Here is a 72089-nt window from a genome sequence, read left to right on the forward strand (position 1 = left end):
ATCCATGTCTCATGTCCATATGATATCTATAATGGAGGAATATATGATCCCTTATCTAATGGTCGCGTCATTTACTATGTCAGAGTTCGACAACGGCTTTTAAGAGCTACGATTGCTAGTCGGGATTTTGGAGTCGTACTTGCAATAATAGTTATTAGACTTATCCAAGTAGGAGACTATTGGATTAGGTGTCTAAGCCCATAACTATAATTGGTATGTACTTGACCCGAGAGTAGCATGGTCCATTTGGATTGCATATCACCACGCCAATTTAATAGGATGGACTTTTGAGTAGAGGTTAGTTATGATTTATTAATATATTATAAGTTCTAATATATTAATATGAAATCATATGATTTAATTAGTATTGATCAAGAATTAATTTGGAATTAGTTTAGTGATCAAAAGAGACTAATTAAATTAATAGGGCCTAATTATGTAAATTAGTTATATATGGTTTGCGCTTATGATACATGATGGATTAAGTTTATGGATGAATCAATGAAGAGTTAGCCCACTTGAATCATGAATCATGGATAATAAGCCCAAGTGTATGGATTAGGGTTTACCCATGACTCTTGGATTCCTACACTATATATATGACACCCTATATCCTAAAATTGGAGGCACAAATTTTTCTAGAGTGTTCTTGGAGAGCCATAACCGATTTTAGTATGCATAAACTCTCTCAAAAGTCATCCTTTATCTAAGGTGTGTTGTGAACCATTTGAGGTGCAACATTTGGGGCACTAAGTTCTTAAAGGCCAAATACAACAAGTTCTACAAGCTACACAAAGAGGTAAACTCCTAACTAGTATTTTATGTTGTTTATGTCAATTGCATGCTAGTTGTAGGCTTAATGCCTTGGAAACAATATTACATGTATAATAAGAGAAAACATAGATCCAAAGCATTAAGGGTTGTATGTGCACCATAGGATGTTCTAGTATACAAACTCCAACATAGAGTGCCTAAATTTGACTTCATATGAGCAAGTTATGACTTTTTGAAATTTCAGCGCAGCAGACAGAAATCGAAATCAAAATCGGCTGAGTGTTAGACAAACAATATAAATGATAATTGAAGATCTCATGAACAGGAGTCCTTCGATATAAAGAAAGTTGAGAATGGAGGTCCTACGAAAGAGTTATGATTTTTATACGGACTTTAGTAGTCAAAAACTGTTAAAAATATAACTTTAAAAATAAAGTGATATTTAGCCAATGGAGTCCAAATGAAAATAGTAGATCTCGTCAATAGCTATGCGTGGATATAAAGAACGTCAGAAACGGAGCTTGTGTGAAGAAGATATGAATTTTTGAAAATCTAAAAATTGCACGCAAGCGAGAGGCATGGCGCGCCCTTCTAGAAGGGGTCCATGTCGAACCGACGAAATCATGCCACGTGTCAGGATGAGAGAAGCCAACCAGAGCCAACGGCAGGAAAACATGAATGGTTTGTGCGCGGCTCGCCTTATCAATTTTTCGCCTATAAATAGTATTTCATTCCCTCATTCGTCTCCACACCTTTTTCAATTTTCTCTCAACTTCTAAGCTTGGTTTTTGAGGCCTTTCGTCAGGATTTCAGAGTATTTTAGTTTAGCGAAGCTCTAGATATCTTGGATGGACTAGTAGAAGCTCTCGGGTCGGAGTTCTACTAATGCAATCTCCCGGTTTTTGCTAGAAAATCTCTGTCACATCAAGGGAAAAGTCAAGGTGCTAGGCGAAGCGCTTCCCAAATTCTGAGGCATCCACTTTTTACAAATGAGTGTATAGTTATTTCCAGCTTACACATAGATATGTAGTATCTTTAAATGCTATATGTGCTTATTATCTGTGTTCCTCATATCTATGCTAAATATAATAATATGATATGATTTTTACATGTGTAAATTACTTAATCATATTTAAATTTGCATTGGGTAGTAAAGGGTTTTGGTAAAATAACATAGTGGTGAGAATCTATGCATTGTACTATCTGTAATATCAGGACCAGTGATCTAACAAAGTATAGATGACACCCATAGACTATTCTAGATAGTCTGGTGGAACACTAGCAGGTTCCCCATCTATAGGTGTTAATGATCATACTTTTCAGGGAAAAGGGAAAGTTTTTCATTCAGGTACTCTATCCCCCCTTAGGGTTGACTTATTGACACATATTGCTACGGGGTCCCTGAAGTAGTATTGTCTACTCACAAAGATCCTTTAGGATAGGTGCATCTAAATCATCATCGTAGGATCAGGGAGTAAGAATAATGGGAATGGGTAATCAAGTTATTTGCTTATTCTAAAAAATATATAATTACCGTATTGTGGGTTGAAAACCACCCTATATGCTCATCAGACTCCCAAGCCTGACTCACTCAGTTTCTTTGTATCACATGTAGCAGTACGAAGGTACAATACACTGAGAGATTCGATAAGTTTAGACCATTAATACAATAAGTTACTGTAAGGCATGTAATGACTTTATTTATGCTTATGTTTTGTATCAGTTATGACATCCCAAGTTTTTAATAATCAATGAAAAACATTTCTTCGGAAGTACTTTTTATGGCACAAAATTTTACACTTATAAAGAATACTATATTTGAAAATAAGCATAAACAAAAGGTCATTTCGGATCGTGAAAACTAGGGATGTCACAGTTGGTTTCAAAGCAGTAGTTTAAGCGAACTAGGATTTTGAGGATTTATAGACTTAAACTTAGAATGCTAAGTGATGATTGTAAGGTGTGTGTCTATTTTATTTTAGGTAGTGTACCTGAATTGATACAAGCACTAGAATACTTATGGGAATGTATCTTAATTGCTATTATGTGCTAAATGATTTATATGATAGCATGCTTAAGGATAAATGCGTAAACTGCTATGGAAATAAGCATTAGCATATTATAGGGAGATGCCTTAATTGCTTATGTGCTCGATGTGTGTATATATATATATATATATATATATATATATATATATATATATATATATATATATATATATATATATGTGTGTGTGTGTGTGTGTATATAGTAAGTAAAAGTATTACTATACTAAAATACTCGAACCTACGGGTTTAGAACGACACGACAATCACGAGCAGCGGTAGAGTCGTCAATAACGAAGGACGTCCAACACCTAAATCTTCAGTGCAAGAGCTGCTCAGCTCACGATGGATGAAGTTTGATTAGTGACGCAAAACATGCTAGATCAACAAAAGTGTGAGTTTAGAGAACTCCTAACCCAAGAGTTAGCTAACGGTAGGGGTGGAGTACCAGTGGTCAAAGAACCGATAGTCGTCAAGTGAATTAACCTTGGGCCGATTCTTTCTCATGCCACAACGATTCTTGAAGGAAACAACGACTCTGAAAGTTATCAAGTACCAGAAGAACCTGAGGTCTGGATAAATGATGATCCCAGAGGCAACTGCAAGTACACGAACTTTACAACTTACAATCTGTCATCGTTTAGTGGGAAGGAGGATCCAGTTGGAGTCATGGACTAGATTTCTGGAATGGAGTTAGCCTTCAAAACCTGCGGCTGCATGTGTAAGTTGCATACCAGCTACGCTGTAAGGCAATTCAAGGGTGATGCAATTTGTTGGTGGAATAGGTTGGGTAAAACTTTTAGTCCTAAAACACCACTATAGCTAACATGCGAAGAATTGTTGACCCTCTTCAAGCACAAGTTCTACTCAACATAAAATATGTTGGAGTTATAAAATCAGCTCCTAACATTGAAAAAGGGAAGCATGTCTATTGATGACTATAGTATGCTTTCACTAGCAAAATGGAGTTTGACATGCGTGTTGTTTCGGGCGAACTAGAAAAGATCGATTGGTATGCCAATGGACTATCATGGAAGTACTCTGTTCCGGTTAAACATGCACACACTTTCGAGATAGCCATTTGGATTGAAAGGCATGTGGAACTTATGATCAAGAAAAGAATCCCCGAAAAGACTGAAGTTGGTGAGAAGAGGAAGAGTGAAGGATTTCCAAACTCCAATAAGAAGAATAAATTCTCGAAGTTTGGCCCCAACAATAGAAGTCTGGGGATATTGGTGAAGGAAGGTGGTGTGAAAAGTGCTAGGTGATGCATGTTGGACAATGCATAGAAGTTGTGACCTACTACAGGTGTTACAAAATTGGTCACTAAATGTACAATCGACCATAAGTTGTGTTTTGAATATGGAGAAACCCGACATTTCAAGGATGATTCCCCAAAGAAGAAGGGGGTTGCAAAGCCAAATATACCTCCAAAGCCACAGACGAGGGCATTCTAAATGATCTTGGATGCAGCAAGAGATGAAGCAGATGATCCTTAAGGAAAACAAGAGAAGGAAGCCACTTCTCCAAGGTTCAAGACGTAAAGTAGTCATTGTTTGGACCAGGATCCTTAGTATATCCAGGATCCTCAGCAACATCAATATCCCAACTAATTACCGTTATTATTCTTATCAATATTTATAACCGTCATATTTTGTCTATAACTAAGCTAATGACCCGGAATACTTGGTCAAATAATGTTTGTGAAGTTGGTCATAGACGATCCCGAAAATATCGGACATCTTGTTGGCTAAATTAGACTATAAATTGACACTTGTAATCTGCACACAACACACTGTTATTTAGCTCAAGCTTACTCTACGAAATTCTCTACTCATTCATACCAGGAACTCATTGTAATCTTTACTTTATATCAATAAAATCATCAAGGCAGGTGATCAATATCACCTCCCAAAGTTTTATGTCGGAGATCCTAGCAATGATCAAGGGCTTTCCTTGTAAACCAGCGTGTCACTTTTCTTTTACTACTTGCTATTACACAATCTGAACATTACAGCCTCTCATTCAATTTGGTTGATTAGTACTTGTGTAATTTTTGACCAGAACAATTTGGCGCCAACCGTGGGGCCGTGGTGTTCAAAATCCTCGAAAAAATCATGTCTAGACAACCGATCCTCTCTTTGTCCTCTGCTCCTTCCACTCCAACCAAAAACCTACCACCTCCTCCGAGTGGACCCCCCACTCAGAGGAAAACGCCCGACACTTCCAAGAAAAGCACCCCCACAATCGCTAATCCAGGAAGTTTGGGATCCTCAGGGCTCCAGGATCCGAATGCCTCAGTCACTACTGTAGAAATTTTCGCTATGATGAGGAAAATGACGCAACAGGTGACCCAACAGCAGGAGGAGAATAGAGCACTACTCAAAGAAGTGGAGAGGATGAAGGCGGAATTTCATAAATCCTAGGAAATTATGCCCACAGTTGTGCAACAAAGGATCCTGGACTTCAATAATGTAGGATCCTCAGAAAATCGCCAGAAGGACAAAATTCCTACCACTATGGCGTTATCCTAGGGGGCAACTATCGACAACCGAGCATCCATGATCAATGATCTCAATGAGCCTTTCAACACTCCTAGAAACCTTGACTCTAGTAACTTCTTAAACAGCAATACTATTAATACTAACTACACTAATGTTGATGCAGGAATAAACCTGAACATGGCTAGGGAACTTCAACAATTAAGGCAAATGATCTCCAGTGTACCCGGAGTAGTCCAACCAATACCAAAAGCATCCCCTACAAACCACAGGATCTCGATATTTGTGCCTGCGATAACCGATACTGAAGTTCCTAAGCGCTTCCAAACTCCCAGCATGAAGCTATACGATGGGACTATGGATCCTGAAGAGCATATAGCCCAATACAGAGAAAGGATGGAGATCATTCCCATCCCAGGCCACTTGAAGGAAGCTTGCCTATGCAAAGGCTTTGGTTCGACCATTACAGGATCAGACCTCAAATGGCTACTAAACGTTCCCCCATACTCTATTACTTCATTTGCACACTTAGTCAATATCTTTAATAACCAATTTTCTTGCAGCATAACCTTCGAGAAGATCACTAGTGATCTCTACCGGGTGGTTCAGGATCCTAAGGAAAAACTTAGGGACTTTGTTAACAGGTTTGGCAAGGAAGCTCTGAGCATCCCCAACATTGACATGGCCACCGCTGTGGAAGCTTTTAAAATGGGATTAAGAAAGGATTCACCCTTATACGAAGACCTTGTGCTGACCCCATGAAAAAGATTGAATGAAGTCAGGTGTCGGGCGTTGAAATTCATTAGGCTCGAAGAGGATAGAGAAATCCAGAAGAGAAGCAACCCTTCGGATCAATATGAGAACCCCAACAGGAAGGCCGAATCCTCGGCTCAAAGATCCTACAAATCAAAGCCCTATTCCAAACTGGATCATCACAGGGTTAATGCCCTTGAAGATGGAGGAGAAGAAGAAGAGCTTCCTAAAATCACTCACTATTGTTTTTCTGTGGATGTTTCAGGTGTAATTCATGCCATGCTGGATCTTGGAGATAAAGCAAGATGGCCAAAGAAAGACAGCAAGTCCACCGCTTGGAAAGACAAGTCCAAATGGTGTGCTTACCATGAAGACTTTGGCCACATGACGGAGGACTGCATAGCTTTACGAAAAGAAATCATCTACCTCCTTAGCAAAGGACACCTCACAGAGATCCTCGGGAGAAAAAGAGAAAAATCCAAGGAGAATAGCCAGGATGATCACAGGATCCCAGAGAAACCAGGATCTCCACCCTCTGACACTAAGATAATTAATGTTATCTCAGGCGGATCTAACATCTGTGGTACCTCTTATTCTTAGGCTAAAAGACACGCCAAGGTCTCCAAAACAGAAAAGGAGGATAGGCCACGAAAGAATACCATGGTTAGCAGTGAAAAAGAAATTGTGTTTGACGAGACTGACAGGGAAGGAATTTAGGATCCTCACCATGACGGACTCGTGATAACATTGTACATGGCCAACCATTTCGTCAGAAGGATCCTCGTTGACGGAGGATCCTCGGTCAATATCGTACTCCTAGACGCACTGAAAAGAATGAACATCCAAGAATCAGAGATAGTCATAAGATCCTCAATCCTCATAGGATTTAGCGGGGAAACAAAACACACAGTTGGAGAAAGAAAGCTACCAATATACATAGAAGGGGTAAACTCCATACAAAATTTATGTGTTATTCACATCTTGTCTTCTTATAATGTGATACTAGGTAGACCATGGATCCACGAGATAGAAGCGGTTCCATCAACATACCATCAGTGTGTGAAGATGACCACTCCATGGGGGACAGTGAAGATCATGGGAGATCAACAAGAATCGAAAGAATGCTAAAAAACCTCTATGAAATCTACGACCAAACCCCAACAAGCATAGAAATTAAGGCAGGGGGCACGACATGTTATAGAGACAAAGGAACAAGACGTAAAGGAAGTACCCCTCGGCATCGAGGATCCTGAAGCCAAAGTCCTCATAAGATCCTCAATGCCTGAGTAGATCGAGCAGGATCTAATGAATTTCTTATAAACCAGAAGCAAGACATTCGTATGGAAACACGAAGATATGACAGGTATAGACAAGAATATTATTACTCATAAAATTAATATTGATCCTTCTTTCAGAGCAATACACCAAAAGAGAAGGAAGTTTGCACCCGAAAGGAATAAAATCATCCAATAGGAAGTAGAGAAGCTCCTCAAAACAGGGATGATCAAGGAAGTAAAGCTCCCAAGATGGCTAGCTAACGTGGTTGTCGTACAAAATAAAAACGGAAAATGGAGAGTGTGTGCAGATTACACGGATCTTAACAAGGCTTGTCTGAAGGATCCTTTCCCTCTACCACATATTGAATCTATGATAGATGTGATGGCTGGCCATGAACTCCTGACCTGCATGGATGCTTCAGCAGGATTCCAACAAATCCAAATGGAACCATCAGACCAAGAAGATACGACATTCATAACACCAACATGTATATATTGTTACACCGCAATGCCTTTTGGTCTTAAAAATGCAGGTGCGGCATATCAAAGATTAGTGAATCGGATGTTCAAACACAAACTGGGGGACACCATGGAAGTTTATATTGACGACATGGTAGTGAAGTCGATGAAAGCCGAAGATCACCTTACAGAGCTCAAGGAAGCGTTTTACATCCTGGATGAATACAATATGAAGTTGAACCCACTCAAATGTCACTTTGGAATGAAGTCAGGCAAGTTCCTTGGATACATGGTAACCAAAAGACGGATAGAAGCAAGCCCAGAAAAAATAAAAGCAATCATGAAACTAAGATCCCCGTCTTCAACAAAGGACATCCAAAGGCTAACCGGAAGAGTAGCAGCACTCAACAGGTTCATTTCAAGATCCTCAGAAAGGTGCAAGCCCTTTTACGATATCTTGAAAATGAAAAATAAATTTGAGTGGAAGGAGGAACACGAGAAAGCCTTCCAGGAACTCAAAACATATCTAAGCTCTACTCCACTACTAGTGAAACCTATAGATGGAGAACCACTTATTCTCTACCTCTTAGTATCCTCAAACGTGGTAAGTGTCGTTCTGGTCAAGGATCTTAACGGGGAGCAACATCCTATCTGCTATGTAAGTAAAATCTCCTGGATCCTAAAAACCAGGTACTCTCATCTTGAAAAATTAATTCTTGCCTTAGTAATTGCTTCTACCAAATTAAGACACTACTTTGAAACACACACTATACATGTAGAAACTAACTATCCTATCAAGAATGTCATGAGAAAACTAGAAATGTCAGCAAGGATGGCAAAATGGTCGGTGAAGTTAAGCACATTTGACATCAGATACGAACCAAGATCCGCCATAAAATCACAAGCATTAGCGGACTTTGTGGCTGACTTTAGTAATGATCTACAAAACGAAGTAGACATGGAAGCCAAGCGACTCCTAGAAGATGAACAGCAGGGAAGATGGATGTTGTTCATAGATGGAGCTTCAAATAAGAAAGGAACATGCCTTGGGATCATATTAAAGTCGCCACAGGGGGACATCATACCCCAAGCAATTAGTTGTGAATTCAACACTACCAACAACGAAGCAAAATACGAAGCACTCATCATGAGACTACAAGTAGCTAAGGATCTTCAAATCAAGGATCTTCAAGTATTTTTCGATTCTTTATTACTAACCAATCACTACAATGGATCTTATGCAGTGAAAGGTGAAAAATTGGCAGTATACCTAAAGATCCTCAAAAAAATTAGCTTCTCATTTCGAAAACTTTAGCCTAACCCAAGTTCCCAGAGAGGAAAACACTGAAGCAGATGCACTAGCCAATTTAGGATACTCCCATAGGATCCCACCAGAGACGAAGATTCATATAACTCACATAATAACCCCAGCCATAGAAACCCTCTCCAACAAGTCAGAAGATCCTAAGCGTCCGACAAGCATAACATCTATTGAAGATCCTGACCCTAGGATCCTTCCTCCAAGAGATCCCGGCGAACAGGATCCTCAAAGAAGCCCGCGATCATGGACCCAACCCATTATGGAATATCTCCAAAATGGCACAATCCCGACAGGAGAAAAAGTGAAAGAGCATTCAGGACGAGAGTTTGAACACCCCGAAGCATAAGGATCTTGACATACAAAGATCCCAATACTTGGTAAACCACATTATATTTAACAATATAATCCCTAATCTATCATGTACACAAGCGAGAGACTGATCATCTCTCCTACACCTAAGGGTACTTAATCCTCTCTAAGGTTTAAAAAGCTAATTACCTCTTTCACACGAACTAAGGTTTATACACCTCGCTTGGACGCATGTTATTTAACTGTGGGATATGGATAAGGGGATCATTTCACGATTCGGTGGCTTGGAAACCCTCTTATCTTTGAACACAAGTTAAGATCCTTATGGTTTATAATATTTTCATGTTATCTAGAAATTGGGATCCTACCCCAGTGATTACTCCAGGAATATAACATTTTCATGTTATCAGGATTTTACCCCAGTAACTACTTAAGGTTTATAACATTTTCATGTTATCAAAGATTGGGATTTTGCCCCAGGAATTACACGAGACCTATAACATCTTCATGTTGACACATGTTGGGAATGTTCCCTGGAAAATACGGTCAGATTGTAACATTTTCATGTTACCTACCCAATGAATTATATCACAAGTGGGGATCCTCCCCAGAATATAACATTAACATGTTATCTATTTCGTCTAAGTCTATAATCTAAACTGGTTATCCTTTGGAGAAGTTTCCCTTACAAGATCCAATATCTTTATGATCTCTGACTGTAAGGATCCTTACCCTTAAGGATCCTCATCAACCTTTGTTGGTTCCTAACATTGAACCAAAATTCTCTCCTAAGTTCGAATTTATCCTCAGTAAATTCAAAAATTCAAAGACTCATGAAGCTTAAAGAGAAACTCGAAGACAATCGGCCATGCAGAAAAACCATAAGAGAAATGTAAAAGGAAAATGCTATCATATCATCCAAAAGAAAAAAGAGTTGCATATCAACACAGCCAAAAGGTCAACTGTCTCATATCACTAACAAAAGCAAAAACTACTCAAACCCATTTGTGTAGGCCTAGACCTTAGTCTGGTCATCATCGGCCGTGGCCTCCTTCTCCCCCCCCCCCTCCGGTCAACATCAACACAGGATCCTGATTGGTGACAACAGGATTATCGATCAGCTTAGCCAACGCCTCACGTCATCCCTCCACGTCCCAGGAACTCGCATTTTCTAGATCCTCAGCCAACTTGATACTAGCCTGCAGAATAGCTATTGCAGCGCTCGTCTTGGCATCAACAATCACCTCCTCGAGATCCGCCAGATGCACTTCTTCCTTTTTGACTTTCTGCTTGCTTAACAACTCCACCCTTTGGAGAAGATCCTCATTAGTTACCCTCCATGTCTTCTCCTGCTCTTTTAGAAAAATCTCGGCTTTATCAACACGGACCCTTAGGTCGTTGGTAACATGAGAAACATGAGCGAAGACCTAGAAGAAACATAAACATCAGCATGAAAAATAACAGGTATGATAAATTAATATGAATAGTGCCTATTCTTACAGCTTGAGAAAACGAAGATAGCTTCCCAAGAGCATCCTCGATGCTGAGGTTCTTTAAGCCGGGATCTACAACCTCATAAGTATTTCATTTTTGTGATCCTGAAGCCTTAACCGTAAGATCTATATGAGATCTCTTGGGAGGAGGGAGAATGGCACCTGTTGAAACAAAGTTCATTTAGGATCGATAGATTCTATGCAGACAAACAATTAAGAACGTAAATATGAACACAAGAATGGCTTTGAATGTGTCGTATGATTAATGCTTTAACACCTCAGAAGAGCTCGATTAAGAACTTCGACTGTAGAGGTGTTTAGGGTTACAAAAACAATAATCGATAATCAAGAATGTTAACCTTATAATGCATACATGCATGCATTATTTATAGTCTAACCCTACTAGCTAATCGTGTATGGACAGGCCCAATCCGGATACAAAACATAAGCCCATGACGCAACACAATTAGACCCAACAATCTCCCCTTTGCGTCAATGGAGCAGAAAGCTCACTTCGGCTAAGCTGCAGAAGACTTCTTTATTGTTTTGAACACCTTCGGAATGATAGCCAAAAGATGATGACGGAACGTTATGTACCACCGAAGCATGTCCGTGAAGTTCTTTTTGTCTGCTTCTGAGTTCTGCTTGCACCGATGAATAATGTTGATGATGTGATCCAAGCAGTCGGTTGAAAATAAATGTTTATCAACAAGAGCGAATAAAAATCTGTGTGCTTCGCCTTTTGTAAACATCACAGTAAGATGTGTTGAATCTATTTGGCCCATCTTCATCTTATTCACATCTCCTGGTTTTGGTGTTGGCTTGATGGTCGGTTTCTTATTCATCACTTTCGCTATCTCTTGATCCATAGCTGCAACCTCATGGATGTAAGAAGCCAACATCCTCTTCAAGTGCTCCAATATCGGCTCATATTCCCTCGGATTTGTGAGCAGAATATTAAACAAAAGAATCCAGTCATGAGGATTTAGATTTGGAAGGTCTGCCAGGGAAATAATCGACACCGAGTTTGCAGATCCTCGTGTGATTTTAAAATTAACATTGATAAACCTCCCAGCAGACGTAGGTTTCAGTACCTTGACAGTGATTATCTTCTGTGCGCTCCATGTCAAGTACTGCGGTTGACCATACTTCAAATAAAAGTCTATAAGCTAACGAGCAACCTTAGGATGAGGAAAAGGAACCTCAGCAGTCGAATCGAAACAGTGAAACGTGAATGCCTTTCGAGTTATCGGCATGTCGAACTGCGAGTCCTTAGAATTGTCACAGTCAAACGAAGCAACAGGTTCCAACCAATAAACACTTGGAAACTCTATAGCTTGATTGATAAGTGCCTCTTTTGTCCATAGGGGAAACAAGGCCTTCTTGCAGTTCAAGGCTTCTTCTTCTTCCTTCTTTCTCCTTTCCCTCTCCTCTGCTTCCCTTGCAACCTTCAAGGTTTCATCCAGCTCTTTATCCCTCTTCTTTCGCTTAAGAGCCTCAGCAATAGTTTCACCAGATTCGTCATTGCTATCATCATCAATCTCCTTTTGCTTGGCTTGTGAACCAGAACCTGAAGCTTCATTACCCTTCTGTTCGGTTGTAACTTTCACCTTCGGTTGAGAAGAATCAGTTTCAGTTTTAACCTTCGGTTGATGAGCACCTTCTCCCCCTTGTTTTGGAGCAATAAATCTCTCCGAAACACCCTTCATCTCGTGTAACAATGCAAGGGCAAGAAGAAGTTTGGTAGTGAGATGATTCCTAATGGTCAAAGTAAGGATAGGATCATGAGCACCAAGAATATTGGTGAGCATATCCTTCACATCCCCTGTACAGCTGCGAACAACAGCTCTCTCCGACTTCAACAAAGTAATTTCTTTTTCAGCTTGAGCGAGCTGAACCTTCTGAACTTCAATCGTGGATGCTTGTCGAGCAAGTTCTTCCTTCAGAGCACTTTCTTTTGCTAGATCAGCATGAAGAGATTCCAGCCGAGAAGACACAAAACTGAGAAGTGAAGTGTTCTCTGCTTGGATGGAAGAACGAACAGCTTCAAACTTCGTGTGCTCTTCTTGAAGGGACTTGGAAAATGAATCCACAGAGGTTTGCACCTTGGCTTCACTTGTATCAGCATGCCCTTTGAGTGACTCAAGAAAGATCTGAGTAGTATGAACAATATCAGCAACATCAGCAGAGGCCTTTTGGCAAGAAGAAGTAGACTCATTAACAGCCTTAGTGGATTTGTCAATGGAGTCAGTGTATTACTCAAGAGTTGTGTCCAAAAAGGCTTTGAGCACAACACCACTGTAGGACTTGCTGTCATCAAGCAATTTATCCAGTTTCTCATGAATGCCCTGCAAGTGTTGACGTGTGACGGGAGCATCATCATCCTCATCAGTAGGAAGCCTATAGGGACTGTAATATGTTGAATCAAACTCATCATTAGCACCACCGAGAGTGGCACCGGAATCGGTTGAAGGTGAGGGTGAAAGTGGTGTAGAAGTAACTGGAGGTTCTGTTTTAGTAGTCGCCCCCGTACCAGATACGTTGACTCGTACTTTCGGTTCAGGGATTGTAGTGGTAGTTGATTGGGAAATTATAGGAGATGGTAAGGGAGTTGTAGAAATAGGAACAGAAGAAACTGGTGGTTCTGGTGGAAAAGAAGTTGTTTGAGATGTGGTAGGTGGGGGAATAGAAGCAACCGAAACTGGAACTGTCTGTTTCAGTGATGGAGGTGGGGTTGGAAGTTTGTTATGAGGAGATTCGGTTGGGATAGGAGATCGGGGAGGAGTGTTACCTCTCGGTGATTCATGATGAATTTCCTCTTCTTCATCCTCCTCATCGTGTTCTGAACTGGGAGGAGTAGGACTCTTGGACCTTTTCGCCATCTTTTTAATCTTCTTCGGTTTAGAAGAATCCCCTTTCTCAGACTTTCGCTTCTTGGACTTGGCAGTCTTAGACTTATCATCCTTAGTTGGCTCTTTCTTGGTAGTAGTCCGTTTCCCTCGGTTACCAGGCTTGTCCACAGCATCTAGGGCAGTCTGTTGTTCAGGAGATAGGACTCTCGGTTCCTTGGGAGTAAGTTTGCGATAATCAGCCATGAGTTTACTCTCGGCTGTGACACATCTGTACATTGTCTCAGGGATAGAGCCAATGTGAGGAAACATTCTAGGATCAGAGATAATGATTTTCTTGGTGTGGAACGTAGCAATAGACGCGACTAGGGCATCCTTCATTACCGGAATATCCAAAGAATTAATCGCCCTTCGTGTAATGAGAGTCCAGAATCGACCACACGAAATTTCCGAATGCCTCGTAGAAGTGTTGAGGCTTTGCACTACTTGAGACCAGATAATCGTCCCGTAATCGAGATTGAGACCATTAGGAAACCCTTACTGGTGCCATCAGATCCACCACTTCTCTCCGCCAAACCCTTGATGAGGAGAGTTAGCAATCCATTCCATTGGGGTGGTAAGCAAGACTTCTTAACCTTCGTAACCATGGTAAGCACGTCAGTATATCCCATCCCGTAAAGCATCGAGAACAGTTGGGTAGTGGTGATGAAGTCTGGTGAGATTACAGACGAATCTACAGCAAGTTCCAACTGGGAACAAAATTTCATCTTTGAAATAGAAGCCTTATGAGAATGGATTTGGAAGTAGATTCTTTCCTTGTTCTTGTTATAAGAGGCAGTAGAGTAAACCTGTGATAAAAGTAACATAGGGACAACTTCCACCTGTGTTAGGGCTAGAACCAGTGGAGAATACTTCAAACACTCAACCACCTGCAGCATATACGAATCGTACAGAAACGGATTGAGTTCAATAATCATGTTCTGATTTGGCTTGATCGAAAGCAATGTAGACGAAGCAGTCTGATCGTGAACTGATGAAGAAGTCGTCATTGTTGATCGAAGAAAGAAGATGAACAGTTTCAACTTGCCTTGTAATTTGAGAGAATTTGCTGCTGGTAAAAGACAAATAAGATTAGAAACCCTTTATATACCATTGCCAGGAGAGAGAAAAATCATCATGATAATGACGCGATCACTAAAACGTCGCCTGAAAAAGCACGACGTGACAGGTTGGTTACTCCCAGGTATACGTCAGCACGCGTGGGTATAGAGACCGTTCAAATTCACGCGCCCAAAATCTTATCCTCAATCGTCGTTTGAAATTCAGTTTCGCTCCAAGATTTAGGATTACCCCTTTTTTGCCAAAAGATAAACAAAAATCGAACTAACAGCAACCAGAATGTTGGAAAATAAATATTTTCGTGCAATAGAGTGACAAACGATAAAGAAATAAAGCAAATGTGTATTGGATGTGAGTGATGTCTATTATAAGACAGAAAGCAGGTGATTCCGGGCAAGAATCGCTTCCTTCAAAGTTAAGAGAGACTTGAAGTGCTTGTGTGGGTTCCCGAGAAATAACGATCAAGTGTTTGTAGAGAAACATTGAAAGGCTTCTTTTTAATTCATAGGCTTAGGGTGGCTTACCTTCAACCGAACGTCGATTCTTAACATAAGACCGAACATTGGAAGAAGTACTTGTGAGACCGATGTGGTCTGTTGAACAAGTAGGGGGGATATAATTTATAGTGACTAAAGAAGTGATAGAAATCTCAAAAACAAAAATAAACTGGATCCTTTTGGGAAGAAAAGCCTTGGTGTTAGACAAATTCATAAAAGATCACTCAAAAATAAAAAAATGAGATTTCATTAGGTAACCAGTAAGATCTTGAATATTACAATTCACCGTCAATTCGTTGTTGGTGTTGGATTGTGGGTTTCACTCAGCACGTGGTATACGTATCTAAGATCACAAACACAGATTTTGTGCAACCATAAACCTCAGTGGTAAAGACTGAGAGTCTCAAGGGTTACAGTGGTGAACCGAAAGATGATGGAGAATATAAGGAGGGTGGCTAAAGAACCGAAAGTACCTTCTGCTATAAAGACATGACTAAGCAGAAAAACTCTTAACTCATTTGAGAAGAGTAAGGTAGCTCTTGACTGAGTTGATTTTAACAACCTGATTGGGAAGAAACGATAGGTATAGATCGAATCATTAAGGCCTTGCTCTAAGTCGTAGAGGCTTTGGTCAACATGCAGCAGCATGCTTCTAGGGACCCTTAACTAGTTCGTATGGAAATGATTATACCTTCCTTAGCTCCAAATTCTGTTGTACTGGTACACTTGTGACCTAATTAAAAGAACAAGCAAACAAACACACCACACAAAAAAATATTTTTGAAGTTTTGAGATTTTCTGAAAAAGAATAAAAACATAAAAAGAAAATATTTTTGGATTTTTTTGAAGTTTTCTGAAAAATAATAAAAACAGAAAAAGAAAATATTTTTGGATGAACAAAGTGTACAACCGAAACCTTATCTTAAAAGAATGAAGCGAAATAGACCGAGCGTTCGGTTCATTTCGGTTCCTTAAAATTCCAGAGCCGAAATAGACTGAGCGTTCGGTTCATTTCGGTTCCCGAAAATTATAGAGCCGAAATAGACCGAGCGTTCGGTTCATTTCGGTTCCTTAAAATTTTAGAGCCAAAATAGACCGAGCGTTCGGTTCATTTCGGTTCCCGAAAATTATGGAGCCGAAATAGACCGAGCGTTCCCTCCGTTTCGCTTGTCTAATTTTTAGTGAGAGATTTAAGGATTCGGTACAGACTCTGCTTCCATCATTCCCAGGCCTTGTAAAATTTTATTGAAACTCGCTTCAAGTAAGGCTTTAGTGAATATGTCAGCCAGTTGATCAGAGGACCGAACGAAATGTACTTCCACGTTCCCATCTTCTACGTAGTCCTTGATAAAATGATATCTAAGTGCAATATGCTTAGTCTTAGAGTGCTGCACTGGATTGTGACAAATCCTTATTGCACTTTCTGAGTCACAATAGAGAGGAATCTTCTTCATACTTCGCCCATAATCTCTTAGTTGACTTTGAATCCATATGACTTGAGAGGTATAAGATGCTGCTGCTATATACTCAGCTTCGGCTGTTGAAAGTGACACACAGGTTTTCTTCTTGGACTGCCAGCTAACAAGTTTACCGTCAAGAAATTGGCATCCACCTGTAGTGCTCTTTCGGCCCAGACCACAACCTCCAAGATCAGCATCAGAAAACGCTTAAATAAAGAATCCAGATCTATCAGGATACCAGAGACCGAGAGATGAGGTTCGCTTCAGGTAACGGAAAATATTTTTCACCGCCACCATGTGAGGTTCTCTTGGATTAGCTTGAAACCTGGCACAATAACAAACAGAAAACATAATGTCCGGTCTACTAGCTGTTAAATACATAAGGGACCCTATCATTTGTCGATATAGTGTTATGTCAACGGCAGGTTTTTCCAGAGAAGGTGTTAACTTAGTGCCAAACGCCATAGGAACCTTCACTTTTGAGTCTCCTGTCATGCCAAATTTTGTTAGCAGGTTCTTTGTATATGCCTCTTGGTTGATAAAGATACCTTCTGGTCCCGGTCTAATATTCAAACCAAGGAAAAAATTAATCGGAACCGTTGCGCTCATTTCAAATTTAGTCTCCATCAACTTCCTGAATTCAGTCGTTAAGCTGGGATTCGTGGAGCCGAAGATGATGTCATCGACATAAATTTGAACTATCATTAGATGTTCGCCTTCTTTCTTTCGGAAGAAGGTTGGGTCAACCGAACCTTGCTTAAATTTCGACATTTTCAGAAAGCGAGTTAAAGTTTCATACCAGGCTCTCGGTGCTTGCTTCAAACCATATACCGCTTTATCCAGCACATAGCAATGATCAGGGAATTTCTCGTTCACGAACCCGGGAGGTTGCTCAACATACACTGTTTCTTCTAGTTCTTCATTCATTTGACATCCATTTGGAAAACTTCGAAGTTTTTATGAGCAGCATATGCCAGGAAGATTCTAACTGATTCCAAACTAGCTACTGGAGCGAAGGTTTCCTCATAATCTATCCCTTCCTCTTGGCAATATCCTTTAACCACCAACCGAGCCTTGTTTCTAATGACGTTCCCCTCTTTGTCCAATTTATTCCTGAATACCCATTTCAATCCAACCACTGAAACATCCTTTGGTGTGGGAATCAGCCTCCAAACTCGATTTCGTTCGAACTCATGAAGCTCATCTTGCATTGCTTGAACCCAATCAGAATGATCAAGTGCAGCATTAACTGTTTTTGGTTCGACTTTGGAGACAAACGAATTAAACATACATAATTCAACTTTAGAGAATAATTCAGTTTGTTTTGCTTTCAATTGAGAACGAGTGAGAACTTTCTCAGATGATTCACCAATGATTTGTGCTTTGGGTTGATCCTTGGTCCATTTCACTAATGGAGGATAATTTGGGTCATAGGCTGGATCCAACTCTGCATTTACTTCCTCTTCAAGTTCTGATTGATCACCTTCGTCAGTTGTAGTCTCTTTCTCCCCCTCGACTGGCGAAGTGTAACCTGTGTCAGGATCAAAGTTGTCACCCTTTGTGGAAGTCGGACTCTCCCCCTCAATTGGACTATTATTGGGTGGGTTTGGAGTTGTATGTTCACCCTCACCTGGACCTTTATTAGTTGGGGATGGAATAGAATTCTCCCCCTCGAAAGATATTGCGGTTGTCTTTGGTGCTGATGAACTCTCCCCCTTGAACATTGAGACGTGGTTTGGAGAGTCAGTTGAGGGTTGACCACCTGTAGTGTTAGGAGGTTCAATTTCCATTTCTTTGGCAGCTTCATCTATAATCTTTTTGAGATTATCAATTTTGTTATCTGCTGCTTTCGCCTCTGAGTGTGCCGCTTTTTCTGGTTCATCAAATAACCGAATGTACTCTTCAAACAAGTTGGATATTGGAACCAAGACCTGTCCAGATTCAGGAAATATTTCACCTAAGTCACTTTCACTCCTTTGAACTTTCTTCATGTAATTATCGTCAAAGGTGACATAATATGTTTCTTCAATTCGTTCGGAGCGTTTGTTCAATACCTGTATGCTTTTGAAGTGAGTGAATAACCAAGAAAAATTCCCTCATCTGCTTTGACGTCAAACTTGTTTCAGTTCTCCTTTGAATTAAAGATGAAACACCTTGAACCGAACACGTGGAAAAATTTGACGTTGGGCTTTCGATTGTTTAAGATCTCATATGGAGTGATTGAGAATCTTTTGTTGAGCAAAGATCGGTTCTGAGTGTAGCATGCGACTGCAACTGCATCAGCCCAAAAGTATAGTGGAAGAGAGGCGAAGCTGAGCATAGTTCTGGCTGCTTCACACAATGAACGGTTTCGTCTTTCAACAATCCCATTCTGTTGTGGAGTATAGGGGGCTGAAAAGTTGTGAGATATCCCCTTGTCTGCCAGAAAATCCTTAAAATCTTTATTCTTGAATTCCAGCCCATTGTCGCTTCTAATATTCCTCACTGTCTTTCGCAGCTGTACTTCCACTTGCTTGATGAACGTCTTTAGCTTGGGAGTTGCATCTGATTTCTGTTTAAGAAAGAAAACCCAGGTGAAGCGAGAAAAATCGTCTACTATGACAAGAATGAACTTACTACCACCGAAGCTTTCGATAGCCGAAGGTCCACATAAGTCAATGTGCAGAAGTTCAAGAGCTTCAACAATCTTCGTGTTGATACGTGTAGGATGGCTCTTTCTGCTTTGTTTGCCCATCTCATACGCTGCACATAGATGTTCCTTGTCAAACTTGAGAAGAGGAAGGCCTCGAACATGATCACCAAGCACCAACTTATTGATGTATTTGAAGTTCAGGTGCGATAGCCGTCGATGCCACAACCAGCTGTCATTAGTGTTCGCTTTTGATAGCAGACATATAGCTGGTTTTCCTCGAATTGGGTTGAGATTTAAAGGATACATCTCTCCCTTGCATTCAGACTTCAACAGAACCTTTTTGGATTGTTTCTCAATTATTTCTGATCCCTCATCATCAAATGAAACTTTCAAGCCTGTTCCCACAACTAATTGTGATACACTGATGAGGTTATGCTGCAATCCTTCCACATACGCTACTTTTCGAATCGAGAAATCTCCGTTGGTTATCATCCCATATCCTTTGATTGTTCCATAGGATTTATTGCCATACTTCACACATCCACCATCCTTTAGGGACCGAAATTCCCTCAGCTCTTCCTTCCTTCCTGTCATGTGACGCGAGCAACCACTATCTATATACCATTCGTTATCGAACTGCTCGTCACTTATCACCTACAAATTCAAGCAGATTTAGGAACCCAAAGTTTCTTGGGTCCTGGTGAGTTTTTCATAGAAAAAGGAATTGCAGTAGAAACATCAACCAAATATGTTCATTTTATTAAAGTGGTTTGATCTTTTCTTTTGTTGGTATACACCTTGATTTTAGTTTTATCTGGTTTAAACTTTGGTGTATTAGATGGTGTGTTGTTAGATGTTTTTGGTGTTTTCTTTTGAATCCTAGGGTTAGCTGACTTTTTCTTATTATTAAACTCAGAATCAAGCTTTCCTTTGCCTTTGATATCCTTTAATGGTTTTAATTTGGTTTGTGAGTTTGAAGGACTGAAACTTGTCTTAGGACCGTAACTTGACTTAGGACCGAAACTTGACTTTCGGTTCTGAGTCTCTTTGTTGGGACAGAAAGTTGAAGTTCGATTGTTAGCTTTGACATTTGGGCCGAGACTTGACTTTCGGTTCTGAGTTCCTTTGTTGGGACCGAAAGTAGGCTTTTGGTTGTTAGACTTGATGTTTGGACCGAAATTGGACGTTCGGTTCTGCGTACTGGTTTTGGAACCGAAAGTCGATGTTCGGTTCTGAGATTTGGAATAGTAGGAATTTGGACTGAAATTTTCTTTTCCTTTCAGTTTTTCCTTTCCTTTAGCAATTGATTCTTTCTTTGGAGAGACGTAGTTGGGATTTTGGGATTGCCAATGACGTTTTCGCTCATTCAGATTCTTCATGTATCTTTGATTTCTTAAGCTTTTCTGTTCAGCTAACTCCTTCTGCGATTTGTAGATATTGAAGCTAGCTTTTGGCTTCTCCTTTTGAGTTTCGGTTGTCCTTGTTGGAACTATCGGTTCTTTCTTTGGTTCTTCAGGGATTTCTTTAGTTCCACTTGTGCTTGGTTTTTCGAAACTTGAGGGTTTGTTAATGGGTTCAACAACATATCTTCCTTTAACCCTCCATGAAGTTTGCTCAGATAAGCCTATGGTTTCATCTACGTTGTCAATAGGGGCTGACCAGAAGTAATCGTCACACCCTTCAGCATTGTCTTTGTCGACCAAGATTTTCAACTCTGCTGTTTGTTTTGCAGTGACACCGGTAACTGTATAGACCTGATTCGGCACAGTTTGAACTTTCTGATAAACCATGGCTTTCTCTTTGAGTTTCTGTGGCTTGTCCCTTGACAGGCGAGCGAATTCAACCGAATTTTCAGATATAAGGGGTTTCTCATTCTCAGTTTCGCTTTTCATAAACTCAGAGCAATCAACAACGTCTTCTACTGAGATTTCGCTCATCTTACTTTCCTCATCAAATTCAGACGTGTTTTCTAAGTTCATTTTATTTTCTGAAATTAATTTGGCGTTAGACGAGTCAAATGATTGAATAGTTTCGGACTTTATTTTTAACCTATCATTTTCATCTAAAAGATTTTTGAGCATACATTTATGTTCCTTAGAGTCAATGAAGGTCTCTATCTTGTCCAGTCCGATTTTGTAAGACATGGATGTCTCTTCTGAGGACACTATTGATTCACACTCAGCGATGACCTCATCTTCCTTAAATTCAAGGAAGGGCAATATCATCTTGTGAATCTTCTTCCCTATCTCACAACTTAAATGCAATTGAGCAATATTAGTATATAAGCGCTTAGCAATCAAACAAAAAATATTCCTTTGTTTTAAGAACTTTAAATTGTCTCTTTGCAAATAAATACTTTCATCCCTAGCTCTATTTAATTCCGCCTCCTTCAGCTCAATCCACATCCTTCTCTCTTCACTTTTTGAAGACACCCTGCTGAGTTGGTCAGTTAGGTTAGAATTCGCTAAGCAAGTTTGCATGAGACTACCACTTAAGTTAGAAAATTTAAATTTTAATTCTTTTAATTCTTCTTCATAATCTATTACTGGAACTTTAAGTGATTCAAGGATGGATTATACCTTTTTGATCAGCCGATCGCAGTCGTTGATCTTTTCACTTACGGGCTTGGTTGCAAAACATTTGTCCTCAATCAGGTTCGGTTCCTCACTTGTACTTTCGGTTGATGCACCAGCTGTGACCATCAAACATCTTCCAGCCGAACCTACATCCATTGCCACATAAGCTTTTCCATGAGTGGGCTTTCTCACCTCTTCATCTTCAGAATCAGTTGACCAAACTTCAATTCCACCGAACTCATCTTCATCTGCATTCTCCTGCACAATCAAGGCATTCATAGAACTGTTAGTCACCTTCTTTTTCTTGATCTCTTCCAACTTGCGCATGTAGTACGCCTCATCATCTTCACCATCTCTTTTCTCAGCCATTTTCCTCAGCATCCAATCTTTGGCAAAGTGGTTCTTGTCGTGACAGTAATTGCAGTCGAACCCAGAGTCTCCTGCAAGCTTGCTCTCTTTCTTGTCTTCATCCTTTTGAGAAGAGATTTTCGCTTCATCCTTCACCTTCTCAGAACTGTAACTTCCCTGCCAGTTTCAGTTCTTGTTGACAGGAAATTTTCTTCGTGCAAACTTCTTTGGAGTGGTGACCATCATAGCATACTCCTCGCTTGTAAGGTCACACTCAGACATATCAGACTCTTCTTCTTCTTCTGCAATGCTTTTTCCTTTTGAGACAAGTGTCAGCGATCCCACACCAGAAACTACCTTCGCTTCTTTGGTTACTACACTCTCATGGGACTTGAGTATTCCCACAAGTTTCGTTAGTGAGTAAGATTTAATCTGTTCATGCGCTTTCACGGTTGAAACCACAGCCATCCATTCTGGTCTCAGACCGTTCATGAAGGTCACCTTCTGCTCGTTCAACTTTCTTTCTATTCCATGCTTGATCATCTTACTTAGGAGATGATTGAACCGATCGAAAGTTTGTATGAGTTTTTCTTCTGGTTTCTGTTCGAAAACTCCAAATTCTGACAGCAGCAAGGTTTGAATGGAGTGTTCTAGATCTTCATCAGTTGAATAAAGTTCTTTCAACCTATCCCAGATTTCTTTGGCCGTCGTGCATGAACCAACCAACCGAAAAGTGTCAGATTGCAAGGCGAATCTGATCATTCTCATGGCCTTCACGTTACACAGCAACTTGTCTTTCTCATCCTGTGGCATCTTCTCGACATCCGCCACCAGCTTGTTGTATTCCTTTTGGGACTTAACATTCGTGTTCGTTCCTGAGTGAACAAACGGCCCAAGTGTGATAGCTTCCCAGATGAGATAGCCATTGTCTTCAGATCCAACCACGTAGTCTTCAAAGTGATGCGCCCATACTTCATAGTCTTGAGTGTAAAGAATGGGTATCCTGGTAGTAGATCCAATGATGTTTGAGATGTTGATGGGATTTGTTTGCGAATCTTCGTGAGACATGGTGAGCTACTAGAATCAGACCTGTAAACTTGAGATTAGGGTTTCATCAGAAACAGAGTTGCCGTCGAAACGAAGAAGACGGCTTCTATTTATACGCCAAAAGCGGAAACCCTAAAGAATTCTGAATACCGAAGGAATGTGTATTGATCACACAGTCTCCTGCTCTGATACCAATTGTTGAAACAAAGTTCAATTAGGATCGATAGATTCTATGCAGACAAACAATTAAGAACGTAAATATGAACACAAGAATGGCTTTGAATGTGTCGTATGATTAATGCTTTAACACCTCAGAAGAGCTCGATTAAGAACTTCGACTGTAGAGGTGTTTAGGGTTACAAAAACAATAATCGATAATCAAGAACGTTAACCTTATAATGCATACATGCATGCATTATTTATAGTCTAACCCTACTAGCTAATCACGGATGGACAGGCCCAATCCGGATACAAAACATAAGCCCATGACGCAACACAATTAGACCCAACAGCACCTTTTTCCTGTTTAGCTTTGATTGAACCACTGTTCATATCATCTTCAACATCTGCCAAACCAAAGCGGGCCTTGGATCAGGTAGTCTTAGAACCTGCCCGAGATCCCTATCAAGTCAGGATCCTATGAAAGAACATATCCAAGAAAAATAATGTTACCAGTGGCCATAGAAGCAATAGTGGAGGAACCCTCTTGAAGACTAGAATATTCAAGCCAGAACGACCTCTCCACTACAGGAAGTGTGAGGAATTTGGATATCTTGTCCTCAGAATCGCCAGCGGCAGGAATAAGCTCCTCAAACCTAAACTATGCATCCCCTTCAAGATCCTTGATATCTAAATTCGTTTCCTACCCTTTTTAACCCATGATCTTGGCAGGGAATCCCCTTCAGGAATCGAATCACGCCTCACGAAGCAATATTTTTCTTTCCAAGCGCCATCGTTTTGTTTAGTTTTCAGGATGAGGTGAGATTTATTTGTCTTAACTCTTAACAGGAAACTAGACGAACCAAAAGTCGAAAGATCATAGATAGAGGCCAACTCAGGTAATCCAATGTCCATATTTTTGGACTGATTTAGACGATCTATTCAAAAGCGGATCCTATAAACCACAGGCATAGTTTGGATATAGGAGATTTGGGTACACAAAAAGAAATCACGAACAATACCAGTAAAAGGATAAGTCAGACCTAGAGTGAATGGATATTGAGGAAAGCAAACCCACGTTGGAGACACAAAATCAGGTTGAACGGTAGCCACGAAAGGATGAAAAACCACGTTATAAGGGAAAGCCCTGATGGCTTTCAACGATTCCATGTCTTCATTGTCAAAAGAACAAGCCTCATCATAGGTTAAGATTCCTTAATCGTTAAAATCGTTATCGGAAGGAGTAATAACGCTAGCTCGAGAACGACTAATCTTCTTAGCCATGACAAGGAAAATCAAAACAACGAAAGAACGAATGAAAGGAAAAAAGGATTACCTTCACAACGAGATGATGGCGACTTGGAAAAGTAAAAAGAGGAGTTACCGAAAGCCTTCATTTATAGCTAGGAAAAGATGACGGAGATGCTTTGACCATTTCTCGATTATCTCAATTAAGATAAGACTTATCCCTTAAAGATTAAATTCAAATTCTTTTTACCTATTTACTTGGGGGCAATTGCTGGGACCAGGATCCTTACTATATCTAGGATTCTCAAATATCCAGGATCCTCAAATATCCAGGATCCTCAGCAACATTAGGATCCCGGCTAATTAGCGTTATTATTCTTATCAATATTTATAACGGTCATATTATGTCTATAACTAACACGTTTGCAGAAGTAGTCAAGAGAAGACTAATTCTCGACGAAGAATCATCTCAACTATGCTAAAGACTCGGAATACTTGGTCAAATAACGTTCGTGAAGCTGGTCATAGAGGATCCCGGAAATATCGTACATCTTGTTGGCTAAATTAGACTATAAATTGACACTTGTAATCTGCACACACCACATTGCTCTTTAGCTCAAGCTTACTCTACGAAATTCACTACTCATTTATACCAAGAACTCTTTGTCATCTTTACTTTATACCAATAAAATCATCAAGGTAGGTGATCATTATCACCTCCCAAGGTTTTATGCCAGAGATCCTAGCAAGGATCAAGGGCTTTCCTTGTAAACCATTGTGTCACTTTTCTTTTACTACTTGCTATTATACAATCTGAACATCACAACCTCTCATTCAATTTGTTTGATTAGTACTTGTGTAATTTTTTACCAAAACAGTCATCCTATGTAGATAGTAAAAGGTTGTGTATCCTAATGTAAGAGGCATGATGTATGAATAAATGTTGTAATCATTTTTAGAAGTTATAAAATCTCCAATTGTGTTACATTGTTCGCTATGTGACAAAAAGAAATTTTGATTTCAACATAATGGGTTGGTTAACCTGAATGGAGTAGGTTAATTTATGGTATAGTGTGCCTTGTATACTGGACACTACACGAGGAAGAATTTGTACAAGGGGTTTCAAAGTGGAATCATGAAGGTTTGTATCGATCGGATACACTTCAAGTATTAAGAACAACCGGAAAACTAATCTAAGCAAAACAATAAACAGAAAGTAAATAACATAGAAGTTCTCCAAATTGTTCTTTCACAAAGAAAGGGTTTTGTCTTCACCAAGAAGATGGGTTTGTCACAAAGACGATTGACACAAAGCCACGATAACAACATTAGGGTTTGCCCTAATGTTGTATATATACTAATTTATACATGTATATCCCATGATTTAAGGGATTACGTCTAATCTATACTAAGAACCAATCTTATCACAAAGATACCAGATCTGTGATCTATTTTTTACTTATGTATATCATTACCCAATATACAAAATATTACAATCGGATAACTGTACTATAAGTTGACGCTGATAAGCTTGATACGTTGGCATTGTAGATGTAGTAGACGCTGACGCTGATCTATCAGCGTGTCGTGTGTTTGACTCATCAAATCATATGGTGTGACCTTAAAATCTCCCCTATTTGATGATGTCAAAACTAATCTTCTTCTTCAGATTCATCGGAAGAGCCATTGTAGAACTCATCTGATTCTTTTAAGTTTTCAGGCTTGACCCATCTGAATTGATCAAGCTTAAGTTCATCCATTCTTCTACTCAGCTTCAGTGATATCAACACATTATATCCTCTTTACAGTTCATAGCGACCTAGTGCTTCCAATAGAAGATGAAACAAATGTTCAGTGGGAGCAGAAGGAAGGTCATCGGTGCGTTGAAAGCACATATGATTTTGACTGTCAAGATAAAATATCCCATGCTTTGGTTCTGGAATGAACATATATTAGATTGGTTCAACGCCCACTGGTAATTCATTGTTGATATATCAATTTCTATATGGAAGAAGAAACTTGGTATTTTTGGTTTGTCTGGGAGCACCAGTTCTGCCTGAGGAGAATGGTCTTGATGGACCAACTGATGGCACAAGATTCAGCTTCTTGACTTTGTTGAGTAGTTGTTGTATTGCCAACTTCACTTCTTGAGCATGAACACCCTTGTGTTTGTCGATAATTCGTTGAATTTGCATCCAATCACTGTAGCCAAATTTGACTAGCTCACGAGCTTAAAAAAAGTTCAGTGTATTCATATTCTATTTTCTTTCTAATCAAGTGAAGTTTCAATGACTCATTCCTCGGTTTGATGGATCTCACTTTGATCATAGGATCGGGCTTTGACCTGCGAGTAAGAACATCTGCAAACTTCTTCCTATCAATCCAGTCATTCAGGTCTAAAACAATTTTTTATTTCTCCACATTATTATTGAATATTTTCTTGACCTGATTATCAGCGCCTTGAATATTTTCATTCTCATCAGCTGAAGCAAGAGCTTGAGCAAGTTTGGTAGACAGACGTTCTGCTTTTCTTTCTTTCTTTCTTTTGACGAATAGCAGCATTATATTCTACCATTATTTCTCTAACTTCCTTAATGGGTAAACTTCATGTTTCTGCTAATTCATTTAAATCAAAGATAAGTTTGCTTTTCCTTTTAGGAGGATATGTTAAATGATCACCAGCAGTAGAAACATAAGAGCTTCTAACTTCAGCATTATGAGCTCCCCCTAAAAATGAAGCCTTCCTCTTTCGAGGATTGAGCTGATCATTGTCAGATTCAATATCACTATAAGTTCCTTAAGGAACCTCTTGATAAATCTCCCATTCAAAAAAAGAACCATGATAGACAACATTTAAGGGAACAACGGGAACAACAGCTCCGGTCTCTGATTGATCACCAGAGTCAGGAATGGCCTGATTATCAGTTGTTACATCAACATCAACTTTTAAAATATCAGCAACAACAATCTTCTTTTGAGGATCAACTTCAGCTTTAACACCTCCAGTCATCTCAGGCTGAGATGCAATCACCACCTGCATTTTCATTGACTGAGGGCCCTCTTGATTATTATCCCCCTTTTTGGTAGCACTAGATTAGGGAGGAGAGATAGGAGGAGGAATAGGAGGAGGAGGTGGTGGAGGAGGAGGATGAGTGCTCGGAGGGGGATATGATGGTGGAGGAGGTGGTGGAGGAAGATTTGTTGATGGAGGTGGATGTGTAGGAGGTTGATCACCTGGAGAGCTTGGCAGGGTGTCATCAACAACCATATCATCATCATCTCCTAAACCCATACATCGCTTCATTGTGGCCACATCCCTTTCAACTTATGTTAACCTTCTGTCTATTGACTAATTAATCAGCACAATTTGAGAGTGTTGGGAAAGCACAACATTTTGAAAGTTGGAGCTGGATGCTTCCTGATCACCCTGATGAAGAGCAGCAGTAGTAATGGGTGTTGGTGTAGGGGGAACCATCTCAACTTGAGTAACAGTATCATCTTGAGGAGAAGGAGACGCTGGGTTTGGAGAATTGACATATTGAATCATTGCCTCAGTAGTTTCCATAAAAGAAGGGGTTAACCCACATTGTGCAACATCATCATAAGAAGAAGAGGATGAAGACGTAGTTTAAAAAAGAATGTGCTTGTTCAACCTTGGAGGAGAGTTCATTTTGTGAGTGAAGTCTTCTCCCATGTAAGTTGCTGATTCTTCTTCATCTTTATCAGTGTCTTCTTCGTCATTAGCCCATTCTTTATTACCAGCTTCTGAATCATTATCATTATCTTCTTCATCACCAGCATCATCATTATCATCATCCTCATCATCACTATCTTCTTTATTACTAGCATCATCGTTATCATTATCCTCTTCAGATTCTGTGGATTCAACCACATAGGGTTTTTTCAATCCACTTTTGCATCCTTGCAGTAATAGGAAAATCACCCTGAGATGGAGCAGCATTTATAATTTTTGAGGAGAGGGTAGCAATTGGAATAATAATTCTATGACTTTCAACACAGCCTTCTTTTTTAGACAAGATCAGACCAAGCCATCGAGGATAAGGAACATTCAATGGCTTCTTGTTCCCAGTAATGCAGTCAACCATTTGATCAAGAAAAAGTTAAGCAAAGTCTAGTTTATTGTTGTAAACAATAGAATATAAAATCCTTTCCTCAAAGCGATTCAGTTGATCTAAACTTCCAGCCTTGTGACCAAGACATTTTCCAATCACACCTGTTAAGTACTTCCACCCAACCTTAAAACACTGACGAAGAGTGTTCTTGTATGGATTACGAGTGAGGCCTGGAAGATTGAAGTTATACCCTAATTTTTCACGAACATTATTGCAACTTTCTTCAGAGGGAGTTTCAGAGTAACTTTCGAATCGAGGAAGACAAATAGCAGTTCGAAAGGATTCCACATCAATGGTAACCCTATATTGACCATATCAAATGGTTCCAGTGATGGTTCGAGCAACAGTATCAACAGAGCATGTATAGTAAAACTCACATACTTGTTTAGTGTAGAAAGGGTCTAGGAAATCACGGAATGCATATCGAAGAGGACCGCTCTTGACATAGTCGGCAAAGTCCTCGATTCCTGAGTTTGCAAATTGCTTTGGATTTCATCCGAGAATACCACATTTGACGATTGAATGATGATGGTGGAGTCAGTAGCATGAGGACCTTTGATCATGTTAGTGCTAGGATCAAAATCGTACAATGGCTTTGACATGGTGAAAGCTTTGAGGAAGATGATGATTTGAAGTCTTTTTGAGAGATAGAGAGACAGAGAGCTTAATTGCTTGAATTGCTGGTAAAAGTGAGCTAGGATGAAGAATTCCCAATTTATACCCATAGAGTTGTTGGGTTTTGAGCACTATAACACTCCTATGGTGCACATGCAACCCTAAATGCTTTGGATCTATGTTTTCTCTAATTATACATGCATATTTTCAATTTTCCAAAGCATTGTCCTAACTAGCATACAAATTGCCAAATGAATAATACATCTAGTTAGATGACATACCTTTTAGAAGGACTAGTAGTTCTTGACCTTTGAAAGCTTGAGCACCTCAAGTGTGATGCCTCTAATGGTTCAAAAACACCAATATGCAAAAGGAGACTTAAGAGAATAAGTTACTTAGCTAAAAAAGAAGGAGTATCCGATTTTGGTTCATGAGGGTTCTATTTATAGTGTTGCACATGCTAGGGTTACACTTTGTAAACCCTAATGACCCATGACTTTCCACATTCTCATGCTCCATGGATTTAACCTCCATGGACTATCCATGAATTATCTCATTGGTTTAGCCCATCCTAAATAACCATGGATCATTATCCCACTATTAGAATCATTGATTTACACAATCAATCTCATATATTTAATTAGTCTTTTTTTGACCGAAAAATTAATTCCAAATTAATTCTTGATCAATACTAATTAAATAATTTCATACTAATATATTATACTTGTAATATATTAATAAACCATAAATAACCTTATTCTCGAAAGTCCATCCTATCAAATTGCACTGGTGAAGGTAACCCAAAAAGACCATGCTACAATCGGGTCAAGTACATCCCAGTAATAGTTATGGGCTTAGACACCAAATCCAACAGTCTCCCACTTGGATAAGTCTAATAACTATTACTGCTAATGCGACTTCAGAATTCGACTTAGAAATCGTAAGCTTTCAAAAGCCGTTGTCGAACTCTGACCTAGTCTGTGACGCGTCCTTCAGATAAGGGATCATATACTCCTCTGTTCTCAAGATATCTATGCAGACAAATACATGGAACATAGTCATACTTATTGTCCTGCAATTTGTTTCCCGATTTTCGATTCGTCTGACATGGAACATAACTGAACACATCAATTTAGTTTTGACCGGGCCCGGCAAATAAGTCAAAACAAAATCATCAAGGGGCCCAAGATATCTCTTTTAATCCTCTTAGGATAAAAGGAACAGATAAACTTCGACATTATATGCTTGTACCAACTACTCATCAAATCGTGCACAACGACACGTTTTATAACATCAAGTTACTGATGCGTTTTCATGCCATCAATGCACAACCAACTCGTAGTCAACAACTCATATATCTTGGTTTGAAGATTATATGATATTATCGTCTCACAATTACTCGTGATAAATTCCATGAAGTAATTCAGGTGAGCGTGGGTTGAATCTAATACTCAAATCTTATTTCAGGAGCACTCATGAATGGTGTAGCAAACTTTTGTTATGTCTAACTCCTTAGACAATCTACAAGCCAACTCATGACAGTCTTCTTTCATCCATACTTCCAACGTATGATTGACTGTGGATGGTTTGAATAATTTTATTATTCTGGAAATCAAAACATGCAAAGTGAAACAATAGTAAATAATCGACACAAGACAGTAACTTTACTTATAAATAAAACTCCTTTTATTTAATCATCAAATGTCAATTACAATTTAGCTATTACAAGTTTTGATTTATCTAATTACTAAAACTAATATCGTCTGTTAGCCCAATGCCCCTCGCATGCTTCAAGTGCTTAACCCTAGTCAGTCCCTTTGTAAGGGGGTCTGTTGGGTTGTCCTCTGACTATATCCCCTTTACCACGAGGTGTCCTTCTTCTACTTGATGTCTTATGAAGTGGTACTTTATGTCGATATGCCTGGATCTACCATGATCTCTCGGTTCCTTGGTTAAGGCAACCGCCCCTTTATTATAGCAGAAAATCTCCATAGGCTCCTTTATGGATGGAATGACTCCAAGGTCTCCGATGAAGTTTTTCAACCATATCGCCTCCTTCGATGCTTCGCTTGCTGCTATGTACTCTGATTCGCACGTTGAATAAGCTACAGTCTCCTGATTGGAACTTTTCCATGTTACTGCTCCTCCATTCTGGGTAAACACCCAGCCCGAATGAGAGCGGAAATTATCTATGTCGGTCTGAAAGCTGGCGTCTCTATACCCTGTCACTCTCAATTCATCACTCCCACCGAGGGTAAGGACCCAGTCCTTAGTCCTCCGCAGGTACTTAAGAATGTTTTTAACCGCAGTCCAATGAGCTTTACCAGGATTCCCTTGATATCTGCTGACCATGCTCAAAGCAAAGGCCACATCAGGGCGAGTACAAGTCATAGCATATATGATCGACCCAACTGTGGAAGCATATGGTATTCGACTCATCTCTGCTATCTCAGCCTCTGTGCTCGGACTCTGAGTCTTACTCAGTTTGGCATTACCTTGGATAGGTAAGTCACCTGTCTTGGAGTTCTCCAGGCTGAAACGCTTCAACACCTTCTCCAAGTAGGTACTTTGACTAACTCCTATTAGTTTTTTACTCCTGTCTCTCAATATCCTTATCCCTAGGATGTAAGCAGCTTCCCCAAGGTCCTTTAGAGCGAAACACTTCCCAAGTTAGGACTTAACCTCCTGCAAGGATGGGATGCCGTTTCCTATGAGCAGTATGTCATCTACATACAATACCAAAATGCTCACTATACTCCCACTAGCTTTGACATATACACATGACTCATCCTCGCTTCTCGAAAACCCAAACTCTTTGACTTTCTCATCAAAACAAAGATTCCATCTGCGAGATGCTTGTTTCAATCCATAAATGGATTTTTCAAGCTTACACACTCTATTAGGGTACTTTGCATTGACAAAACCCTCTAGCTGACTCATGTAAACATCTCCAGCCAACTTTCCATTAAGGAAAGCGGTTTTGACATCCATTTGCCAAATTTCATAATCATGAAATGCAGTTATGGCCAACATCACCCTTATAGATTTAATATTCGCTACTGGTGAGAAGGTCTCATCATAGTCAACTCCCGGAGTTTGAGTAAAGCCCTTCGCAACAAGTCGCGCTTTATATGTGTGTACTTTCCCATCCATGTCGGTCTTCTTCTTGAAGATTCATTTGCACCCGACTGTCTTATGAACTGGTACATTGTTAACCAAGTTCCAAACTTGATTGTCGTACATGGACTGAATCTCGCTGTCCATAGCCTCTTTCCACTTTGCAGACTCAGGGCCTGACATGGCTTCCTTGTAGTTGTTAGGTTCATCCAAATTTACCAGTGTGCTATCACTGATAAATGTATCACCTTCAGTAGTAATATGGAAACCATAAAACTCATGTGTATTTCTAACTCTACTGGAACGCCTCAGAGGTAAGGACTTGTCAATTGGATCAACCCGAGTTTCCTCCTCAGTTTGATTACTAGTGTTTGAGGTTCCTTCACTGCTTGACACTTGAAGCTCTTCAAGGTCAATTTGCCTCCCACTGTTTCCTTGGCATATGAGTTCTCTCTCACGAAAGACTCCTCTCCTTGCAACGAAAACAACATTGTCACTCGGTCTGTAGAAGAGATATCCAAAGGATTTTTGTGGGTAGCCGATGAAAATACATCGCTCACTCCGAGGTTCGATCTTGTCGTGAGTTTCTTTTCTCACAAAAGCCTCGCAACCCCAAACTTTGATGTGGTCTAACGTGGGAACTTTCCCTGTCCACATCTTGTGAGGTGTTTTGGAAACCTTTTTGGTAGGGACTAGATTAAGGATATGGACGGCAGTCTCTAAGGCATACCCCCATATTGAGATAGGTAACGAAGCTTGACTCATCATGGAACGAACCATGTCTAGCAAGGTTCTATTTCACCTCTCAGCCACACCATTAAGTTGTGGTGTCCTAGGTGGCGTCAATTGTGAAACAATTCCACATTCCTTAAGATAGTCAAGGAACTCGATACTAAGATACTCTCCTCCACGATCGGATCGTAACATCTTATCTTCCTGCCTAATTGATTCTCCACTTCTTGCTTAAACTCCTTGAACTTTTCAAAAGTTTTCGACTTATGCTTGATTAAGTAAATATACCCATATCTACTATAATCATCAGTAAAAGTCACATAGAAGCGGTTAGCATCCCTTGTGGCGGTTCTGAATGGTCCACACACATCAGTGTGTATGAGATCCAACAGACCTTCACCCTTTTCACAAGTACCAGTGAAGGGTGACTTGGTCATCTTTCCAAGTAAACAAGATTCGCAAGTGTCATCCGACTTCAAGTCGAAAGACTCCAAGACTCCATCCTTTTGGAGTTGGGCTATGCGCTTCTTGTTGACATGTCCAAGACGACAATGCCAAAAGCATGCTTTGTCCAAATCATTAGACGAATCAATATTCAACATATTATTTCCCAAGTTATCTACAACCATCACAGTTTCATATATACCATTGCAAGGTAATGCTTCAAAATAAAAAACACCATTACAATAAGCATAAGTACCACCATTTTCATTATTAAATGAAAAGGTAAAACCTTGTTTATACAAACTGTGAAAGGAAATAACATTTCTCGCCATATCGGCCGAGTAACAACAATTATTCAAATCTAAATTCAAACCATTACTAAGCAATAAAGAATAACCTCCAATCTTGGTCACATGCGACACTTTCCTATTTCTCATGATTAAGTTTATCTTCCCGTGCTCCACATCCCTACTTCTTTTTAGTCTCTGCAAATCATAACAAATGTGAATACCACAACCTGTATCAAGGACCCAAGAATTAGCATGTGATGAGTTCTTAGATTGAATAGTGTAAATACCTGCAAAGGAGGGCTTGATCTTGCCATCCTTTATGTCCTGCAAGGACTTCGGGCAGCTTTGTTTCCAGTGTCCTTTTTCATGATAGTGGAAGCACTTTGCTTCCTTCGGATTGGAAGAGGGATTAGCAGAACCAGCTTTGGTTCCACTTGAAGAGGATCCATCAAGATACTTTCCCTTGCGGCTCTTGTAGGGAGCCTTCCTCTTCTTTCCCTTCCCATGTCCAATTGCAGAACAGGGGCAGAAGTAGTAGTAAGAGTAGACACAACCGACTTGCCTTTCAAGTTGCTTTCTGCAGTTCTTAGAAGGCCTTGAAGCTTGCTAAGAATGACCTCCTCCTTGTTCATATGATAAGTCATACGAAAATGATCATAACAAGAAGGTAAAGATTGTAGAATGATATATATGTCCAACTCTTCATCAAAATTGACATTAAATTTAAGCAAGCAGTCCACAAATCTTTGCATCTTTTGCAAGTTGGCCGTGATGGGTTCACCATCCTTCATTTTGGTTGTGATCATGGAGGCAATGATCTCATAACTCTCCTGCCGAGCACTTTTATGGTATCTTTCCATCAAATCTTGATACATTTCAAAAGGATAGTAGTCCTCATAGAACTTCTGCTGCTCAGCAGTCATGGTAGCAATCATTAGACACGACACCTTTGTCGCATCCCTCTCATGAGTAGTGTGTTCAGCGATTTGTTCGGGAGTAGTAGTGATGACATCAATCTCTTTGAGCTCTTTATCTAGGACATATTCTTTTTCCTCACAACGAATAGCCATTTGGATGTTTCGAATCCAGTCATTGAAGTTCGAGCCATCGAAAATGACCCTCCCACATAGGTTCATGAGGGAGAAAGAGCCTGAAGGGATTGTGTTGGAAGCATTGTTTGGGATAGACATCTGTAAAAAAAGAAGAACAAAGTTTAGATTAGATGACAATCCTTAATATTACACCCAAATGAAATATTAAGGCTAGGACCCAACACAATATTCTACAATTGCGAAAAGGGATACCGTAATCCAATTGTAAAATATTTGAAGGTAGGTAAATGACGATTTACCAATTTCCACCATGAAAAACGAAATAGATTATTAAGTTTTAATTGGGTTGAAATTCCTAGATCCTTTGAGATTCATTGAACCTTTTCAATGGCATGCTTAAATCTCGATTGTGCCCTTCAAGTTTGTGACTGGGATGCTGAGGATCACAAAAAAGGTGTGAATAACCATGCAAATTTGCTTGGTACACGCAATGTTACAAATCACCTAATCAATGTGTCAGTTAACCACACACGCTCCATTGATCTATGATTAACATCAAGCTACCCTTTGCCACACATTGTCAGTCCCATATTAGTGTGCCGGTTAACCACACACGCTCCACTAACAACTTAACAAGGTGCAAAGTGTAATTTCATGGATTAGCACCATTCTCACATTTTCCTAAAGTAACTAAGATTGGGAATTTAATAAAAGTTTAGTTACTTTATATTTTTTTTATTATACTTTTAACGAGGGAGAATTAATGTCCTATCCTACCCGTTCGGCTAACGACCCTCCACCAGTCAAGGAAGTGGTGGGTGAGAGTGGACACCTATTAAACTACCAATTTATAGGCAGTAACCTATACCCCCCTTATAGATCGGCTTCGTGAATGAGGCCTACTAACGGTAAGACCGACTTGTCTTATACATATATATTATTAAACTTATAATATTATAAAGTATAAAGGTTGAATTGTAACTTTTAAAACTCTAGGGTTTGGAATTAAAGTTTCATTAGTGTGACTTTACAAATTCTAAAACTTGAGGGCAAGTTTTGAAACTTGTCAAAACTCTTCACATTCATAACTTATGAGTTTAATTAGATTTTAATGTATGAGACCTTTTATTTTCCATAACTTGAGGACAAGTTATGGAGGTCATTAAAATTCATTTATATCATTTTCTAACAACAAAAAATTATCACATAATTCATGGATGATCTAACCAAACTCATAAACAAGATAATTCTAAGTCAACAATTTTCAAGCAACTTTGTTTATCATATAAAACAACAATTATTTTTAAAACTTTGACAATTATATTGTGGTTGGATGAGTACAAGCACTACCATATCATAAAAAACATTTCCAATGATGCAAAACAGTTTGTGGCAGTGTTCCCAATCCAAACCAGGACAAGAAACTCAAAATTCTAAAAACAGATGCATCACCACGTCGTGGTAATCATTGCCACGTCGTGGTAGGCATGCAGAAACGAAATTGGCAGATTTTCCAGCTTTGAAAATAACACAATGCAACAATATAACAGAAAACAACCCTAGGCTCTGATACCACTGTTGGGTTTTGAGCACAATAACACTCATATGGTGCACATGCAACCCTAAATGCTTTGGATCTATGTTTTGTCTAATTATACATGCATATTTTCAATTTTCCAAAGCATTGTCCTAACTAGCATACAAATTTCCAAATGAATAATACATCTAGTTAGATGGCATACCTTTTAGAAGGACTAGTAGTTCTTGACCTTTGAAAGCTTGAGCACCTCAAGTGTGATGCCTCTAATGGTTCACAAACACCAATATGCAAAAAGAGACTTAAGAGAATAAGTTACTTAGCTCAAAAAGAAGATGTATCCGATTTTGGTTCATGAGGGTTCTATTTATAGTGTTGCACGTGCTAGGGTTACACTTTGTAAACTCTAATGACCCATGATTTCCACATTCTCATGCTCCATGGATCTAACCTCCATGGACTATCCATGGATTATCTCATTGGACTATCCATGGATTAGCTCCATGGATTTGCACTGGTGAAGACAAACGAAAAGGACCATGATACAATCGGGTCAAGTACATCCCAATAATAGTTATGGGCTTAGACACCAAATCCAACAAGAGTTTTTTCCCTTTTTATGTAATCATGAGTGAAGATAAGTTCACCATAAAATTCTCGTATCCCAAGATAATGGAGGATCTTTTAATCTTCATCCAAAAAGTTATCATTAAAACAGGTGATGTATCATCAGCGGTAATGAACATTAACATAAGTGATCAGTGAGAGCCTTGAAATGTTAAGTTTGTGATGTCTCCTGATAGTGTGGGTTTAAATTATCATTCATCGACATAGTATTGTGAGATCTCATCAGCGTGTGGTTTCATATGTTGAATCATAAATCTCTTTTATTAGAAGAAAAATGGCAAGAGTGGATAGGTGTGTAATATATCACGGACAATCATATACCCATCGGCACAGATTTGTCAAGCTCTTCATCGTATGGTACATTACGCTAAATCATAAAGCTTTTAAAGAAGAATATAAGGGCAAGAATGGATTGGTGCGTGTGATAGTCTACGGTACATAGGCTAACCATCGGCACAAAATTGCAAACTTTTATCAGTGGGTGGTATATCACAGTGAATCTTCAAGTTATGTATTAGAAGACTTGTGGAGAGAATGGATTGTTTTAGTCATGCTGAGGTGAAATCAACGTGAATCATTAATAGTTTAAGTCATCAACAGGAAGTATTTTAAACTTCTGTATCATGGAGTAAGTTGCAATCTAGAATCAAAGATTCACCATTAAATCATAATGGTACCATGTCATACCTCAGACTAGGAGGTCAGGGACATGAACAACCTTTTGTCATTTGAGGACCAGACAAGTATCTCTTACGCTGATGACTATGCAATCAGGGTAAGCCATTGGGTTTTGCTCAATGTTTTAGTAGAACATAAGACTTGATGCATACGACAAGCATGCTTCCAAGGACAGGGTCAGGTAAAGATGATTAATTTAAATATAAACAGCCCAACCTTTCTATCAATATTATTTTATTTGGACCAGACAATCTCACTTTGAGAGTTTAGATAATGCTAGACAATCAGCATGAGAGGGTGACTCAATGTTCTTAGTATATGGTCTCGCTCATGAGAAACTTAGAGAGATTTTGTCACATACAACATCATGCTTTTAGGTATGATGATGTGTCAAAAGTTGCATACTAGGATCAAGATTGCCACTGTCGGATTCCTTTACAAAATGGTACAAAAGAATAACCAATATAAGAATACAAACAAAATAATTATTCAAAAAAGAAAATAGTTTAAACAGGGAAAAATGTGCAACTTTTTCAGAAAGGTGATAAAGACTTGTTCCATCAAATATTTGGAATTGAATGGTCATTAATGCATTTCCATTTTCCGAGATATCTACCCCTTAAATTTGTAGCTATAAAAGAGAACAAACAAGATCAACCATATCACACAAGGTTTGTCTGATTGGCTTTGGCGTTGAAGTTTACTTCGATGGTCAAATACTATTTGGAGGCATGTTTTTTTACTTGTTTGTGGTTTTTATGGCGTTTTAGAAACTCCTTGATTTTCAACTCTCACTCTTTTTTTCAGCGTGAGCTTTTTGATAGAATTGTCACCCAATCTTTTATGGGTTAACAGTAGAAGTAGGAAGTTTAAGCATAATTGGGTAGGTTGGATGCATAACCCTAGTCTTTCTATTATGTCCATATAATATTCTTTTATTAGCTTTCAGCTAGGTTTATAAAAATTGTCGTTCTAAAAAAAAGATTCAAAATATCGATAAAATTTGAATAATTTTGTGCATCATGTTAGAAATACATTTCAAATCATTAATTTGACCATATTGCTTGGGTTATACAAATATGGAGTTGATATATTCCAAGAAAAATAGAATTTGAATGGCAGGAAAAATCCAAAACCAAAACAAAAAATATCTTGCTTTTGTTCTACGTTCTTCTAGACAATATTTTGGTAGAGTAATGTTATGATAAATCGTGTGTTTTTCTACTATAACCAACACCATCAATATAGACCACATTTGTTTAATTTGATTAAGATAAAATTATAAATTTGGTTCCTGTGGTATGTCAAAAATTGGGGTTTTGATCCAAATGTTTTGGAGTTGCACACCGTGGTCCAAAATAAAAGTTTTATTGTGAGTTTGGTCAAAAACTTTTTGAGTATATTTCAAATGACAGATTTGCCCATTTACTTTTACTTTTCTTTTTTTATTTTATTTTAATTACAACAATTAAGACAAAACATAAATAAAATACAACCCTCACCCCATCTCTCCTCCATTTCCCGCCTCTCTCTTTTTTCTAAAATACCTATTTTCTACATGATTTTCACAAAGAGAAATACCACCACCACTGATTGGATATATGAACACCACCACCACCATCGTTGATCAGAGATATGAACGCTACTTCCACCGTTGCCGACCAGAGATATGAATGTCACCACCACGCCAATCAATACAACCATATCTTCAGCTCCAACCAAATACCAACAGATCTTAACTCCGACCAAAGATTTAACCTTCTGGAAAACCCTTGATTTTTCGGTGAAGAAGACAATGCGAAATCTATTGCTCCGTTAGCACTTAAAACTAGAACTTTAACTCCAAAGAAGGTAACTCTGAACACCCTTGGGTTTTTATGATGTCGACGACAAACATAAGGCTGGTCGATTAGGGTTTTATGGTGATGGCGGCGGGTGGATTAGGTTTTTTTAGAGACAACACTATAAGTCGACCACATAGGGCTGCTCGATTAGGGGATTCCAGATCTAGACATGAAATCGATCCTAGGTCGTTCGAAGAATATAAGAGCGAGAAAGAGGTCTCCGACGAGTATTGTCAGCGTTATCGGAGAAAGAGAAAGACGAAGCCTACGTTGTAGAACTCCAACGGTGGTCACTGCTCGAGTGGTGTTCCAAATCTCCGACTATGTTCTAGATCTCCGAAAAAGGTGACGACTTCGGGGTTGTTCCCAATTTTTCGGTGATTGTGTGCTAGTGATGTGACTAGATTATGTGGAAGAGGGTAAAATATGTTAGGTAAGGGGTGAGTAGGTGGTGTAGGGGTGTGGTGTTTCTTTTTGTCTTGTTTAGTTAGAAAAATGGTAAATTAATTAAAAAAATGGTAAAAGGGAAATTCCAATGGCAAATCCGTTATTATAAAAAGTTTCAACAGAACAAACTCGCAACAAAATAAACTCCTGGATCGATGGTGCAACTCCAAAACATTTCAGATCAAAGTCTCAATTTTTGACATACCACAAAACCAAATTTGCAAATTTGTCTTTAGTTAATCTTGGAAGGGAAAATACATCTTTGTTCCCAATAGACTTGACGGTTGCCCCTCTTACCGCCGTCAGTTGCCCTTGGACCCCCCCCCCCCCCCCGGTCCCGTGTTCTCAATTTCACATTAACTTATCTAAGTGTGCATTCCGTACTTCTAATTTTGGGTTGTAGCCAAAAGTAATTTTTGCATATGTCTATTTAATCCCGATTATATATTAAAATGATTGGTGACACTAAAATCATCAACATTATTAACATTTTAAATTTTGTTTCAGTTTCAGCCGATCAAACACGTAAATGATTCAAATTACTTGAGATTCTAATTCCGAGGATTCAAATTCTCTTCACTAAATTGTGCGAACAATGGGTTCCTAAGGTTTCGCATATATAAAAGAATCAAGAATAATTACAAAAAAAAAATGTCACAATTTTCCGGTCACACATGTAAGCTTCAAAAAACCCATATATGTGGCTTTCTTTACGTAACGCATAGCATTATTAGTATAATTTTTTTTTTAAGTTATGCACCTCATAATATATCATCTTTGTTGTACACCCACACAACATGAACATGCAATGGACAATTCAGATCAAAATAAAGAAAACACGAGTGCGGGTATATAGGCCATCCTGAACGGACACTTATGAAACCAAAGAAAGACAAAAATGAAAGAAAAATGTAATAATATATGAATCAAACCTAAGCTTTTAAATCATATTTTGCCTATATTGACCTTACAAGTTACAATATGAAAACTATTTGCTATTCATGCGTCAATGTGTTGGAATCAGTTAATGTATGTCACTGTATTTTCAATTTCATCCATTTTTTAGCCTCACCATCTATGTTTGGGATACGTATATCTACAAATAAGTTAGATAGATTTCACCTTTTTGAACATTATTTTTTCGAGTCTTCATGAAAATAAAAATGTGTTAAAGGGTAAGAATGGTAGGACAGTCCATTCTTATACAAAGAATTTGGGAAGGTGAAATGCCATGAATTCGTATGTGGCTTCATTCATGAAACATAAATTGATCTCTCAACCTCCCCACATTCAAGATTCAAATGCATGCATTTAAACACCATTAAGGGATCCATTTTTAAGTGCCAACCAAACTCCATCAAAAAGGACCCTCTCAGGAATTCAATCCTTCTCTGGCTTTGCTATTATGAACAACATTCAAGTGCCTACTATTCATTACTCTTTTATGTACTACCCTCTTTATTTAATGATTTTTTTTAAATATCAAGGTGAGTATATCGAGAAACTAAAAATGAATGTCACCTTAAAATAAATGGCTAGCTTGGGTAACGGGTCGGTTCGGGTCTTTACCTAATTACCCTTGGTTTTGTTGGGCTATTTATGATAATCATTTCATTCTTTTTTGCCGAGTTGATCATTCGACCTTATAGAAATGAAATATAACAAAAATTAACTTATTCATAGATAAATTAGTCGAAGTTGATATTGCTATCATCTTTCTTTGACAAAACTTTTGGAACTTCGTTGAACAAGCTCATAGTATAGAATTTTACATTAAAATATATAAGAATATATAATGCACACCTATGTGAATATTTGTGTATATTATAGTGAAAATATGAGCTTTAAGTAAATCAACAATAAGTACTCGTCTATGTGGTCATGTGCATTATTTTTTGTAAGGGTTAAAGTCAAATGTGGTAAGTTAACTTTTTTAGTCGTTCATTGATGATTTAACTTATTTTATAATATAAAAGGTCATTGAACTTGTTAATATAGTCACTATGACCGATATATATATATATATATATATATATATATATATATATATATATATATATATATATATATATCCGGTAATAAACTTTTTTTTTAGGTAGGTAAAAAGTTTTTTTTCTACATATATTTTTGACGAACAAAATAAATGAATCACTAGATTAATAAAAAATAGCATGATTCACAAAAAAAAAATTATCAAAAAAACATCTCGATGAATCATTTATACAATGATTTTGTTGTTATTCACTAAAATTGTCATAAAAGTGAATTTTTTTCTTCTGAATCATCTAATCTAATGATTCATTTTGTTTGTTCGCTAAAAAAATATGTAGAAAAAAAATTTCTTACTTTCCTACCAAAATTTTCCTTCTAATTTGATCTTGACTCTCTCTCTCTCTCTCTATATATATATATATATATATATATATATATATATATATATATATATATATATATATGTGTGTGTGTGTGTGTGTGTGTGTGTGTGTGTGTTCAAATGAGAACATTTCTTAATTTAAGAACATTTGAGAACAATTTAAACCTTCAAACATATAAAAAAGTTCAACTCCATCCACACCCACCCGCTCTACTGGAAGTCCTTTTCTCTTGTTTGAAGATGGAACACCTGAGACCAGCAGACCATCGCCTTAGTCACTGGAATGTCGTCGGAATAACCGATCGCTGGCTCTCCACACCTCCCCCCCCCCCCCCCCCCCCGCCTCTACTCCTTCCACAGTTGGAAAAAATGTATGTCCGTCTCTTTCTCTCCAACGAGTATGTTTCTCGATCTGGTTCTAGTGGCAATCGTATCCTTATGATTTGGTGGTACCAAATCACCGACCAACTTAACTCGATTTCTTCATTTCAAAGGCATATAACACAAGTTCTTCATCTTCTTCCTCTACAATCCACCATCTCGCCACATAAATCGGAAGCAGGTAACCCTATTTAACCAGGCCACCACATTGAAGTTGATGTCTACAAACACGATCTATGAGAGCTTCCAGGTAGTATTTTTTTTCAAGTCTATACACCTGTGTTTTTCAACCTAAATTGACTCAGTTTATCATAAAATTCATGAAATTAAGCTTATAATGAACGACTAATCGATTGTCTAATACTTGATTTCACATAAGAAGACGTTTTATTTGAAAATTTCTGGTATGTTTTGTTGGAGATAGTGTCTAAGTCCATAACTATATTTGGTATGTACTTGACCCGACCCGGCATGGTCCATTTGGGTTGCACTTCACCCGAACAATTTACGGATAATCTTTTGAGAATAGTATAAGTTATGATTTATTAATATATTATAAGTTCTAATATATTAATATAAAATCATATTATTTAGTTAGTGTTGATCTATAATTAATTTAGAATTAATTTAGAGATCAAAAGTATGACTAATTAAATATAGGCTCTTGTATTTATATAGTGTGGGCTAATGCTTATTTGGAATGGGCTAGGCTTGCATGGAAAGTCCATGGATACTCCATGGAGCTTTAACCCATGGATCTCATGGAAATGAAAAGACATGGGTATTAGGGTTACATGGATGTAACCCTAATCCACCACACTATATAAAGGAGGCTTTGGTTCTTGAAATTGCACTAGTTGATGTGTGTAAACTAAGAGGGCCGATTTCAAGAAGTTTGTGACTATTCTCTCAAGTTTCCAAGTTTGTGGTGATTTGTGACTTCCATTTGAGGCATCCACATTATTGGTGCTAGGCTCTCAAACTCCAAGCAATCAACTACTACTACAAGGTAAGTAATTCTACTAGTTTTATTTGATTCAAGTACCCCATGTCATGCTAGTTAGGATAAGAACCTTGGAAAAATAATTATTTGCATGTATCTTAGTCAAACATAGATCCAAGGTTTCTAGGGTTGCATGTACACCATAGGAGTGTTAGAATGTTCAAAACTCATCAGTGGTATCAAAGCCTGGTTTGTTTATTTGATACTTGATGCAAAAAAAAAAAAAAAAAAAAAAAAAAAAAAAAAAAAAAAACTTGAAAATCGAAGTTTTGTTTAAAAGCTCGTATCAAAATTTCAAGTTTTGTATATGTACTTATGATTTTTGAAATTTTTGATATGAACATTCATAAACATATGAGTTTAGAAGATCATAGAAATTATGTGCTAATAATTGATTAGATTAATTCTTGATCTTTATGTGTTTTAATGGAGTCCATAACTAGTTCTTAAGTTATGGATAACCAAAAGTCACATTTATAAATAACCATTAAAAGAACACATAGGTTACAAAAAATGAAGAGTCTTCATTTTTAATAACCATTAACTCATAAGTTATGAGAAATGAAAAGTCTTGAAAGTTTACAAAACTTGCCCTCAAGTTTTGGAACATGTAAAGTCATATTAAAAACTTTAGTTCCAACCCCTAGAATTTTAAAAGTTAAAATTCAACCCTTATACTTTATAATATTATAAGTTTAATAATATTTATATATGTATAAGATCAAGTCGTCTTACCGCTAGTACGCCTCATTCACGAAGCCGGTCTATAAGGGGGGTATAAGGTTGTTGCCTATAAAATGGCAACTTAATGGGTGTCCACTCTCACCCACCGCTTCCTTGATCGGTGGAGGGTCGTTAGCCGAACGGGTAGCACAAGGACTTATACAGTCTCATTAAAAGTATAATGATAATACTAAAGTAACTAAACTTTATTGAATTCCCAATCTTAGTTATTTTAGGAAAATGTGAATAAGGTGCTAATCCATGAAATTACACTTTACACTTTGTTTAAGTCGTTAGTGGAGCGTGTGTGGTTAACCGGCACACTAACTTGAACTTAACAAGGTAGGTAAAGGGTGACTTAATGTTTATCATAGTATCGATGGAGCGTGTGTGGTTAACCGGCACATCGATTGAGGGGTAATACATTAAGGGTACCAAGTAATTTGCATGGTTACTTCACACCTTGTTTTGTGATCCTCGGCATCCCAGTCACAAAACTTGAAGGGCACACTCGAGATTGAAACATGCCATTGAAGAAAGTTCAATGAATCTCAAAGAATCTAGGAGTTTCTAAACCAATTAAAACCTAATTAAATATTTCGTTTTTCATGGTGGAAATTGATGAATCGTCATTCACCTACCTTCAAATATCTTATAGCTTAGATTACGGCATCCCTCTTCTAAGTTATAAAATATTGTGTTGGGGCCTAGCCTTAATATTACATTTGGGTGTTTTGTTAAGGACTATCTGTATATCTAATCTAATCTATTCCCTCTTCTTTTCAGATGTCTTCCAATAACAATGCTTCTGGCTCAAACCCTACTAGCTCTTTCTCTCTCATGAATCTTTGTGGGAGAGTCATCTTTGATGGGTCCAACTTTACAGATTGGATCAGAAACATCAGGATGGTCACTCGGTATGAGAACAAAGAATATGTTCTCGACAAGGAGCTGAAGGTACCCGAGCCAACTGCTACTCCTGAAGAGCTTGCTGAATATGAGGTACATGAAAGAGATGCTACAAAAGTGGCATGCATCATGATGGCCACCATGACAACCGAGCTCCAAAAGTCCTATGAGGACTATTATCCTTTTGATATGCACCAGGACTTGATGGACCGCTACCATCAAAGTGCTTGTCAAGAGCGATATGAAATAATCTCCTCCATGATAACAACCCGAATGAAGGATTGTGAACCCATCACGGGCCACATGCAGAAAATGCAAAGGTATGTGGACCGTTTACTGAAGCTGAATGTGAACTTCCCTGAGGAGTTAGCAATAGACATCATTTTGCACTCCTTGCCATCGTGTTATCATCAATTCCGCATGACATATCACATGAACAAGGAAGAAGTCACCCTCAGCAAACTTCAAGGACTCTTGAAGACCGCCGAAAGTGGTCTAAAGGGTAAGTCGGTTGTTACTACTCCTACTCCTAATCCAACTGCGGCCAATGTCTTGGCAATCGGGCATGGCAAAGGGAAGAAGAGAAAGAACCCTTCTAAGGGTACCAAGGGTAAGACCCTTGAAGGCTCATCTTCAAGCAAAACCAAGAAAGGTTTTGTCACTCATTCTGCTAACCCTAATGAGGCTGAATGCTTCTATTGCCATGAAAAGTCGCACTGGAAGCGAAACTGCCCAAAGTACCAGCAAGATTTGAAGGATGGGAAAGTAAAACCCAACCATGCAGGTATATACACTATATTGTCTAATAACTCACCTCATTCTAAGTCTTGGGTCCTTGATACAGGTTGTGGTATTCACATATGTTGTGATTTGCAGGGACTAAAAAGAAGTGAGAATATGGAGCAGGGAAAGATAAACTTGATCATGGGAAACAGGAAAGCTTCACCTGTCACCAAGATAGGAGTTTATTCCTTAGTGCTAAATAGTGGGTTTACATTAGATTTGAATAAATGTTATTATTCACCAGAAATTGCAAGAAATGTTATTTCCTTTCATGCATTGTATAAACAAGGTTTTACCTTTTATTTTGATAATAATAATGGTAGTATTGATGCTTTCTTTAATAATGTTCTTTATTTTAAAGCATTACCTTGTGATGGCGTGTATGAAACTGTATCTGTTGTAGATAATCTAGGAAATAATGTATTGTGTATTAACTCTTCCACTAGCTTAGATAAAGCATCCTTATGGCATTGTCGTCTTGGACATGTAAGCAAGAAACGCATAGGCCAACTCCAAAAGGATGGAGTCTTGGAGTCATTTGACCTAAAGTCAGATGATAGTTGTGAATCTTGTTTGCTTGGTAAAATGAGAAAGTCACCTTTTACTGGCACTTGTGCTAGGGGTGAAGGTTTGTTGGACCTCATACACACGGATGTGTGTGGACCCTTCAGAACAGCCACAAGAGATGCTAATCGGTTCTATGTGACTTTTACTGATGATTTTAGTAGATATGGATATGTCTACCTAATCAAGCATAAGTCAGAAACCTTTGAGAAATTCAAAGAGTTTAAGCAAGAAGTGGAGAATCAGTTGGGCAGGAACATTAAGATGCTTCGATCCGATCGTGGTGGTGAGTATCTTAGTACTGAGTTCCTTGACTATCTTAAGGAATGTGGGATTGTCTCACAATTGACACCTCCTAGGACACCACAGTTGAATGGTGTAGCTGAGAGGCGCAATCGGACCTTGTTGGACATGGTTCGTTCCATGATGAGTCGATCTTTGCTACCAATCTCATTTTGGGGGTATGCCTTAGAGACTGCCGCCCATATCCTTAATCTAGTCCCTACAAAGAAGGTTGCCAAAACACCTCACGAGGTGTGGACTGGAAAAGTTCCCAATCTAGACCACATCAAGATTTGGGTTTGCGAGGCTTTCGTGAGACGCGAGACTCACGATAAGCTCAAACCCTGAAGCGAAAGGTGTATTTTCATCGGCTACCCATAGAAATCCTTTGGTTACATCTTCTACAGACCCAGTGATAATGTGGTCTTTGTAGCAAGAAGAGGATTCTTGAGAGAGAGAGAGAGAGAATTCATGAGCCAAGGATAGAGTGGGAGGCAAATTGACCTTGAGGAAATTCAAGATTCAAGTGGTGAAGGAACCTCAAACCCTAGCCCTCAACCTGAGGAGGAAACTCCTGTTGAGCCGACTGAAGAATCTATACCTCTGAGGCGTTCCACCAGAGTTAGGAATGCACCTGAGCATTATTATAGTTTTCATATTACTGCAGAAGGTGAGACACTTATAAGTGATAACATACTGGTAAATCTGGATGAGCCTAACAGCTACACGGAAGCCATGGCAGGCCCTGAGGCTGCTAAATGGAAAGAGGCTATGGATAGCGAGATACAGTCCATGTATGACAATCAAGTTTGGAACTTGGTTGACAATGTACCTGATCGTAAGATAGTTGGGTGCAAATGGATCTTCAAGAAGAAGACCGACATGGATGGTAATGTACACACTTATAAGGCACGACTGGTTGCAAAGGGTTATTCTCAAACTCCGGGAGTTGATTATGATGAGACCTTTTCACCAGTGGCCAAGATTAAGTCTATTAGGGTTCTGTTAGCCATTGCTGCATTTCATGATTATGAAATATGGCAAATGGATGTCAAAACTGCTTTCCTTAATGGAAAGTTGGCTGAAGATGTTTACATGGTTCAGCCAGAGGGTTTTGTCAGTATAGAGTACCCCAGTAGAGTGTGTAAGCTCGAGAAATCCATTTATGGATTAAAACAGGCACCTCGCAGATGGAATCTTTGCTTTGATGAGAAAATCAAAGAATTTGGCTTTTCAAGGAGTGAAGATGAATCTTGTGTCTATATCAAGGCTAGTGGGAGTATAGTCAGCTTTTTGGTACTGTATGTGGATGACATACTACTCATAGGAAATGACATCCCAACCCTGCAGGAAGTAAAGTCCTGGCTTGGGAAGTGTTTCGCTATGAAGGACCTTGGAGAAGCTGCCTATATCCTAGGTATAAGGATTTTGAGAAACAGGAGTAAAAGACTAATTGGACTTAGTCAAAGCACCTATGTGGACAAAGTGTTGAAAAGGTTCAACATGCATAACTCCAAGAAAGGAGAGTTACCCATCCAGAGTAACGCCAGATTGAGTAAGACACAAAGCCCTAGTACTGAGGTTGAGATAGCTGAAATGAGTCGAATACCTTATGCTTCAGCTGTAGGATCGATCATGTATGCTATGACGTGTACTCGACCTGATGTAGCCTTTGCTTTGAGCATGGTTAGCAGGTATCAGGGGAACCCTGGCAAGGCACACTGGATTGCGGTAAAGAATATCCTCAAGTACCTACGGAGGACTATGGACTGGGTCCTTACCCTCGGTGGCAGTGAGGACTTGAGAGTTGTAGGGTACAGTGATGCTAGCTTTCAGAGTGACAGGGATAATTTCCGCTCTCAGTCGGGCTGGGTCTTTACTCTAAACGGAGGGGCAATTACTTGGAAAAGTTCCAAGCAGGAGACAGTGGTTGATTCCACTTGCGAATCAGAGTATATAGCAGCAAGCGAGGCAGCAAAGGAGGCTATATGGCTAAAGAACTTCATCGGAGACCTTGGAGTTGTACCAGCTATAAAGGAGCCAATGGAGATTTTCTGTGACAGCAATAGTGCAGTTGCCTTAGCCAAGGAACCAAGAGATCATGGGAGATCCAGACACATTGACAGAAAATATCACTTCATCAAACATCGAATAGAAGAAGGAATCCTCGTGGCAAAGAGGGTATCATCTGATGAGAACCCAGCAGATCCCCTCACGAAGGGACTGACTCGGGCTAAGCATCTCCAGCATGCTCGGAGCATAGGGCTGAAGGATGATATTAGTTTTAGTAGTTAGATAATCTTGAAATTTGTAAAATGGAATTGACATTTGATGATAAATAAAAGCTGTTATTTATGAGTAAAGTGTTGCTATCTCTTGTCAATCGTTTACTATTATTTCTTTTTGCATGTTTTGACTTCCAGAATAATTATGTTATGGTTTATATCATATTATTCAAACTCTCCACATTCGGTCATATGTTGGAAGTAGATATGAATCAAGACTGTCATGGGTTGGCTTGTAGAGGTTTAAGATGTTAGACAAAGCGGGGCTACAACACTCATGAGTGCTCATACGTTCTGAGTATTGGATTCAACCCACGCTCACTTGTATCACTTCATGGAATTTATCTCGAGTGATCATGAGACGGTAATATCATATAAGTCTTCAAACCTAGAGATATGATTTGTTGCCTATGAGTTGGTTATGCATTGATTGCACGAAAACGCATTGGTAACTCGATGTTATAAACCGTGCTTTTGTGTGTAATTCAACAAGTAGTAGAGCAAACATATGAGTCGAAGTTTATCTGTTCCTTCTAGGATTAGAAGCGATATCTGGGCCCCTCGATGATTTTGTTTTGACCTACGTACCGGGCCCGGTCAGAACTAAATTGATGTGTTCAGTTAAGTTCTATGTCAAACAAATCGGAAATCGGGAAACAAATGCTGGACAATAAGCAAGACCATGTTCCATGTATTTGTCCGGCTGATATCTAGAACAGAGGATTATATGATCACTTATCTAAAATGGCGCTTCATAGTTCAACAGAGTTTTAAGAGCTACGATTGCTGATCGGTTCCTGAAGTCATACTTGCAACTATAGTTATTAGACTTATCCAAGTGGGAGACTGTTGGAGATAGTGTCTAAGTCCATAACTATATTTAGTATGTACTTGACCCGACCCGACATGGTCTATTTGGGTTGCACTTCACCCGAACAATTTACGGATAATCTTTTGAGAATAGTATAAGTTATGATTTATTAATATATTATAAGTTCTAATATATTAATATAAAATCATATTATTTAATTAGTGTTGATCTATAATTAATTTAGAATTAATTTAGAGATCAAAAGTATGACTAATTAAATATGGGCTCTTGTATTTATATAGTGTGGGCTAATGCTTATTTGGAATGGGCTAGGCTTGCATGGAAAGTCCATGGATACTCCATGGAGCTTTAACCCATGGATCTCATGGAAATGAAAAGACATGGGTATTAGGGTTACATGGATGTAACCCTAATCCACCACACTATATAAAGGAGGCTTTGGTTCTTGAAATTGCACTAGTTGATGTGTGTAAACTAAGAGGGCCGATTTCAAGAAGTTTGTGACTATTCTCTCAAGTTTCCAAGTTTGTGGTGATTTGTGACTTCCATTTGAGGCATCCACATTATTGGTGCTAGGCTCTCAAACTCCAAGCAATCAACTACTACTACAAGGTAAGTAATTCTACTAGTTTTATTTGATTCAAGTACCCCATGCCATGCTAGTTAGGATAAGAACCTTGGAAAAATAATTATTTGCATGTATCTTAGTCAAACATAGATCCAAGGTTTCTAGGGTTGCATGTACACCATAGGAGTGTTAGAATGCTCAAAACCCATCATGTTTTCCTGTTGTTGATAAATTACGAACTTGCTTGTTCATTTGCTTGCTTTTGTGAGGAATTATGTGTACTGTTGGATTGTTTTTATTGAGAATAGTAAGCTCTAGGGGATGGATTAGAGTCTATTAGAGAGTTGATTATCACTGTAGGATTTCATGCACACAAGGTGTTTTTCATATTTTGTAAAAGAACCTAATAAGTGTAAAAGTAGCATTTTATGTGAAAATCCATAACTTTAAACCCTTATCAAGCCAAGCATTAAGGCCCTTATGTTAAATTGAATTTCACATCTCAATAGCCTAATAAGTAACCAACAATCATCTTAAAAGTGATAAATTTAAGGCTTAACCATTAAGTCCTTAAAAGAACACCAAAAGTGATTTAAAAGCTATTATGATCAATTTTCCCAAATATGTCCTCCAACTTCTAAAATTCGTGCAATTCAATAAGGACACCTAAAAATCATGAGACTTAGTTTTCTGGAAATCTTAATGTGTCTAGTTTCTTTAAACTTTGAATCACAATTCGAAATTTCAACTTTTTAAGGGGTAAAATTGGCAATCTTCTCAGGCTGGTCCATGTTGTCACAGATTTCATGCATTGTCTTCAAAAAATCATAATAAATTCATAAATACTCCAAATATCAAAATTACAAAGCCTATAGTTAGATATGGATGTATAGTTTCCCACATATAAAGGTACTGATGTAGTTCTTAGTATATTGGTAGAGTTTATTCCAAGAGTGTTGAGTGGTTCATAAAGTGACAACTAAAAGTTACTAAATTGTAAATTTAATATAAAATAAACCAAAACTCATTAGAACGAGGTCTTTATATTTATGAAAAGATAAAATGAGGAACTTTACCAATATAATTTTATCAAATTTTAATAATGGGTTGAAAGTTAAGAAAACATATCCCAAACAGAGCACTACAATCAAAGAGAAAATAAGGAATTATGTACATAAGTTTTATAAGATTAATACAACAAAGCACAAGCTAAATAATGTTATAATTTTTGTGTAGGTTCTCAGAAAGGAAATGATCCATCTTGCTCATGCTAGCTAATTTTCAAGTTCAAGGAGGTGAGTTACATTAACTCTCCTATTATGTAGCCATTACTTGTTTTATGTTATTGTTCACGGATACCTTAATCCGGTAGAGTGAACAAGGAAAGGCAGAATGTAGTTAGTTTTCTAGTGAGACAAGCAAACAAGATTCATTTATGCTTTCTCGATTCTTTAATTGTTCTCGTGTATTAAATCACATGTGATTATATGATCTAATCACATATGACTTATATGCATAAGATTCATTTTTTGTGTTTTTGATTCAATAGTTTTTCTTTGTTCATATTAATTGTATGTGATTAATTACATAAAATAACATATGATTAAATACATGATAACAACTATTGAATTGAGAACGCGAATTTGAATCTTATTCACATAAATCATATTTGATTAGATATGTATAATCACATGTGATTAAATACACGAGAACAACTATTGAATCGAGAACACGAAAATGAATATTGTCTACATAAACCATATGAGATTATATACATATAATAACATGTGATTGTGTGTTTCTAATCACATATGATTTATGTGGCTAAGATTCATTTTCCTGTTCTCGATTCAATAATTGTTTTTTTCACTTTAATCATATATGATTAAATACATTTAATCAGATGTGATTATATGTTTCTAATCACATATGATTTTATTTGGAAAAAACAAATCTTGTCTATATAAATCTTATGTGATTAGATACATACAATCACATCTAACTATATACACGATAACAAATATTGAACCAAGAACACGAAAACAAATCTTTATCCAAATTAATCATATATGATTAAATACATATAATCACATGTGGTTATATGGATCTAATCACAAATGATTTATGTGGACATAATTCATTTTTTCTTTGTTGATTCAATAGTTGTTCTCATGTATTTTATCACATGTGATTATATGTATAATCGTATGTGATTAAGTACATGAGCACAAGTATTGAATCGAGAAGGCAAAAATGAATCTTGTCCACCTCAAATCATATGTGATTATATACATATAATCACATGTGATTAAATACACAAAAGCAATTATTCAATCGAAACCGCAAAAATAAATATTGTCTATATAAATCATATCTGATTAAATACATATAATCACATGTGATTATATGTATCCAATCATATATGATTTATGTGGATGAGATTCATTGTTACATTCTCGATACAGTAATTATTCTTTGTCCACTCTAATCATATGTGATTAAATATATATAATCATATGTGATTATATGTATCTAGTCACATATGATTTATATGGACAAAAAATAATGATGTCTATATAAATCATATGTGATTAGATACATACAATCACATATGATTATATACACGAGAACAACTATTGAATCGAGAACACATAGATAAATATTGTCCGCATATATCATATGTGATAAAATGCATATAATCACATGTGATTAAGTACATGAGTACAACAATTGAATTTAGAAAGAAATAATGAATCTTGTCCACATAAATCATAAGTGATTAGGTACATATAATCACATGTGATTATATGTATTTAATCACATATAATTTATATGGACAATATTCATTTTTGTATTTTTAATTCAATAGTTTGTCTCATGTATTTAATCACATACGATTTATGTGAAAAAGATTTGTTTTCATGTTCTTGATTCAATAAATCATATGTGATGAAATATATATAATCACATGTAATTATATACATGAAAACAACTATTGAATCCAGATCATTAAAACAAATTTAAGTCCACATTAATCATATGTGATTAAATACATATAATCACATATGATTAAATATATGAGAAAAATTATTGAAACGAAAACTCAAAAATGAGTATTATTCATATAAATCATATGTGATTGGATACATATAATCACATGTGATTATATGTATCTAATCACATATGATTAAAGTTGACAAAAAAATAATTATTGAATCGAGAACAGAATAATGACATATGTGATTAAATATATCTAATCACATGTGATTATATGTATCTAATCACATTATTTATATGGACAAAAAAGAATATTCTCCATATAAATCATATGTGATTAAATACAAATAATCACATGTGATTATATACAGATAATGGATCGAGAAGTCAAATCGACGAAACAAAGCCGCATTCCCATTGTAAAGGTCCGGTGGAACGCCAAGCGAGGACCCGAATTTACTTGGGAACGTGAGGACCAAATGAAACAAAAGTACCCACATCTATTCCCCAACCCTTGAAGTCCCACTCAAATGCAAATTTCGGGACGAAATTCCTTCTAACGGGGGGATAATGTGACAACCGTCAAATTCAAGTAAAGGTCAACAAGTCAAACCGGTCACACTTAATTAGTACTTGTATGCTAAAAGTTATTCTATGTATAAAAATGTGCGTTTGTATGTCAAGAATTCAAGTGTCTTGAAGAATCTATGTGTTAACAATGTAAAAACCCTAAAAAGGGAGTTAAACGTATCAAAACACGACTAAGGACCCTTGCGGGGACTTAAAACAATCATAAACGAAGCATAACGGGGTTCACGAACCTTGCATTACGAGATTATACGATAATAATGACTAAGGTTACACCTCTCCCAAATCTCTCCAAGTATGTGAAATCTCTCCCAAATCTCTCCAAGTATGTGAAATCTCTCCCAAATCTCTCCAAGTATGTAAAATCTCTCCCAAATCTCTCCAAGTATGTGAAATCTCTCCAAGTATGTGAAATCTCTCCCAAATCTCTCTCAACTTTTTTTAGTCATCCCGACCCTTAACTTGGGCAAAAACCGCTTGAAACGGGAAGTTTATTTGCAAAACAGCCATTTAGGGCCGAACCCTCTTAGAGCCGAACCTCTTAGAGGCGAAACCCTAAGAAGCTTCCTGGACCGAACTGCTGAAGAACCGAACTGATGAAGGACCGAAACACTGGCGAGCCGAAGCAAATCCGAGACCGAACCCGAAACCTCCCTTCGCCTTCGCTTCTCGCTACTCTCGCTTTCGGTTCCCTTCTGACGACTTCGCTTGCGAGACCCTTGGACCGAAAATCCTCTCGGTTCTCATCAACAGCCGAACACTCCCTTAGGTTCTAAGCACCAAGGACCGAACCTCCGGCCCAGACTTCGGATGTTCGCAGCTTTTTCCCGGTTTTCGACCCCGACTTCGTTTTAAGCCCGTTTTTCATTATTTTAACGGGATTTTTTCACCAAATTCATATTTTTATCATTTTTAACCCCCATAACTCTTATTTTAATTATTTTTCAAGGATTTATTAATTAAAATAGCTTAGATTATCAAGTGGGTCAAGTGTGCCCACTTGCCCTCCATGTGTCATCCTCTCATTTGCCACCTTATCCACATCACACAAACCAAGGCACACATCACTTCAAACTCACAAGTTGCTCCAGCAACCTTCAATATAAAGAAATCCCTGGAGGATTTCTTGATTTACTTGCTCATTTCAAACATACACACACTTCTCATACCACCTCAAGAAAGCTTCTTTCTCTCTACTTCCCACCACCTTGTGCAAGTGTTCTTGAGTTGCTACTGCATTTTTTGGTAAGTATTCCATCTAAACTCAAGTGTTATTCCATAATTTCATAACACTCTTAGATCATTGACTCATATCTTAACACCAAAAATCGTTCATAGGATCATCCAAGTCTTCCCGTGTTCATCAAGTGCTCTTGACTTGATATTCCTTAACTACAACCTTCCACTCTTTAATTCATCACTCAAGGTGAGTTCATACCCCTACATTTTCAAGTTTTCTTTAATTTTCAGGGGGGGAATACAAGTTAAAACACCAAAATATACTTAAAACTTAACTTGACAGCTTACAACAGAAAAGTTGTGACCTGTTCACGAACTGTTTTACCCAACTTAAACTTAATATATTTCAAAACTGTTTAATATGAAAATAGTTCAGGTTCATACCTTTAGAATGACTACTTTCACATCTCCATACAATTTTTCTACAATTTATGGCGATTTTTACACAACTGCCTATCATTTCAGAAACGAATTCGGACCAGTCTGTGAATATGAACATTTTCACACAAGTTAGGGACTTCTAAAAATCATAATAAAAATTATGAATAAACTAGACAAATGTTCTAAACTCTCAGAGTTTACGGATTTAGTTTTCGAATTCGTATGATTTTTCTATGATGTTTTCAAAACAGTGCAGCAAGGGTAAAAACTACTTACATAGCTTACCATATTAACAACACTTTGTAGTATGTTGAGCAAAGTGCGTAACAATATGTTTCTAAATGTTTGGATGCATTCTTGTTAGTTTACCATCATAAACAAAAATTAGTCATTCATGTTAAGGTTTTTCCTCCATTCATTTCGAACACATATAATAAACTACAGTAAGTATAGTTTATGAATTTTCGATAAAAGCATACTACATAGAAAAGGTTTTACTCTCAAAACAAATGGGTTTTTCATATACTACATGATAAACTATAATAGTGATAGTTTATGGATTTCATATCACTAATTTAATTCATAAAAGGTGATTTCACTTCCACCACGGAAGAGGTTTTATACTAAAACTATATGTAAACTAGTTAACGTAAATTGTGAGACATTCTCCTTCGGGGTACTCTTAAGTACCACAGAAAAGTCCTGTAGTTATAATCAGAATCTCTTGTAGGGAGAGCGTGATAGTTGTGTATAGATCTATATTGGGTCTGACAAACCCGCACCCTAAGCTGCCTGCAACAGCTAGACCGCCAGGTCTGGGGTGACAAGTGTCATAACATTCCGACGTCTGAAGAACGTCGAGTACGAGGTCTTCGAGTTTAGTATGGTTATAACATCTCACATGAGAAATTAACAAAACACACAGTTCACGAGGATTTAAGGAGTTTTATTTAAATATAAAACCACACACACACACACACACAAGTATTACGATTTACTTACATACACTAAATCTTGGTTCGGTTAAGACTATAACAACCCATTAGAAAATATTGGATTTTCTGGAAACAAACTTGTAACAAACTTTAAGGAAACAACATTCATTTTCATAAATACTTATGAACTCACCAGCTTTATGCTGATACTCTTTCAAAACAACTTGTATTCTCAGGTAATCCGTAACACAGGTAACTACAAGATTTCGGAAGTCAAGACGCTAAGGCGTAGATTCTTTTGCTATATTTTGAACATCATATGTAATTTATTTGGAAACATGTATTTTGGAAACAATGTAACCTTTTAAATTATATCTATGATGGTTGTGTTTTACTTCTTCACTATGGTTATGATACTGAGCATGACGTCCTCCGCCCCCGAACGTTTCCGCCGTTCTGGTTTTGGGGGTGTGACAAGGTGGGCGGGTGGTGGTTTTGGTGGGTGGTAGGTGGGTGTGATGGGGGCGAGTAGTGGTGGCGGGTGGTAGTGATGGATGGTGGTGTTCGGTGGTGGTTGGTGGTAGTGATGGGTGGTGGGTGGTGGTAATGGGTGGTGGTGGCGAGTGGTCATGATTGGTGGTAGGTGGTGGTTGGTGGTAGTGGCGAGTAGTGGTCATAATGATGGGTAGTGGATATGTGGTAGTGATGGGTGGTAGATGTGGGTGGGTGGTGGTTGTAGTGGGTAGTGGTGATGATGGTGAGAGGTGGGTGGTGGCGGGTGGTCGGTGGTGATGGGAGGTGGTGGTGGGAGGTGGTGATGGGTGGTGGGTGGTGGTAGTGACAGGTGGTGGTCATAGTGGTGGGTGAGTGGTAGTGATGGGTTATAGAGGTGGATAGTGGTGGGTGGGCGGGTTGTGGTTGTGGTGGGTGGTGGTGGCAGGTGGTGGTGATGATGGCGGGTGGGGTTGGTGGTGGCGAGTGGGGGTGATGGGTGGTGGTGGTGGATGATGGTCATGGTTGGCGATGGCGGATGGTGGTGATGATGTTGGGTGGTGGGTGGGGGTGGTGGTGATGGGTGGTGGAGGTGGGTGGGGGTGGTGGTGATGGGTGGTGGAGGTGGGTGGCGATGACGAGTGGTGGTGTGGATGCTATTGTTTGGGTGGTGAGTGGTGTTGGTTAGTGAGTTTTTTAATTTTTTTACTTATTTTTTTATTTATATTAATATTATTTGATTATTTTAATTTAAAAAAAAATTGTGTGGTCAAAATTTGTTCTCAAATGTTCTCGCGATAATAAATGTTCTCGATTGAACGCTCCCATGTATATATATATATATATATATATATATATATATATATATATATATATATATATATATATATATATATATATATATATATAGGGAAGGGTTATTTGGAAAACAAAAAAACCCTAAAAATCATAAAAATGCAAAAAAAAAATACTTAGAGATCACAAAACTTTTTTTTGAATTTTTTTTTGAAAAAATCGTAGCTTTCTATACAAATTCGCTGAAAAAAAATTGATTTTTTATTTTTTTTCAGCGAATTTTAAGAAAAAGCTGCCATTTTTTATAAAAAAAATTCAAAAAAAAGTTTTGTGATCTCTAAGTATTTTTTTTATGCATTTTTATGATTTTTAGGGTTTTTGTTTTCAATAGAACCTAAACCTATATATATATATATATATATATATATATATATATATATATATATATATATATATATATATATATATATATGGGTTTCTAAGGTCGTTAAATTTTTTTTTTTTTTTTTTGGCTATTTAAGGTCAACAAACTTTTTTAGGGGATAATTAGTTACTAAACTTTTGAAATTATGGTTAGTTGGTTATATATATATATATATATATATATATATATATATATATATATATATATATATATATATATATATATATATTAAAAATTCGACATAATCAAAACAAAAACTAAAAAACTAAACTAAAACATTATAAAATAAAAGGAGATTTGAGAGGATTCTTGAACACTTAGAAGATTGTATTTAAGATGGTGTGTTTATTTCTATCACATTTGATGGGTATTTATACCACATATCGCCCTATTATTACATCATCAAAATAGTAACTAAATAGTTAATGCAAACTATTTTAATGTTGAAAAATATTTATCCACATGTTATGTCTAACTCAATAATTTTATGGATTGTATAACACTCCCCCTTGGATGACATTTTTTTCAAATCTGAGTTCAACCTTGAAGTATTGCCTCATTAAAAACGTTGCTAACGAAAACTCAGTGGGAAAAAAACTTTAACTAAGGGAAAAATAGCGCAGTATATAGTTGACTCCCCCTCATTTAGACATATGTTACGTTACGTGTTACACACATGTCGCATTCCGTTGCCATGTACATGTTTTCTAAAGATTGCAGTGGGAAGTGCTTTCATGAAGAGGTCTACTACATTGTTGCTGGATTGAACATATTCTATCTCAACCTTTTGATCTTTTATAACCTCTTGAATGTACTCAAAAAACTTTGGAGGTATATGTTTTGTCCTATTGCTCTTGATATATCCTTATTTCATTTGAGTGACACATGCTTAGTTATCTTCATAAATTAAAGTTGGACCTTTATCTTTGTCTAGTCCACATGAAGACAAAATGAGTTGTCTCATTGATCTTAACCATGTACATTCTCTAGTAGCTTCATTTAATGCAATTACTTCAGCATGATTTGAGGATGTGGCGACAAGTGTTTTCTTTTGAGAGCACTAGGAAATTGCGGTGCCTCTGTTCATGAATACGTATCCAGTTTGAGATCTAGCTTTATGAGGATCAGATAAATAGCCTGCATCTGTATAACCAATCAAACCTTGTTTTGAATCATTAGGATAAAATAACCCTAAATAAGTAGTTCCTCGAAGATATCACAAAATATGCTTAATCCCATTCCAATGACTTTATGTTGGGGATGAACTGAACCTTGCCAGCAAATTTACAGCGAAAGAAATGTTGGGTCTAGTACAATTGGTAAGATACATAAGAGCCCCAATTGCATTTAGATATGGTACTTCTGGACCAAGAACTTCTTCATGTTCTTCGTGGGGACGAAATGGATCTTTGTCCATATTCATTGATCTAACAAACCATTGGGATGCTTAAAGGATTGGCATTGGCCATATTGAAACATTTCAAGACTCGTTCTGTATAATTTGATTGATGCACAAGTACTCCGTTAGGCATATGCTCAATCTGCAAACCAAGAAAATATTTGGTTTTTCCAAGATCTTTCATTTCAAATTCATTATTTAAAAGTTCAATCACTTCAAGGATTTCTTTATTCGTTCTAATGATGTTTAGATCGTCAACAAAGACCACTATAATTACATACCCAGATGTTGTTTTCTTAAAGAATACGCATCGACAAATAGTGTTATTTTTATAACCTTTACTTGTCAAATAATCTCTTAAACGATTGTACCATATGCGTCCAGATTGCTTTAACCCGTACAAAAATCTTTGCAAGTTTATAGAATACATTTCCTTGGGTTTTGCACTTAATTTTTCAGGCATTTTAAATCCTTTAGGGATTTTCATATAGATATCACTATTAAGTGATCCATACAAGTAAGCTGTAACAAAATCCATAAGTCGCATCTCTAAATTTTCAGAGACTGCCTAGCTGATTAAATACCTAAAAGTGGTTGCATCCATTACTGGTGAATAATTTTCCTCATAATCAATTCCAGGTCTTTGAGAGAAACCTTGAGCCACAAGCCTAGCCTTGTATCTTACAATTTTGTCTTTCTCATTTCTTTTTCATACGGAGATCAATCTATACCCTAATGGTTTCACAACTCCAGGTGTGAGGATAATGGCCCCAAAAACCTTTCTCTTGTTAAGAGAATTTAATTCAACTTGCATAGACTCATTTCATTTAGCCCAATCATTTCTTATTTGACATTCAGTGACAGATTGTGGTTCGGGATCATTATTCATAATATCACATGCAACAAAATAAGAAAATATTGCACTTATATTATCAGTTTCATTTTGGTCACATATTCTATTTGTTTGAGATTAATTTAGTGCAACATCTTCCTTTCCTGGGGAAATTTGGATATTTCGTGTTTCACCAGGAAACGCTTTCCTCATAATCTAGAGCATTTCCTACTCCTCTTCTTTTCCAAGGGTACTTATCCTTAAAACCAAATGGTCTTCCATGCTTTAGGCGTGTGTTAGACTCTTGAGTGACTTTATCATCAGATTTCCCATATGGAATTTCAACTCGACCTCGAACATTGACAGGTGGTATATATGATTTAGTCACCCTTTTCATGTCAGTAAATGCATCATGCAATTGATTTGCCATTTCTTGGAAATGCATTATATTTTGAACTTCCATTTCACCTTGCTTTGTTCAAGGGTCAAAATATGATAAAGAAGGCTCATGCCATGAAACATCATTTTCTATAATCTTCTTTTCTCCTCCTAATGATGAGAAATTTTTCTCATCAAATTGGCAATCAGCTAGGCGTGCTGTGAAAACATCACATGTTAAAGGTTCAAGATATCTTATAATAGAGATTAACTCATAACCAACATATATTCCCAACCTTATTTGAGGACCCATTTTTGTATGTGGTGGTGGTGCAATGGGGATATATATTGCACACCTAAAAATTCTCAAATGGGATATATTTGGCTCTTGACCAAAAGAAAGTTGTAGGGGAAAATATACATGATATGAACTTGGTATCATGTGTATCAAAGATCCAGCATGTAAGAGTGCATGGCCCGAAATAGAAACGGAAAGTTTGGTCCTCATTATCAATGGTCTAGCTATTAGTTGGAGACGTTTAATCAGTGATTCAGCTAAACCATTTTGTGTGTGTATATGAGCAACTGGATGTTCAACAACAATTCCTACAAATATACAATAGTCATTAAATAGTTATGAAGTAAATTCACCAGTATTATAAAGTCTCGCCCTTTTGATAGTATAATCAGGGAAATGTGCTCTTAATTTAATAATTTGAGCAAGACACTTTGCAAATGCCATATTACGAATTGATAATAGGCAAACATGAGACCATTTGTTGGATGCATCTATTAAGACCATAAAGTATCTAAATGGTCCATATGGTGGATGAATTGGTCCACATATATCACCTTGAATTCTTTCTATAAATCTAGGTGACTCCCTTTCAACTTTCATTGGACAATGTTTTATAATTAACTTTCCAAGGGAACAAGATGTACATGGTCTTATGCTACTGGATTGAGGGAACTTCTGGTCCTTCAATGGGTGCCCAAGCGTATTCTCAATTGTCCTTCGCATCATTGTTAATCCTGGGCGGCCCAACCTATCATGTCATAAACTGAATGTCCCAGTATCACAATGTTTTTCCTTGACTACCATATTTGATTCAATCATATGTATATATGTATAATGCATACCAGAATCAAGTGTTGTTAGTTTTTCAAGCACATGGTTTTTGTCTATAATATACATATATTTTTAATTTTCAATGGTCACAGTTTTTGTGTCATATCCTTTGAAATATTTCATTGAAACTTAGTAAGTTTCTATCAGACTTTGGAGAAAATAAGGCATTTTCTATACAAAAGCTTGTACAATTTGGTAATATAAAATGGACTTTCCCAGTTCCCTCTATCAAGTCTGCAGGACCTGATATTGTATGTATGATTGTTTTTGTTGGTACTAATTTTGAAAAATATTTCTTTGATTTAAGAATAGTATGTGTACTACCACTATCTGCTATACAAAGATCTCCAACCTTTTCTTGGTGTTGAACTCCAGTTGGACTCATATTAAACTTCACATATGAAAGAAATAATAAGCCAATAAACATAATCACAACAATTATTATAAAGGAAGTTCATTTATTGTAGGAAAGACATTACATGAAAAACAAAGGAAGGAAAAACAAGTTTACTAGAACAATAATAGAAATTTTTAGTTTATGTCTTCCATGTCATTACAAAAATCAACAATAGTTAGCGGAGTGCATTCAACATTATCAATGAGGTTTGCTTCTTTTCCATTTTCTCTAATGGACTTTTGATAAAGTTGACAAAGATGTGCAGGTGTGCGACAGTTCCTTGACCAGTGGCATCTACTACCACATCTATAACATGAACCATCAGATTTTTGTGATGTCCCATCATCATGCCTTGCCACTTTGGTCTTGTATTGTGTATGGACCTTGTTTCTTTGTGAATATTGGTAATTATTCCTTTTCTGGCCACGAACACGATTATTACCTTGTCCACAAACAGAATTATGGTTATAATTATGGCTTTGATTTCGATTAAAATAGTTGCGGCCTCGTCCTCGACCACGAATACGCCATCGTCTACGTGTATTGTTTCGATGACCATCAGTATTTGTAGCATTTGCTTCAGGAAGTGCTACTGATCCCATTGGACGAGATTCATGGTTTTTCATCAATACCTCATTGTTTTGCTCTGCAACAACGAGGCATGCGTTCAGTTAAGAATATTTTGTGAACTTTTGCAACCGATATTGTTGCATCAAGGTAATGTTTGTAGCATGAAACGTGGAGTAAATATTCTCCAACATATCTTCATTAGTAACTTCTTGTCCATAATACTTGAGTTGTGAACATATTTTGAACAAATTTGAGTTGAATTCATTTACTTTCTTGAAGTCTTGAAACCTCAGTGTTCTCCATTCATCTCTATCATTTGGAAGTATAACTTCCTTTTGATAATCAAATCTTTCTTTTAAGAGATTCCAAAGAATACTTGGATCGGTAATATCAAGATATTCAAATCTCAACATTTCATCAATATGCTTACGAAGGAAAACTTGTGCTTTCGCCTTGTCTTGTGCCAAACAATTATTAAATTCATATATAGCATTTGAGATTCCCATGGACTCAAGATGCATCTTTACATCTATCATCCATGGAACATAGTTTTTCCCACTAACTTCAAGTGCTACAAAATCGAGCTTTGCAATGTTGGACATATTGTAACTATACATTTAAACAAAATAACAAGATGAAAATTAAAATCCATTTATTTCAATATCTATTGCACAAAACAGAAGTGGGAGAAGAATCATCCCATAAAAGACTAAGAAAGGACAAAAAAGATTAGGATAAAATACATCCGGCGTGAGATTGAAAAATATGAAGCTAAGTGCTATGGTCATTATAGTTGCGGGAATCACAACTGGATGAATCATTTTGATCTTGATAACCTTGAAAAATGAAAGAATTTACTCCTTTTGTGGTAGAAAGAAATATGATAGTGATGTTAGTTATAGTAGAAAAAAAAAGTCGTTGTTTTTCCGTTTATAAACATTGCATATATATATATATATATATATATATATATATATATATATATATATATATATATATATATATATATATATAGCCGCTGTGTATATATATTATATATATGTATATGTATTTTTTAAATCATTTAATAAGACTTTTAATTAGTACATAATTTTTTTACTTGGTATAATTTTACTAATTAGAAGCATAAATAAATATTAGTAAATGTTTAAATAAAAATATGAAAAATATTGAAACATCCCAAAAATATAGACCAAAAATTTCGTTTTAAATCAGTAATAAAAACCATCAATATTCTCAATCACATAAAAATCATAATCATGTATCTAAAAAACATCGTCATATTTGTCAATGTATCAAAACCATATATCATAAATCAGAGTAAATCCTCCCAGGCTAAAAACAATGGTGTGTGTCATGCAGTCATCCCGAGCTCTTCCTCTTGCTAGCGGAAGTACCTGAAACCAAATTGAAAATTGTAAGCACGAAGCTTAGTGAGTCTCCCCAACTACCACCTACCATACACATATTACATAAACATATCTTGGGCCCCGCCCCTGCTACATCGAGTCAAGCTCGGCATCGGCTTTCACGGCATCGGGCCCCGCCCGACATCGAACCCTATTCGGCATCGAGCCTCGCCCGCCATCGAGCACATCTCGGAATACATATGAGCATAATCAATAATATACATAACCCTAATCATATAATATTTACACTTAAACATTCATCGGGCCCCGCCCGGCATCGGACCTTAATCCGGTAACATACTAACATTCCTCGGGACCGCCCCGGCATCGGACCGAAGTCCGGAAACATACAATACAAACACATGCAAGAATCACAAAGACATCAAGCATACAAGCATTCCTCGGGACCGCCCCGGCATCGGATCGAAATCCGGAAAAGCATATACACCTACATCGGGCCCCCCGCCCGACATCGGACCATAGTCCGAAACTATTACTAGCTAAACGGGCCGGCCTTGGTGCCTTAAACCCGTTCCTACTGAAGGAAACTCACCTCGAATGCTAGCTGTGAAATCTCATGTGAGGAATCTCTAACGGCTGCTCCAACGACTCCCCGTCTATCAATTTCATAATAACACTTAATCAAAACCTGATAATCCTTCTTAGGGTAAAATGACCATTTTATCCCTGGTCAAAGTCAACATTCTGGTCAAAGCCACAGTCAAGGTCAACTCCCAGTCAACTCAACTCGTCGAGTTACTTCCTAACTCGGCGGATTCCTATATTACTCAGACTCGTGGTCAACCGAGTCAACTCGTCGAGTCCCTTCACACACTCGTCGAGTTCTACCTGGCATACAATCGGGACAACCCGGCTTCAACTCGTCGAGTCCCTTACTGGACTCGCCGAGTTCCCCTGTTTGTTTGGGCTATCTTAATGGATTAATCCCCTACACTTCAGATCCAAGCTTCATACTTCACATAAACCCTGAAAATGTCCTTTTAAGGGTAAAGTTTCTGACTTTACCCATTAATACCACTTCTTAAAGGGTTTAGATCAAACCCTAATTCCTTGGGACCTAGAACTTGGTCCTTATGACCTCCATACACCAAACTCAAACTTACAACCTCAGATCTAAACCCCTAACACTACTTGGTCACGTAAAGTTCTCACCTTTCCCACATACATGGCCTTTTGGGGCTAAAAAGGCCAATATGACTCTCTAAGGCTTGAATGGGGGCTCCAATGACATAAAGTTTGCACCTTTATGTCATAACAGCCCCTCTAGGTACCGGATCTGGAAGAATACCCTCTTGGGTCGATCATTTCCCAAAATCTACCAATCTTGTACCAAAAACCCACATAAAGAGGACATAAAGATACGAGTACCCATCTCCTCGTGAAACCGCTTCCAAAATCTGGAAGTGAAACGGACATCTCGATCGGACACCACCGAGACATACACTCCATGTTGTGCCACTATCTCATGCACGTATATCTCGGCCAGCTTCTCGGCCGATATGCTCTCCTGGATCGGGATAAAATGAGCTCTCTTGGTCAACCGATCCACGATGACCCATATCAGATCTACTCCACATGCGGTCCTGGGAAGTTTGGTAATGAAATCCATGGTGATATCCTCCCATTTCCATACGGGAATGTCTAGCGGCTGCATCTTGTCGTGGGGTCTCTGGTGCTCAGCCTTGACCTTCCTGCAGGTCAAGCACCGCTCCACGTACCAAGCAACGTCCTGCTTCATGCAGGGCCACCAGTAATCAGGGCGAAGATATCGGTACATCTTCGTCGCCCCAGGATGGATGGAGAACCTCGACTTATGGGCCTCATCGATCAGAACCTGCCGTACTCCGCCCCAGTACGGAAACCAGACCCACCCATGCAGGGTCAACAACCCTCGACTGTCATAATCAAATGAGGCCACCCGGCCTACGATCCGCTCGAACTTCTGGCGCTCTTCCTTCAGGCCCTCAACCTGCGCCTCTCTAATCTGCTCCAACAATGGAGTAATCACTGTCATCCTCAGACATATATCTCTAATCGGGGCCGTCACCGCCTTGCGGCTTAGGGCGTCGGCCACCATATTGGCATTTCCCGAGTGGTAAAGGATCTCACAGTCATAATCGTTCAACACATCTAACCATCGATGCTGCCTCAGGTTCAGATTCGGCTGATCCATGACGTACCTCAAACTCTAGTGGTCTGTGTAAATGGTACAATGGACTCCATAGAGGTAATGCCGCCAAATATTGAGTGCGAAAACCACAGCCCTGAGCTCTAAATCATGCGTCGGATAGTTAGCCTTATGAGGCTTCAGCTGCCTCGACGCGTAAGATATCACATGACCCCTCTGCATCAAAAATGCACTCATGCCCGTAATCGACGCATCATAGTAAACTACGAAGTCATCAACTCCCTCGGGCAGAGTCAAAGTCGGTGCCTCGCATAACCGCTATCTAAGAGTCTCGAAGGTTGCCTGCTGCTCAGGCCCCCAGCAGAATGTCACCGACGTCTTGGTCAGTCGGGTCAAACGAACAGCGATCTTGGAGAAATTCTGGATAAATCTCTGGTAATAACCCGCTAGACCAAGAAAACTCTGAATCTCAGTTGGAGACCTCGGAACCTCCCACTGCAACGCAGCCTCTATCTTGATCGGATCGACCAGAATACCCTTCTGGTTGACGAGATACCCAAGAAACTGCACCTCGCGCAACCAGAACTCACACTTGGAGAACTTTGCAAAAAGTCTCTCCCTCCTCAGTGTCTCCAGCACCTCCCTCAGGTGCTCCTCATACTGCTCCTGAGTCTTGGAATAGACCAAGGTATCATCAATGAAAACGATGATAGACCGATCCAGCATCGGTCTGCACACTCGGTTCATGAGATCCATGAATGCGACTTGAGCATTGGTGAGCCCAAACGACATCACCACAAACTCATAATGACCATAGCGAGTCCTAAAAGCTGTCTTCTGCACATCCTCCTCTCTAACTCGCATCTGGTGATAACCCGATCACATATCAATCTTGGAGAACAAAGATGCACCATGTAGCTGTTCAAACAAATCATCGATCCTCGGGAGGGGATAACAGTTCTTCACCGTTACCTTATTCAGCTCCCGGTAGTCTATGCACATCTGATGCGACCCATCCTTCTTCTTTACAAATAGGATCGGGGCTCCCTATGGCGAACTACTCGGCCTGATAAATCCCTTGTCTAGCAGCTCTTGCAGCTGCGTAGACAACTCCTGCATCTCGGGAGGAGCCAACCGATATGGTGCCTTGGCTATCGGAGCCTCACCAGGGACTAAGTCGATCTTGAAGTTAACCTGCCTCTCCGGAGGTATCCCAGGAAAATCCTCTGGGAATACATCCGAGTACTCTCGCATGACCGGTACATCATCCACTGTCGCCTTACCCTTATCTCGGGTATCCATAACATAAGCGACATAACATGCGCAACCCTACTGTAGGTAACGCATCGCCCTCACCGTTGAACGTAAAACCGGTCTGCGATGTGGCCTCTCGCCCTGGATCACTAACCTTCCCCCACTAGGAGTCTGCACCCTCACTAGTTGCTGCTCGCAGTCGATCACTGCCCCATTGGGGATCAACCAATCTATACCCACTATAACCTTCTTTCCTCTTAGGGGAATAGGGACCAGATCCACTAAAAACTGCTCATCGAATAACTGTAGTGTACAACCTCTGTGAACCCTCGCAACGCTAACGGTCCTGTCATTTGCTATCTCCACATCTAGTGGGCAATCCAGCTCCACTAGAGCTCCTACGAATCGCTTGTTGAGCGCGAGTGACACAAAAGATCGGGTTGCACCCGAATCGAACAGTACCAAGGCTGATATATCGTTCACTAAGAACGATCCTATAACAAATACATAAACATAATCAATAATCATAACAAATAAAGAGATAAGGAGAGAATACATACCCATCACAACATCGGTAGCCGCACGTGCCTCCTTTGAAGTTAGTTGGAAAGCCCTGCTCTCCGCCATAGGTGCCTCTGCCCGGCCCTAACGGCCATCTGTAATCCTCAACGTGGCAAGAGTGGGTGTCGCCACCTGTCCTGCTGATGTCAGACTCTGACACTGGGCCTTCTTGTGGCCCCTCTGATTGCACTGGAAGCAAATCAGATCTGAAACTGTTGTGGTGGTGGTAGTTGTACAATCCCTGCTCATGTGCCCAGTTCAGCCGCACTTGAAGCAGCCGGAACTCCCCGCCCTACACGCCCCCATGTGCATCTTGTCGTACTTGTCACACCGGCTGCGGCCCTGCTGGCTCCTCGATCTGTGGTCTGATAACTTGGGCTTCTTTCCCGAACTGCCTGTCTGAACCCCATCTGGTTTCCTCTTCCTCTCCATCTCTAAATCCAACTCCCTCTCTCGAGCCCTAGCAATCATATCCTCCAACGTCTTGCAGCTGTAGCGGCTCACAAACTGGCGGATATCACTCTGCAACATCTCATGATATCGGGCCTTCTTCATCTCCTCGTCCGCCACGTACTACGGAACGAGAAGGGCCCTCTCCCTAAACTTGGCGGTGATCTCTGCCACAGTCTCTGTCGTCTGCTCAAGATCCTGGAACTCCCTCGCTAGCTATTGCACCTCAATCACGGGTGCAAACTCGGCCCTGAACCTGGCCGAAAAATCACTCCAAGTCATAGCATCTAGAACTGTATCATCCCCAATGGCTCGCCCGACCTCCTCCCACCAATCTCGTGTCCTGTCCTTCAGAAGACAGGATGCAAATCGGACCTTGTCCCCCTCAGGACATCTGCTCGTACGGAATGCGTTGGCGACATCAGCCAACCATCTGTTGCTAGTAATGGGGTCCTGAGCCCCATGATAGTCGGGAGCTCCACAAGCCCTGAACTCCCAGAAAGTCAGTGTGCGCGACCCCATCATGGTCGCCTCCTCAGTGCGGAAAGCGCTCAGCTTCTCACCCAGAACCTCCAAAATACCCTCCTTGATCGAACCAAAGATCACAGGAGTCTGATCTAATTTGTTGTGTGTGATCTCAGACGAAATAAACTCCCTTGTCTGCTCATCCAACTGCCCGTCTCCAGAGCCCGATCCCGATCCCTCACCAGTGCCTGAAGTGCCAACTGGCCTAGTGCGTAGTGTCACCTACCTGAAAATACACCATAACAAACATCAGTATACTCATCATAACTCGAGGGATCTAACATTCTACAAGTTTCCTGGGTTCATCTCAGCCTTCCTTGATTCGAGTACAGATCATCTGCTTCCAATAGTACGGGACCATACTACCTTCCACATCTATCCGTACTTTCCTCTAGAACTGCCTCGACTCCACCAAGTCCCTTATACTACTATTGCTCATCTCATGCTAAACTCATCCTAGGCTTGCCCTAGGGTAATCACCAACCCACTCTCCGCTATCAGCTACATAAGAAGTCCCGACTATCTCCCCCTAACTAGCTCGTGAATACTATTACATATCACTAAGAATAGATAATTCTTCGAATGAGAGATCCTACCCTACAACGGTTGGACTCAAACAAGAGCTGTGCAATAGACCTAGATCTAATCTTCTGAAATTATTTAGTCCTCGAAATATGTAACTTAACATATTCATTTACTAGTTAGTAAAAGATAACTAGAACTCCTAAAAGCACAAAGCAAGCAGCATTTGAGCATCGAGTAAACATAATCAAGCATATCTCATTCAGGCCATCACTAACTAATTTGTACTAGCATGCGGTTCATAAAGTTGAGATACATATAACAGGCACATAAGGCATCATTCCTAGATCCTTAGTCCTAAACTAGCATGCAATTCTCATAGAGCTGATACACATATAATAGGCACATAAGGCATCCTTCCTAGATCCTTAGTCCTAATCTAGCATGCAGTTCTCATAATCATATCATAACATATACTTGTATGGGTAATTTGGGAGTACTTACTTGAGCTCGGCTGATTGCATGCACCACACCCTTTTTCTCTTTTCAAAGTTCTTTTCTCTTTTCAAAGTTCTTTTTTTTGTAAAAATGATTTTCTTTTGAAAATTTTCATACCAAGTCCTTAGTTTAAGTTGAGACACACACCCGAGAGTATGCCCGAATCCCTCAAACTAAGGCTCTGATACCAACTTGAAACATCCCAAAAATATGGACCAAAATTTTCGTTTTAAATCAGTAATAAAAACCATCAATATTCTCAATCACATAAAAATCATAATCATGTATCTCAAAAACATCGTCATATCTGTCAATGTATCAAAACCATATATCATAAATCAGAGTAAATCCTCCCAGGCTAAAAACAGTGGTGTGTGCCATGTAGTCATCCCGAGCTCTTCCCATTGCTAGCGGAAGTACCTGAAACCAAACTGAAAACTGTAAGCACGAAGCTTAGTGAGTCTCCCCAACTACCACATACCATACACATATCACATAAACATATCTTGGGCCCCGCCCCTGCTACATCGAGTCAAGCTCGACATCGGCTTTCCCGGCATCGGGCCCCGCCCGACATCGAACCCTATTCGGCATCGGGCCCTGCCCGGCATCGAGAACATCTCGGAATACATATGATCATAATCAATAATACACATAACCCTAAGCATATAATATTAACACTTAAACATTCCTCGGGCCCCGCCAGGCATCAGACTGTAATCCGGTAACATACTAACATTCCTCGGGACCGCCCCGACATCGGACCGAAGTCTGGAAACATACAATACTAACACATGCAAAAATCACAAGGACATCAAGCATACAAGCATTCCTCGGGACCACCCCGACATCGGATCGAAATCCGGAAAATCATATAAACCTACATCGGGCCCCGCCCGGCATCGGACCATAGCCCGGAACTACTAGTAGCTAAAAGGGCCGACCTTGGTGCCTTAGACCCATTCCTACTGGAGGAAACTCACCTCAAATGATAGCTGTGAAACCTCGTGTGAGGAATCTCTAACGGCTGCTCCAACGACTCCCCGACTATCAATTGCACAATAACACTTAGTTAAAA

Source organism: Lactuca virosa, chromosome 1 (assembly GCF_052849685.1).
Source record: "Lactuca virosa cultivar CGN04683 chromosome 1, Lactuca_virosa_CGN04683_v6, whole genome shotgun sequence".
Lineage (NCBI taxonomy): Eukaryota > Viridiplantae > Streptophyta > Magnoliopsida > Asterales > Asteraceae > Lactuca > Lactuca virosa.